Source organism: Durio zibethinus, chromosome 22 (assembly GCF_047325235.1).
Source record: "Durio zibethinus cultivar Kanyao isolate XHJ-2024 chromosome 22, ASM4732523v1, whole genome shotgun sequence".
NCBI classification, from domain to species: Eukaryota; Viridiplantae; Streptophyta; class Magnoliopsida; order Malvales; family Malvaceae; genus Durio; species Durio zibethinus.
The window spans coordinates 22759353-22829113 of NC_143183.1; the positions used below are offsets into that span (position 1 = coordinate 22759353).

Below are 69761 nucleotides of genomic sequence, written 5' to 3' on the forward strand. Positions count from 1 at the left end.
ATAGGACTGGCCCATATGTAGGTATTTGAAAAGTTGGTCGATAAGCTAGTTGTGAAACATGATGGTAGGAAATTGGTGCAACATGATTAATGGCTGGATAATAGGTAGGATATACTGGCTGTGGGTATGTGGCATAACTTTTGAACTGAAGTCTTTCAAAACTCATAGCTTGAGCTTCACTTTTTTTTTTGGACATCATATCCTTTTTTATACTGGAGGTCTCTCCCTTTTTAAGCTTACCACTCTTAATGATATTTTCTATCATTTTTTCAGAGATCATCATAGCAGTAAAATTTTTAGTGGCATTTCCAATCATTTTTTCATAATATGGAGCCTTCAAAGTACTCACAAATAAAATAGTTATTTTTTTTTCAGTAAAAAGTGGTTAAATGTGAGCAGCCATATCTTTCTACCTTTATGCATACTCCTTGAAGCTTTCATAAGATTTTTCTTTTCATACTTTGTAGAGATAGATGATCTAGAGCTAAGTTTATAATGTATCGGTATTGGGTAATAAATACCTTTGCCAACTCATTCCAAAAGTGTATATGAGCTCTATCTAATTAGACATTCTACCTTGCAATTGAGCCAGTAAGATTATCTTATAATATGCATTAACAGTTTCACATTATGAGCACAGGTGATCATTTTATGATAATACATGGTAACATGAGTTATCAGGCATTTGGTCCTATCTTATTTTTCAAATTTGAAGACTTTAAATTTTGGTGAGATAACCAGATTTGAAACTAAGTATAGTTCAATTGCATCTATAGAGCCAAAATAATATATTCTTTTGATAGCTCACACTCTTTTTTTTAAAAGGTTTATTTGTTGCATGCTTGAATCTTTCATCACCTTAGAAGTTTTCATCTTCAATCTTTATTCATCAAAATTAGGAACCTCGATTGGATCATATGCTTTTGTCCCAAAGGTAGGGTTAGTGTAGCTATGAAATGGTACTTTAGGATATGCCCTAAAAAATGGCATCCATGGGGCTTGTGTAGTTTGATAAGATAGGCCTTGATTTAGGCTAAACTCGGAAGGGTGTAGAGGATCCACAATATCTTAATTCTCATTTGAATTTGGGGTCTCTTCTACTGTTTTACCTTTTTTTAATTTTTTTAGCATTTTTATCATATTTGCTAACTCCTTTTTTATCTTTTTCTGAGCTTTCTTGATTTTATCCATATGATTATTTTGCTTTTGTTCCATTTGCTTTGTTAGCAATTAAGTATTGTATGGATGACAGGTAGGTTAGATAGCAGTCTTCGACGGTCGAGCTATCCTTAAACCTTTGATTATCATAAATTAAGATGTTTATATTACTACATGCTTATGTCATAATAGAAGGATTATAAAAATAATCTTAATATGCAACCACCAAGATTTCAAGTTAACACATGTGAAATGAATGCAAAAAATATATGTAGCCTAATTTTATCTTGTTTTAAACAAAAAATAAAAGATGATAGAAAAAAATTCAACTAACATGCACTTTATCATGACAATTCATGCAACATGACATATACAAAAGTTAGTTTCCACACAAGAAAAATCAATTGTTGCAAAAAATGTAAGTTAACTGTTGTTTTTTTTTTCTACAAAAGGGGAAGGTAAGGCTCTAACTATTGGTTAGGTTCCTTATGGTCATTATATGTGATTTAAGGTTAATAGTCTAAAGGTTCTCAAATTGTTTCTCACATCATTATCCATCACAAACTAGTGAAGCACTCTAATATTTATCCATTACAGGCTATAAGCATAAATGGTTTAATTTGAGTGGGAGTATTTTGCTAGCCACTATGGAAGCATTAAAATCTCACAAAAGTATAAGTACTTTACTCTCTCATAGAGGGACAAAGCTCAGGTATAGAGCTCATATTATGCACATACATATGAATGACATAATAAACAAAATAAACAAATAAATAAATAAAAATTAAAAAAAAAACCAATTTTATTAGTCTTTTGGATAACATGAATTTATTTACTTGCCTGATTCTTGGCTTATCCCTGGTGGAGTCACCAAACTATTATAATATTTGGATTTGTAGACCTATCACTAGGCATTGGTTTAAGGAATCACCACCAATATTTTTTATTTATGTGTGATTAGCCACCTAACTGAATCTATCCCTTCTTAAAGAAAAATCCTAAGTTTGTATCTTTAAAAAATAGATTCAATGTCTATGAAATCAGAACAAGGTTTGAGAGTATAGTTATATGTGAGAAATGTTATAATACTCTTACAATACCCATCAAAAGATAGTACTGGCTTGATTTCATATTATCCATTAGGCTTTAAAAATCATATCAGATAATTAATTATTAAAAATTATTCTTAATTGACTCTAATACTTTTGACAAAAAATTAAGAAAATTTTCTCACCTCAAGAGTATACAAGAAAACTATTATTTCTCTTGTAGAGGCTCAATCGTTGGACTATTTAACATTTAAAAAAATTTCAAGAAAAAACTTAATATTTCAACCTTTTCTTAAGATTTCTTTCCTTATTTTATTTTTTGAAAAAAAAAAAGATTAATGATTTTATTTAAAGAAAAATTGATACTTTCAACTTTTTCCCCAAATACATATTTTTTAAAATTTTTATTTTCAAGAAAAATTGATACTCTCAACTTTTTCTTAAAACATTTTTGAAAATTTCAATTTCAAAAAAAATTGATACTTTCAAGTTTTCCTTAAAACATTTTTTGAAATATTTTTTATTTATTTAACCTTTTTTATTCATTCAAAAAAAGATTGATAAATAATGAGCAAAATAACACAAAAAAAGGAAAAAAATACCAAAACAAGTCGTGGCTCGACTTAGGAAACTCGTCTTGGCTCGGCTTTATACATAGAAAACAACTTATCTTGTAGCTCAAATGGCATGGAGCTAAATTAGGATAAAGGATCAGATCGAGCAACTGGGTCAGGTTACCCAATGGTTGACACATAGATCCTTGAAATAGGTTAAAGGGAACCCAGTTTCTTTAGTTAAAATGGCACCATTTTATTAATGCTATAAAAGTCTTCTTTTAAGCTTTTCTCTTCATTTCACAAGTTTTTTTTTCTCTCTCTTTATAATTTTTCTCTATATTTTTCTAGGAAAGAATAAAAGTTGGTTGGAAACTCCACAAGTTTCCAAATTTTGACAAAATGCCACCATCGTTGCCGTCACTGGTCATCGTCGACCACCATTGTCAATGATTGTTCAAGCCTAGATTTTATATTGAAGCTTATTTCAGTCCTTTTTATCATGCAATCTGCTTGGTTTCTTCAGATACCCACCGGATTTGCATAGATCCAAAATCAAAGTTCTGGTCTTCTCTTTTTCCTTTACTATTTTGGTGATTGTCGCTTCCAAGTGTGTTGTCCTTGTTCTTAACTCTCTTTTCCACTACTTTTGAAGACTCAAGCCCTCTTGAAAATGATTTAAATTGACACCTAAAAGAAAATCTATTTTCCACTTTTGTTTTTTCTTTTTTCGTTTTTGATTTCCTTTAGTTTCTGACCTTGCCTTATTTTTTTTCTTTTGGATTTTTGTTGGCACACTTTACTGGCATTGGGCGACTTTTACAATGGGGTGGATGATAGTAACAATGCGATGGGTGCACAGTGGTAGTGGTTTGAGTTTGAAGCTTTGTTTTTTAGTTGGCTGGATCTTGCTCGATTTTTTTGTGTAATTGCTCATTTTTTTTTTATACTTTTTTGTGATTTTTCCTTCTGATTTTTTGTGTGTGTGTTTTCACTCTGTGTTTCAGTTGGTTTATATCCTACTTTCTGTTGGTTTGTGTTGTGCGATTTCAAGTGACAGCAAGTTGTTGGTTGTCTGGAGATTAGTTTTATGTTTTTAGGTTTATTTGATCTGTATTGGTTTCAGGTGTGAGAATTTTTGTGATGGATTCGGGTATTGTGGATGTTGGCTGAATGACTATGGTCTAGTGATGGAAGGATAGGTTCATAACTTTGGCATAGGCGATGGCTGATTGCTTTTTAAAAATTTTATAGTGGTATGGCATTCTACATGATGGTATCCGAGAAGCTATTGCTTCTATGTATGGTATGTCAGTTTCTTAATTAATATTAGGTTTAGGAATGACAGTGCTGGGATGTAACAAAATGGGATTCTAAATGCTGGTGGATTGGGTAATGATCAAGAAAATAGTGGATTGAATTGGCGATTATGGTGATCATTATGAGATAGGAGGTTTGCGGCTAATGGAGACAAGGGAAAATGATTTTTAGCTAGTTGTTTCCTTTGTATTTTTCTATGCAAATTCCTTTGGGTTTTTGTTCTACCTCCTTGCAATGTAATGGTTGTTGCTTAAAGAAAGACTTAGTCCCTATAAAATGAAAGATCAAAATGTTATCTGATTAAGTGAGATTTTCCCTTATTTCTTATAATTTCAATTTTAAACTCAACCAGTTTATCTTCCAATTTCAATTCAAATTCAATGATCTATCTCTTTAATTACAAAATAATAGATGGGTTTTATTTTAGGTTTAAAGTCTAAAGTCAACCCAAAACTTAAATCCAAAACCAAATGGGCTAATTCCAAAGCCTAATTCGAAGTAACTCGAGAACAATCCGAGCAATCTCGGATAAAATAAGGTGTCTACAGTTATCATTGAATTAAAAAAAAAAAAGAAAAGTTTGAGAGAAAAGAAAAAAGATGATATCAAATTACCAAAAAACCCTTTAGGCTTGTATAATCTCTTATTTTCTTTTTCTCCTCAAATACAAAAACCTAATTTCCTACTCTCTTTTTTATTCTATGTAGCAATCTCAATTCTTTTCTTTAACAATTTTCTTGCCAAATCAACTCTCTTCTTTGAGTCAATGAAGGTAATCATCACTATTTTGGTTAGAGTCCACCCTTTATAAGAATATTAAAATAATGGCAACTTTAAAATCCTCGTTTGCCTTGTCGTTGATTAGCACAACAATAAAAGAATGCGATGGTTGAGTTTTAGGTGTCACTTCTCTCTCTTTCTCTCTTTTTTTTTTAGAATCTTTTTTAGAGTTTGCAATAAAACAACTATATTTTTTCTTTGGTTTTTCTCAAAATTGGAAAATTTTTTTTGTTTTTAAAGTCAAAATTATAATTTTTCTTTTTGGAATCCCTTGATTTTCTAATGAAAAACAAAATTCACGAAAACTAGTTATATCAAATCATCCCAAAAGATGGTAACATTGATAAATTAGTGGAGATAAAAATAAAAAAAAAAGTTACGAAAAGAGACTCAGTCCTTGCTCTCCCCAATTCCATGAGAGGTAAACCCTAATTAATCCCATGTCTATTAGTCTTTTTCCTTTTCTATTTTTAGTTAAATCTTAAAAGTTTGATTTTTTTTTGACATAGAATGCAAACTCAATTTTTTAGGTAAATTTTCTTTCTTTAAAGTTAAATTATATGATTTTTTTATTGTAGCAAAAGAAATTATATTGGTTGAGTTTGTTGAAATTTGTTTTGATGAGTAAGATTTTTTGTCTTTTTATTATTTATTTCTTTTTTTAATTGAACTTTAAGGTTGAATTTAGAAAAAATGAAATATTGCAAATGAGGTTTCAATGATTTGTATGCGTGGTGATTACTTAGCTTACAATTGCAAAAACAATACCTATTTTGACTTTGTGACCACTTTGTTGTTGTTGGAGCAAGCCTCATTTTAAAATTTTGAATTACTATCATATGCTAAGCACAACAATCTTGTAATTCAAGTACAATTTTATTATTGTTGGTGCAAAATAGTACTTTTTCAAGTAAGTTCTCAATGTTTCTTAAGAAGGAGGATTAAAGATATTTTAATTGGGTATAATTGGATTTATAGGATTTAATATGCCCTTAATGCTTACAATTTTATTTTTTTGTGATTATTTTATAGGTGTAGACATGGGTTTCAATTGAATGAGCAAAATTTTAGGTATTTAAATATCATTATCTTTTTTTTTTTTATTGTAAGACGTATTCGTTTATTTAAAATTTCTCCTTAAATTGTTGATCACACCTCTTTATATCTTTTTTTTTTTTTTTTAGTTTTGAAAGTGTGTTTTTAAATTTTTTTTCTCTTTTAATTTACTCAGCATTGTCTTTTCTGTTAACTCATAATTTTTGCTTGATCATTTTTTTCCTTGGGTTGCAACCCTATATAATCTAATGTTGGTTTTTAAAGCCATTTCAAGTGTACCCATACATATTCCAGTAGATAAAAGGGAGATTTTTGACAATTATGGAGAAAGAATGCTATAATTAGCTATTGATAATGTTATTAGTATTAGTACGCCTAATGATTACCATGTTGAAAATGTATTGATTAATGGCGATAATGCTTTTGTTACTCTTTTGTTCATTTTTTAGCTAATAAGTTAGGTATGTGTTTAATGGTGAGTTACTCATTTTCAGTTAATTTTCTCTTTATCTCATTTTTTTAATGTGTATTTGTTCTATTGCGCATGCTTAATTGCATGTTTAAATGCTATTGCTTATTTTTTGAGTTTTTGAATATTGATTAGATTTATTTATTTATTTTTAAATTTGCAAGTGTGAGATATTGGTTTGATTAAAATATTTCAAGGTGACAACAATGGTTGCATAATGAAGTTGATAAGTGTTGGTAAAGGGTATTTTCACTTATTGTTCTCTATGATATGATCTTCAGAGTGAGTTTTTTGTATTTCATAATTATAATGTGTTCTAAAAGTGTGGTGGTTATGATGGAGCTTTCAATTCTAATTTCCATTTTCATGAATTTTTTTCTTTACTTGTAGATTAACTTTAAAAGCTTGAGAAAGAAGGTGCAAATGAACTTGGTAGAGAACGAGTTGAAGGTAAACTAAAAATAAGACTATTATGATTGGATTTGAATTGATGAAGGTGGTTTATATCAAACCAATGCATGCATTTTTTTTTTCTCTTCAAAATTTACTTGAAATGATTGATGTCATAACGTATAAGTATATAAACTTATTGTTAGATATAATAAGAGGAATCGTCATCAATCTTTTTTGTTTAAATACAATTTACTACTTAACTGAATCAATCTCCTTTTAAAAAGATATCTCAAGTTTGACTTGAGTTTCTTAAAAAAGTAAATTCTAATCTACAAAACCAAAAGTAGGTCTAAGAGTACGACTATGTGTGATAAAAGTTATAGCACCTTCATTGTTTTATGTGATATGAATACATGAATTATTAGGCCTACTTGTAATAATAAATGGACACATTCCTAGTCTATAATATTAATATTACTAATGTATGGTCTCTTTTAGGTGTACCACGTGGCACTTTTTCACTTTTTTTTTGTTTTTTAACTTTTTTTTATAATTTTTAATATTTAATAAATATCATTTACGATCTATTTTTTTTAAGTGGGACTCATTTTATACTAAGAATTTTTTGCTTTTTAGATTTGTTTTTTAAAAATTTTTAATAAATTTTTTTTAAATTTTAATTTTTTTGTATGAGACTCATTTGATACTAATGGTATACAACATATTTATATTTTTTTTCTCTATTATTTTTTATATATTTAATAAATATTTTTTTAGATTTCAAAACTTTTTTGTGACCCATTTTTTTCTTTTTTAATTTAAAAATCTTTTTAAGAAGGAATATCACATTTTTGTTTTTTTATTTTTATATTTTTAAAAATTTTAAATTGTTTTTTCTCTTGCCAACTTGATATCGGAGTATACCATTTGTCAATTTTTTTTTCTTTTCTTTCATTTTTCTATTATTGTTTTTTCTTTTTAAATATTTATAATTTTTATAATATTTTAACTTTTTTAATGTGGAATCCATTTCATATTACTAATTAAAAATGTTATTTTTGTTATTTTTTTTTTCAATTTGATAAATTTTAAAGAAAAATGATATTCAGAAAAGCTTATAATTGTTAATGTCATGTGTCAACTAAACTTTCTTTTTTTTTTTAGCTTTTTTTTTTAATCAAATTATTTTATTATAAAAAAGCCAATAGATGTGTACATGTGACATTCTATTTCACCTTTTTTTCATTTTAGATTTTTTTTGTTTAATAGTTTTTAATAGGATAATTTACCAAAAAAATCAATAAATAATTTTTTTTAAGAAAAATATCAATTGAGGTATAGATAACAAAACAACTTGTATGTGCTAGTTCTCAATATGTCCAGCTCTGATAAGTGAACATTTTTATTTGAGATTGAATCAAGATTTTTTTTCTTTGAAAATCAAGATCAAATCGAAGGTGAATTGATGATGTACAATCTTGTCTTGACTATATATATAATTATATTTTTAATTAATTTTTTTTTATTTTTATGTATATATATGTATTATATTAATAAAAATATTATTTAATATTGTAATATAATAAAAATACTATATTTATACATAATTAAAATATAATCCATCTACTATATAAATGCGACACTCCAATCTCATATTGGGAGATTTAGTGGATTTGCAATGATATATATATATATATATGTATATATGTAGACATCTAAATCTAAACTTGTGAGGTACCTTTTGTGGGATAAAACTATAAGACCTTTGGATCATACCGAACAATACCTCGAAGATTAGATGTAGGTCTCCATAAATGGTATCAAAGCAGTCACCAATCAAATATAAACTAAGTGCTACATCGTGGGAGCTACCTTTAGAATCTTGAGGAAGCTAAGTACTACATGATGGGAGCCACCTCTAGAATCTCAATGTTTAGTGTGATCCTGTGATCTGTGCGAGCTTTATGTTAGGCTTACCCAACGTTTGATGTGATTTGGTGGATCTATGTGCTTTGTGTTGGGCTTGATGGAGATGTCAAGGTTTAATAAGAGGAGTTTGTGCACCCCAATCTCTTAGTGAGATGTTTTGAAAAATCTGCTATGATATATAAGTATAAGCTTAAACCAAAATCTGTGAGGTACTTTTTGTAAGATAAAACTACAAGACTTTCGATTTAAAGCGTATAATATCTTGCAGATTGGATATGAGTTTTCACAAATGATATAAGAGTAGTTACTAGTCAGATGGGAGCTAAGTGTTACATTATGAAAGTCATCTTTAGAATCTTGCAAGAATAAAGTACTACATGGGAAGAACCACCTTTAGAATCATAACATTTGGTGTGATCTTATGATCTATGTGTGCTTTATGTTAGGTTTGCCCAACGTTTGATGTGTTTCGATGGATCTATGTGCTTTATGTTTGGTTTGACATGGATATTTAGTTTTAATCAAGAGAGTTTATAATACCCCAATCTTATATTAAAAAATTCAGAGGATCTGCTATGATATATATGTAGAGATCTAAACCTAAATTTGCAATGCACTTTTTATAAGATAAAATCGTGAAATCTTTAGATCAAAGTGGATAATACTTCGTAAGTTAGGTTTGAGTCATCATAATAAATTTGACTCATTTTGATTTTTGTTTAACTCTCATTAAGGTCTCGACATGCTACATTATTTTTTTTTCTCTTTTTTTTTTTTTTGACATTTTTTTGTTTTTAATTTAGATACATTTTATGAAAAAAAACTATATAAGCATTCACATGGCACACTTATCTCCTTTTTTTTTTATTTGGTTTTGTTTTTAAGTAAATAAATTTTGAAATAAAAGAGGAACGACAAAGCAATTCATTTTTCATAGGTCTCTACTCAATTAAGATGTTCACTTAATGCCTCAATGAGCTTTTTTTTTTTTTTTTTCATTTTTTCTCTTTCTTTTTCCTTTTTTGTGTTTTTTTTTTTAATTTTATGAAAAAATCTAATACAAGTGTCGATGTGACATTTCATTTAGCTTTTTTTTTTTCGTATTTTTATATTGTAACAAAATGTGTCAATTGATAGAAATGTTAAAATAATTGGTATCCAACAAGTTTTGATTCATCTTGATATGATAATGGATTATTTTTTAAATTGAGATTGACTTAAGATGTGGATTGAGTTTTTTTTTAAAAAAAAGCTTAGGTCATAAGCCTTTTTAGAGTGTTTTGTCCTTACTCTTTTTTAGATATATATAAAAAAATATATTTTATTTATTTATTTAATTTTATACATATATATATTGTATTAATAAAGTTATTTTTATCTTAATTTAAAAAATTAATATTTTAAATTCAATACAGGATAATAAATGTGAAGTTTGTTCTGAATTTTTTAAAAATTTTTTCCTTTTTTATTTTCCTTATTTTAATTTTTTAAGGTTTTTATTTATTCTTTTTATTAGATGAATTTTTTTGAACAAAATCGATTAAGATATTCACATGTTATTTTCATTTTTTTATCTTTCATTTTTTTTGTTTTTTAATTAAATAAATTTTATAAAAAAATGCAATAAATAAAAATGACAAAACAAAAAAAATTTATCCCCGATAATGTACGGACATTTTCTAGTATATATTAATGTTGCTATAGAACTGAATGAAAGCCATCTGGATGTACACAACGATGCATCAGACATTACTCGGTGATCTCCATGTAAAAATCTGCCAGTGTTTACTTTAGGCCAACTACAAGAATACGGTTTTTATTTGTTTAGGTGATAGCTTTGTCATATCTTGATACTTGAGCTTCGATATGATATGTTGTCTCCGGCACTGGTAAGCAAAGCAACAAGTTATTAACGAGCTGTCTGTCTGTTGCTCACTACTTCAACAACGCATATTTGCAGGAATGGCCCTCGTTTATATTACTTATAAACTTACCGAAAACAAAGAAGCTATTCTTACATTTTTTTATTTTTTTGGGTTCATAGGCGTAAAATGGAGAAAAAAGATGGTAAAGTTAAAACTCACGTTCACATGTAACTTTTTAACCACTAGGTCAAAAGGTCAAAGACAAAGCCATTCTTACATTGTAAGTACAAATGTAAACCTAACATCAAACATCTTCCTACTCCAAAAGGAAATCACTAGTACAACCACCCAGTCTGTAATATCCAGACCAATCAATCTACATACAAGATTCTATTATAACAGTTCATCTCATCCAGGTCGGCCTCATCACAAATTTTCCTTCAACCTACCTAAATACTATAACGTTTTTACCAGGCACACAAACAGAGCAGAGCTAAGCAAATTGCTTGCATTTCCTTTTGTTGTGCCCAAGCTTTTTGCAATTGCTGCACTGAAGTGTTCTCTTAACAGCTTGTTTCGATTTAAGTGCATGTTTTCTTTCCTTGGGCCTACCCACCGGACGGGGAATGCAAGGAGGATCTACATGCACTTGCGAGGATTCTCTTTGCACGCACCTGTCTAAAGCTGGAATTGGGTTTATAGACTCTGAATATGTAACTTTAAAAGCCTCAATTGTAAAATATCGGGAGCAATAATCATAAACATTCTTGCCGATGTGCTCAATTGCTGCTACAGCATGTAAACATGGTAAGCCATTTATCTGCCATTCCCTGCAACTGCAATCCGAATTTTCAAGGGTGACAACATTTATTATGCCCAAAGTATCACGAACCTTGAAACAACTACCGGGTGAAAATAATACTTCCAGGGAACGTGAATTGACAAGACTTTTTTGGAGGTTTTCCTCTGCAGATGGAGTAAGCTTTGATGACCATTGATCCGAATCCATCTTACGTGTATACATGAATTCCATCATTTTACGGCGTATTGTTTCAATCACTTGTGTTATTGGCATTGCAGGTAAATCCGAAACCCAATCACAAAATGACTCTGTAGTGCTAGATTTAAGATGATTGTACCTTGCACCCTTAAAAAATGCGTTTGCCCAGTGCTCAGGTTCAGTCTGCAAGACCCATTCGTAAGCCTCAGGAGATATATTTTTTATAGTCTCAATGCACTTTTTAAACCCTTCAGAAGTTGGTGCATAAGTGGCACCATGAAATTCAGAAATTAGCACACGGACTACCTCTTGAGTTAATGATCCCTTAAACTTGTTTTTCAGGCTTTCTGTTAGCTGATGCAGGCAATAACCATGGAAACAATTAGGAAATATCAAGCCAAGGGTTTCACTCATTTCCTTTTTCATATCTGCCACAAATGTTATCTCATGAGATGTAGAGAGCACAGTCTTCAGCTGCTCCAAAAACCAGCGCCAATTATCATCGCTCACTACATCTACTATTGCAAAAGCTACAAGAAAAATACCGTCATTTCCATCCAAAGCAGTGGCAGTAAACAGCTCTCCCCTGTATTTTGACTTCAAAGGCACACAATCAAGAAAAAGTAGTGGGCGGCAACCATTCTGGAATCCATAGAGAGATGCAAAGAAAGCAACAAATATTCGGTGAAAGCTTGAGTCCTCTTTGGTGTTGAGAATGGCAGCACTGCCGGGATTTGTTTCCAATATTTTCTCACACAGCAATGGCAACTGATTATATGCCTTTCTATGTGAACCTTGAAGTTCCTCTAGTGCAGCTGCTATCCCCCCATAAGCCTGTGCATAATTCAGTTCAATTCCCAAATCCCGTCGGATATCATCGATGATTTCTTGGGGCTTGTAAGTGGGGGTATCTCGCAACTTTTCCTTTATAATACTTGCAACCAATTTCCTTGAGGCATTAGTCCTTATTGAACCCACACCACAGGTGTGAATGTCATTCATCTTTTTAATCCTGAACAACTTGGTGGTGGACAATTTTGGTGCAATAAAGAACCAAGGACACCCTTCTGCCTTACACCTTGCACAAAAACGCCTACCATCGCTGTTTTTAAGAGTATAGTGGAAACCATGTGCTAAAGAAAACTTGTCCAAAGCATCATGAAGTTCGCGTCGAGTATTGAAAGTCTGACCTATTCCTGTAACGCAATTCTTCCATGATGAAATGCCAGGTGTTTTCTGCTGCTCAGTGTCTTCTGCATCAGGAAGAAAATCCGCAGGAGCATCAACAGGAGAAACAGGTTCATCGGGGACAAAATCAGAGGGAGCATCAACTGGAGAAACAGGTCCATTGGGCATTGTATGACTGGACCTGCATAGGTAAGTATTTTCATGCGATTTCAGGAAACAACATATCAAAGCATCAATACTGAAAATTCCAAACAGCTACCTCTATTGTGTCGTATGTTTGTAATCTGCATAATTTTTGTAATAAACTTGATAGCAAAAGTGAATTAGAAAACAACTGAAACAAAAATGATTCAATAATCTATTTTCTTAACATTTGATGACATAAAAATAAATGATTAGCACATATCAAAAGAGAAACAAATTCAGGTGAAGTAAACAAAAATGGCACGCAAAGATGATACTCAAGATAAATAAAGTGTGAGAAAAGGTAGGTTTTGACCTGCTACAAGGCATGGAGGTAGCATCGCTGGGAGCAGGAGGCGTGGGTATGATGACATAAACATCAGCAGAAGCACAGTCTTCATGGAATTCAAGGAAGCGGCGTACGTCTTTGTCAGTAGAAATGGTGATAAGGGTGCGCTTGTTGTTGGGGAGGAAGTACTTAATGGTGAGAGAATGGAGATCATACTTCCACATATCAGCAATTTCAGACTTGAAATCATCAAATTTGGTGTCAAGGGTGAGGCTCGTTGCGTGGGCGTCTCCACCGGAGTAAGATAAGGTTCCATCAGCATTGGTGGTGAACTTTCCACCGGACTGACAGACAACGATCAGCTTTCCGATAGCCATTGCAATTATAAATATTATAAAACTGAAACTGACCCACAAATCAAACACGTTATTAATCAATCAACACATCCTATGGATGATAATAATGCATGAGTGCCCGATCATGATTTGCAGTTAATACTTAAAAAAAAAAAAGGCAAACAAAGGGGATGAGCGAAAAAGACAAGATTGAAATTTGAAGGAAGAGGAACAAGGGGGTAAGGGAAGAAGTAAAACCTTGTGGTTAATCAGGAAGCAATTAAAACATAGATACGGAGAAACGTCCCCGGCCACATAATGTTGAATGGCACAATTTCAATAGCCGATTTCTCCTCCTAGGCAAAAGCTTCGACTGCCTGGATTCGGCAGACAATAACATCGTGATTTATTCAGGGATTAGGAATTTTGCTATCCGCTACCAAGAAGGGGAGGTTTCCGTAAACGACGCCGAAACTGTTCTACCTTTTAATCATATAAACATATAGGAGTAGAATGTAAAGAAATGTAGGGCCCACCAGCTTTGACGGGGTTATGATGGGTTGCAGAGAAATTTTGATAAGATCAAGTGTAGGCAACTAATAAAGGCTCTGCTGCCTCTGAGCCTGTGACGGTGTGACGATATCTGTTAGGTATCCTTGGGACAAGACACGACCAGAGTTGAGAGTGTGAGAGATGAATTGTGGAGCTTTAGGCCTTCCTTCTCCTCTGTTTCCAAATGCTCATCTCTCTTCCGCCAATTCTAACTCTGTATCTGTATGTAACTCAACTCAATCTTGCATCTTTGACCCCCCCCCCCTTTTTTTTTTGCAAAAATATATATGTATATATATATATATTCTTTCTTCCTGTTTGTAGGCGGAGGATGCTAATCACTTGGTAATGGTGAAGCCAACTATTACTCTTCCCCACCATAAATGGCGTTTGCTTATAGCTTATGATGGCACCCACTATGCAGGTTTCCTTCTTTTTATTCTTTTTCTTTATTAGTTATATCACAGGCCTCTTAGCTTCTCATTCATCAGCTGAGATTCTGCTTAATTACATAATGGTAATTTTTTTTTAATACTAAAGGAATACTCCTAATCCCCAATGCTCAGGAATATAAAATATGTTTCCTTTTGAAAAGTTCTCCTTTTAAAGTTGAAATAAGGTTGCTTTTAGGACGGAGGAAGCTCTTATGGTAGCATTAGCAATAGCATCATCCTTACTGTGCTCATTACAGTTATCATCTGAGTTTCCTCCATAAATGCAGCAAATTGCTCAGCCCCTATTCTTGGCATTTGCTTGCCTAGTAGCGTGGTCCAAGAACCAACTTGTTTCAATATTGAGTACAAGAACAAACTTGTTTCATCACCACAAGCAGAAAACTTGGATATAAGGTTAGTATATTTCTGCTCTAAATTTAGTCAACATCTTACGCCAGTTTGCTGGCTTATATAAACAGTTAAGTTCCTTCCCCAACACCTGAAAGAAGAAACATTTTTAGCCTTAAATGTAAATTTTAGGAGATTTCAACTAATTTAAATGTTTATGCCTTATGAAATCGGCTTCAACATTTTCACTGGTGTTATGCATGATTCTTGGTTTCTAGTGCCGTTAGAAATTTGCAGTTTTAATTATCTGTTTTTAAGGAGCTTAATAAATTGCAATCCATCTTTGTTTATTAAGTCCAGCAGCCTTAAAATATGCTTAAACCCCTGAATTTATAGCAAGGTTTCAGCCTTTTAGATCCGGATGCACTGAACACCAGTATTTATTTCAGGTTGGCAATTTCAAGTTTCACCGCCAACTATACAGTGTATTGTGCAAAAGGCTTTAGTTCAAATAACAAAGCTTGAGCGGGAGGATCTCCATTTTGTTGGTGCAAGCAGGACAGATAAGGGAGTTCATGCCTGGGGTCAGGTCTGACATTTTTACTTCTATGAGGATTCAACAAGCACGCATCAATAACCCCCAAACTTACCGTCAATTAATAATTCAGGTGGCACACTTCATTACACCCTTCAATTATGACAGCTTGGAGACCATTCATGCAGCTCTAAACGGGCTTCTTCCTTCCGACATCCGAGTTAGAGAGATAAGTGCTGCAATGCCTGAATTTCATGCTCGGTTTTCAGCAAAAAGCAAGGTTTACCACTACAAGATTTTTAATGACAGCATCATGGATCCATTTCAGCGTCACTATGCTTATCATAGTGTTTATAAACTCAATACTGCAGCCATGAGAGAAGCAGCAAAACAGTTTATTGGGAAGCATGATTTCTCTGCTTTTGTTAATGCATCGCGCAATGATCGAGTGCTAGATCCTGTGAAGACAATTTTCCGTTTTGATGTCATTGAAATGGTAATTGTTGATACTGAGAATAATTAAAGTTTCTGCAAAAATTGGTTACTTCTTCAACTTTAGCTTCCAGCTATCATGGATTTACTAATTCATTTCCGTCCAGATTATTTCCTTCTTACCTTCTCTGCTTTTCTGTCATTTAACTTCAATTTGTGAAGAAATGAGACTTTGAAACTGACCCTTCTACTGGCTTGTTGTTCAGGGAGCTCTTTTACAGCTGGAGGTTGAAGGTTCAGGGTTTTTGTATAGACAAGTTCGAAACATGGTAAGTTATAAAATAAAATGTCACTATTGTGGTAAACTGCCAATATAATTGAGTTCTTGTCATGCTTGAACTGATGTTGAATAGGACTAATTTGCATTATAAATTTTTGAAGCTCGTAGTGAAGAAAATGAACTAGATCTATAAATTAATTCGTGATAGGTATGATATGATGGCATAAGCAATTTTTGGTTTTTCCTTCATACTTTTGTAGGTTGCTTTGTTGCTTCAAATTGGAAAGGAAGCAATTCCTCCTGATATTGTTCCAAAGATTTTGTTAGCTCGAGATCGCAGAGAGCTGGCTAAATATGCCTTGTCTGCCCCACCGCATGGGCTTTGTCTTGTGGCTGTCAAATATAAGGAAGAGCACCTACTGCTTCCCTTAGGTAGCCCCACAACTAGCTTTGGTATGCATCATACTGTCAGCAAATGTAAGCTTCCCTTTTATTAATTCCAACACACACACCCAATAGTTTGAAAAAAATTGAACAATTATTCAGCAAAGAAATGGATTGAGATTATCCTAGTTGTTAATGGTTTATGGGGTGTCAACTTCAAGTTCATTCCATTGAATCCTGGTATAACTTGCCAGTGCCAACAGCTCAGAATATCACAAAAGGACTTCATTAGCATACCTTTGACATTTTTGCTTGCAGTCTTTAGATGTAGGGTTTAGGTAGTCATCTGATTTTTCGTTTGTTGATAAAGGTCAAACCACCATGGTTTCTTTTGGTCAGTTCTAAGCCCTTCTTTTCATTTTTCATTATCCCAAAAAAAAAAAATAAGCAAAAGTGCTTGAAATTCAAACGACTAGTTTCTTCACAATTTCCAAATGATGTGGTATTTGAAGCAGGAAAACATTTGATTTCCTGCTCTTGAACAGCAACTTCAATTTACGTACTTTTGGCATTCTCACTGAATCACTTCAATCATTCCCTTATTATTGCCAGCTCTAATATCCAAACAAAAGTAATGTATAATCCATTGCGACATCAATCCAATTTTAACCGATAAGAGCTGGTTTGTGGGTGTGAACGCATGTATCATCTCAAGGATGAATTTTAGAACAGGCTCCATACGGTTTGCTAGAGAAACTAGATTACTTCTTAAGTAAATAGGTTGCAGCATGACTAGTTTAATATGTAGTCTGAGTTGACCACAAAATGCACGGTATGAAGAACACCTTGATGTTTTACTAGACCTGGTGGTGACAGAATTGAGTAATCATGCCTACCATCCCTCCAAACTGGACATAGCACCAAACTTTCTTGCAGTTAGTCAAAATATCAGTTCCATCCCATCAAAAAGCAGTAATGATTTTGTTCTCAACCCTAAAAGGTAATGTGCCCCTGGAAAAGGAAGGTTTTTGGATCCAATTTGAGATTTTCTTTTTATATTTGAATGGCTTTATTTCTTAAATAACCAGCCAGAGTACAACATCTCAAAAGGTGAGAGACATTTTTCGAACGAACAAAGAAACCAGAAGATACAATACTGGAGTTTCTGAACATCCACAAGGGGGCAGGTTTTATGTCTCGGAAAAACGAAGCTCTAACATAAATTCTTGATGCTTTGGGGAATACCAAGCAACAGCCTTCGCCGAACCAAGGACCTGCAATGCATATTAAATGGCAAATACTGGTTCATCTCTATGTATGTGCCATCCGTTGTTCTTCAAATCTATTAGTACAACTCCAGAATCAACTCTAAAATTGAAAGGTCCAGTAATCTGCAAAATGCAGATAAAGAATTTTAGAGTATGTCCCAAATACAAACTTGTTGACAGCTATGAATAAGAAGGCAGAAAATGCCTAGGAACTTAGAGGCACCATCCAGAATTCAATATTGGAAATCTCCGGTTCACATCAACAGTCAGAAGTCCCCGGGAGCAGTGGTAAAGTCTTATCACCACAATAGTCAAAAGAATATATACATTTTTTGCTGAAAAACTAGATTGGCTTCAACTGCATCTCTTGTTAACATCCTAATCCAGTATGGCGAAGAAATATTTCAAAAAACATACCTGCTGCTGAAGGGAAAGGATGGCGGTGGGGCAGATCATTTTAACTGCTTCTGAACTAGGCTGGCGCAAATTCAAAAGATCCTAAGATAATTGTGTGGCAACTGAAAGAAATTTAGAGCCAGAAGGAAAATCAAGGCGAACACGAAATCTTGTAAGATCAAAAAGTAGCCGTTGGAATTTTCCATGCTGGGCTGTAAATGACAAGGATGCAAATATATCCCCTAGAAGGGTAGATTTTATAGTTGGATTATGAAATGAGAAGTAATTAATCTAGTCATTATCTTTATGTAGTCTTACTGAATTTTCCCCTAAAGTCGCAGTCAAAGCAGCACCTATACATATAAAAACAAGGAATTTTTATAGTATTTCCCAAGAGTTGCAGTCTAAAATATGGCATCATTATTCAATCATAAATTGAACAAAAATTATGGTGCTAAAACAGGATGTCAAATGTACATTTTGATAGCTATTATAACTTTGCAACCTGGATTGACAATATGAATTATCAACTAAAATGAAGTGATAACTATAGCACATGGAAAAAATCCCTCTCCACCATAAACATACAGGTTACCAACAATTGAGGTTTGTTATATCTTGCCAATGATTCCTGATGCTGAGATGTGGGGATCTGAAAGGAATATGTCACAAGGTTGAACCATCTTCAGTTTCTGAGCTTTACTTTTCCGAATGTCAACATTCTTCTTGTAAGAAAAGGCGCCTTTGGCAGAAAAGCAAGAAAGTAGAAAAGCAGGGTTTTGAGCCATGTGATCATCTTCAAATTGCTTTGGGGACCCATTATTATGGTGCTAACACAGATGACAAACTTAGACCAGAATCAGAAGGAAGGGAAGGGAAGTCAAATTAAGTGCCATGGAGAAGGGGACATCCCAGTAATTAGCAGTCTCTTTGTCCACAAAGAAAGCAGGCCAAGCTACATCCAGCGTCAAATTATGATGCGGCTAGTGACCGCATAAAAAATTATTGATTATTGAACTGCCATAGAAGTGAAGTATAGATGTATATATTAGCATGAAATAATTAATCCGAGAAAAGGAAAATAATAGCACTGGCCTTACGATGAAAAACTGCTTTATTTCTGGGAGGGGTGTTGTGAGCATGATAGGAATCAGAGGTAAGAAGCAGAATGTCATCAGGGGCTAATAAGAGCTCACAAGAGAAGCCAAAAGCATACGAGGACTTGTCAAGAAGAAGCCTTCCTATGGATTTGAGGCATGCATAGGCATAGCTCTTCCAGTCCCCTCCAAAAAGGACAAAAATTGCGCAGGTTGAACTGGCCAAGCAACATAGCGAACCAATTGTCAGTAAAAGGAATGGTGAAGACCCGCTGAAGAGTGACGCCAATGTGATTAGAGTGGGGGCGAAGAAAAGGAGCTGCCATGAAGTCGATCTGCTCGGGCGTGGAAAGTAATAGTAGTAGCATTTTGATGGTATTTATTTTCTTTCATTTCCATTGTTGGCTGGTTTCACTCCCCATGTTCTTGCCGTTTCCTTCAAACCCAGACAATGTGCTGGTCCTAGATAATTGGCTATTGCGTTATTCTTGGCTCTCTCTCAATCACTCTCTGATCAATCAATTATACAGCAATCGATAGACGAGAGCCCTCAATTCAAAATAGTTTCCCCGCATTGATAAACTGACGTCCAACAATACAACATCTATTTAAACCTGCCTAACCCCGTGTGAGACCGGCATATCTACATCCTCAAGTAGCCGCGCCCACAATAAACCGCTAACTATAACCCTGCAGTAGGCGGTGGGGTGAGAAAAGCACAATGTTCCCTGTTTGTAAGGGGTTCCCTTTGTAGCCAAGTAGTCTCCCATTTTCAATACATATAAAAAAAAATCTATTTAGGGACATAAAAAAAAAAAAATCTATTTAGTCTTGTTAACTAGTAATAGTACAATTTGAATGGCACAGGCTCGCCACCCAGTTTAACAAATTCCTCCTGGCTTCCACTAGGCACAGAGAGAAACAATTTTAAACCAGTATCTGAGAAGGACGTACACAAATCATATTAGTATAAAAAAAAAAGAAAAAAACCACTCCAGCTTTTCCTACGGATAAATATGGTGCATAGCATCCGACTTTGCTGGACAGCCATTTGTGCCCGTGGACATACTGTATCCACCACTTCAAAAATACAGATCCTGCCTGAAATAACCTATCCACATCACGTTAGTCTTGTGAAGGCCAAGGAAAGTTCACCATGATACAGATCAAACTCCCTTTGCTGGAAAGAAGTGATCCAATAGCTTTCACTTGGATGCTAGAATCCACGTCCCTTCATTTCAAAGTTCATCTCACCTACAATTTAATGAATGAATATCCCGAAAAATGTGACAAAGCTAGTCACGCACTTAAGGTTTTAGTATGGACAATTTCCAACAGGCTGCTATTGCTGGTCCTGAATTTTCAGGGAGATCAATTCACTCTGTTGTTGTTGTTGGTTTCTATACCTTGAACTATTAGGGAACCATCTCTGAAGCCTCTCAGGCCAAAACCTGGTAAAAGATGCAAGCACTCAACCTTTCACACCACTGAAAATAACAACTGCAACAGCAGCAATACCAAAAATAATGGAAACTAAGACCACCAAAAAAAAAAATTTCTTAGCTTTCTATCATATTTCCTAGCAGATATCCAGTGTTTTGGAACTCAGAAAGGATGCCTATATTATTTCATATTTAATGTTCCCCTGCTATGTGGTCTCACATCTTTATCATAATTTATGAATTCATAAACAAAGAAGAAATCATCAACATGATTTCCAACACCAGATTGCTACTTCAGCAGTGAAGAGGTGCAGCAAATAGCACAGAATTCCAAATATGTGATTACGTTCCATGTATTAAGTGGTCAATATAATATATATGTAAAAATCCTGACGGCTCCTATCAATGAATGTACAATTTCTGAAGAAATATAAGAAATTCAGAACTTGCTACTTACAGTTCCAGTCTTTCATAAATTGCCCGCCTTACTGAAGCATTCAAACCATATGCTATCGAGTTGAAAAGGCCCTAAAATAAAAAGACAGCAGTCACAAAATCCGTTTCTCAGAGAAGCTTAATAACAAAGAACAAGCACTTCATAATTTATATCACAGTAACTCAATTGCACTTAAGAGGATCAAACCAGTTAAGGTAATAAAATTTGGTTCCATCCTTTAAGATAATCAATCTCTTGAGGATTTTCCCTTCCGAATAACCTACAATCATGCATTTGGGGCCTAAATAGATGCATCTGAGGCGGGGGCATATCTGTTTCCCCCTCTCCCTTCAACGATTTTCACTCTGGTCCTATCTATGTTACATAATTTGCATAACTCGTTAAAATGATATATTTCATTTATCCACCCAAAATTTTGACCAAAAACAAAAAAAAAAAAACTAGGAAAAAAATTTTGAGATATGTTCATATCATGATCCATCAATAATAATTTAGCTTATAACCAAGGAAGAATTTTCACCTAAGAAATGACCTAGAAACCTGGGTTGGTTCCATAGTGGAACCAAAATGGTTCTTTCTAAGCCGACCATTCTCAATAATATGCACTACGGAAAATTTTTTGGTGAGTGAAACTTAATTCCCATCCTAATAAAAACAAGGACAGGTACACAAAAACATTTACATATTCAGAGTCAAACAAAAATAGCAGTTCAATTTCCTAAGCAATTACCATAAGTGCAGCTGTCCCAATATCGAGAAATGAGAGCCAAAAGATCTTGTGGCCTGGCTTAATAAAATCGTGGATGCGATTGATTGTGCCGAATGCCCATGATCCTATTAGTATCAGTGGATAGTATCCCCACCGGTTCAAGGCCTTTGGGAAAGGGAAATCAATAGCCAAAGGTTAAGAGGATAACTAGCTTCATTCAAATGCAATAGATTTCCTTTCAATAGCTAATTTAAACTAAGAATGATTAAAGACACAAGAAGAAAGCAGCAGAAACAAGCTAATTCCAATGAATGACTACATCCCTAAGGCTTTGAGAGGGAAATCTCCAAGCCAGTGGAAAAGGCAATAAAACTACCATGAAAGCAGGAAACAGCTAAGTCTGACTCTGTTTCAAATCAGGTGGAAACCTGAAAAAGCATAGCTTTACTTACATAGCAGTCTGAAATAGATGGCATAGGGCAAGTTTGAATGAAGGATTCTGGTTTTCGCATAACAAGAAATTTCTTCCAAGTAGCAAAAGAAAACAAAAAACAACAGGCATGAGTTTGCTCTAGGAAATGGAAGACATGTAATCGTCAGATTCATAGAAATAAATGAGGATTACACTGGAAAACAATCAAGGTAGGAAACAGCATTAATACCTGAATTACAGGGCATTCAAGCAGTCAAAGCAAAAAAAAAAAAAAAAAAAGCAGTCTCATATCTTTAACCTTCAGTCTACCAAATGCTCTGATGCAAGAAGAATTACCTTCGTGTCTGTCCTTGAATCAAACTGGTATGCATGATCTGACATGCCAAATGCCATCTAAAATGTCCAAAGATAGTACACGTCAAAAATTGCACACATAATATCAGCTTAAATTTATGAAGATAGATACAGATAATTGTGAACATACACGGGTGGCATTGTTCAGCATGCGTATCACTTGAAAGTATGTAAAACCGTTGTAAAGAATTGCACCCCATAATGGGACATAAAATGTTATAAAGTGAATTGCCTGCACAGATATGCCAATCAAATCAGAAAATTCTACAATGCTAATATATCTTGCTAAATTGAGTACAGATAGGTACCAGTCAAAATTCTTTTGTTAACCTCATCACTTATACGCTTAATTAATATGTAAAATAGAATTTATAATACATGATTGTCAAGACACAGCAACTCAAAAGCTACATTCAGAAAGGTAAAAAAAACAGGGTAAGGAAACATGAAAGCCTTACAGAAACCAAGTTGTTAAAGGAAAAGTTGAAGTCTAGTAACATAAAAACTATATCTAAGTGGGCAATCTGCCACAAAATGCTGGTTTTTCACTTGCCTTTCCAGTGCGACCTGTTTGTGCCCAACACCATGCACCCAAATGCGTGTGGTCATTACCAATAGAACGAATGACAGTCATAACCAGCGAAGTTCCTGCAGGAAATAATTAAAGTCCCGTATAAAAAGCTGGTTAACAGCATTAAAGAGGGGAAATGAAGAAGAAAAGAAAATGGCAAGTGTAAAGCACCATTGTAGATAAGTTTGAAGCAGTCAAGTCAGCAGAGATAGAAATAGGAAAAATGAGAATTGCAAGAAGGCCAAAGAGTTTGGTAAGATGATGAAGAAGAAATGAATAATTGCGAGATAAACATATTTATGGTCATACCCCAAACATACAAGTGAAACATAGCCTCCAAATCTTCAACATCAGTTTTGTGTCTAACAACAGTACGATGAAGGGTAAAAGCAATAGTTGTTGTCCAGAGGAAGGAAGCGACACAGAAGAAATGCGTGATGTAGCCCTGAGCATAACAAAAGAAACCTTTTGACGGGTCTCTGCATGGAAAACAGATTCATATCATTACCATTATTTTGTTTCTGTAAGTAGGAATTCCCGAACTCCTAGAATAGAACAGAATAGATTCATGGGAAATTGATTGCGGGCGGAGGAAGCATACCCAACCATGTTAAAGAAACTGCAAAGCATGTCCTGCGGCAACCAAAAGAGGCATGAAGAAATGAGACAATTGTAATTGTAAAGAAACAGAAAAGGAAGGATTTGCAGTGGGCAAAGCATTAGATTCAGATTCCGAGGTTTTAGAGAAAAATATTGCAGTGCATTAGACAGATAAATTGGATCTTGAATCTTCATCTACATGAACATGATTGAATTGAACAAGACAGGCTCCCTAAATTCCTAACTCCATACATTATGGTTGTTGAACAAAACAATGAAAATGTACTAACCACTACTAGTTGTAACTAGTCTATTACTACTAAAATTCAGGAAATTCACAAAAGGATAAAAAAAATTACAGAGAGGGAAAGGTAGAAGACGAGCTTGAAGGAGAATTTGCGAAGTTCCTTGAAGAGGGAGTAGCAAAGCACAATGAATCCAGATCCTACGAACGATAGACTCGATGCTCCACTGTTCACCGCCGTCAATATTCGTCGATCGTGGACCGACAGCACCGTCGCCATTTTTTCTTTTTCTTTGTTTTTTTTTTAAATGCTTACGAACTAAAGTATTTCATTCAACGATGAAAAAGAAAATCACCAAGGACTCTTAAAACAACCAGATGAACCTGATGTTCTGACGTCTAATCGCATCGATTTGGGCCTTAGGCCTAGTGCTTCAGACACAAGTCTTCTAAGCAAGCCTGCCTATTTTCATTTTTAAACTCCGCAGCAAAATTAGATGCGGGGATGAAAAAAACATGAAAAATTCGAAAATTAATTTGAAAATTTAGTGTTTAATTTAGTTTGAATCAATTTTTTTTATTCAGTCTGAATCAAATTTAGATATTAAATGTATATATTAAGTTTAGATTAAATTTAGAATCAAGAAGTTAAAAAATAAAAAAAAAATCAAACCAAATCGAATTATATATATTTTAAAATTTTTAAAAATAAAAATAAAATTTTTATCAAAATTTACTTAAATATATTAAAATTTTATATTAAAATAATATATAAAAATTAAAAAAATTAAAAATTGATAAACCAAATCGAACCAATAAAATTTAATTTGATTCGGTTCAGATTAAATTAAAGTTCGATTCGAATTCGAATCAGATTTTAAATTTTTATAATATTATGTAATATTTAAAAAAATCAAATCGAATCTGATTTGATCTGAACTTTTATCACCTATAATTATATGGTAGCTATAGATTTATTTAATAATTAAATAATTTATTGTTTTTAAATATATTTTAATGGATACACTTTAATTCTTCAATCTCATATGTAAAATTTAAAATTTAATTATCATACAAGATAATTATTCTTTTGTTTTTGCTATTTATGTTTAATTTTTGTAATAACATTGTTATTATTTAAGATTTGTATGAAAAATTTTATATTCATATATTGTGAATTTTAAAAGATAATCTTTCAATCCCTTTTTATATATTTTTTAAAACTTTTATGGATTAAGAAATAAAAAATAATAAATGATTAAAAAAGATAAAAAAAAATACTAGGTGTTTGAAAAAAAAAAAAGAAAAACAATATAATTTTAAGAGAGTCAACAAAAAAGGAAAAAAGTATAGTTTTAATTTTTTTTTGACCCAACTAAATAATACTATTTATGGCTATGCCACTGTCTCAACACATTGCACTTGTAAATGAGCTCTCATCCAATTATCACACTACAGTATCTCTTCCAATCTCAACTATACAAAAATATTTTGAGATTGATCAGATGGGAAACAACAATATATAATAAGATAAGCACTGAGCATATGGCAAGAAGGTCAATGGGATGATCTTGTGTTTGTATATGGGGCTATTAAGGAGGCATAAAAACCACCCTTGATTTTGATTAACGTTTCATGTCTTCCTTTCTCTAGTATAACTCCATTTCTAACCACCGCAATCAAATCCGCACCCTTAATGCTAGATAACCGATGGCTCACCACCATTGTTGTCCGCCCAACCATAACTCGATCAAGTGCATCTTGAACTGCTCGTTCAGACTCGGCATCAAGAGCGCTAGTGGCTTCATCTAGTAGTAATATCTTTGGAGCTCTCGCTATGGCACGTGCAATTGCCACCCGTTGCTTTTGCCCTCCAGACAAATGGATACCTCGTTCTCCTACTACTGTGCTGTACCCCTGCACTCATTTTCGTTAATTAATTAAATTGCAGGGAAAACAAGAAATTAATTTTGCCCATCATTGATCCTATATTGCTTCTGATATATTCATGTTCTTGCCAAGTTTTATATATTTAGATATATATATATATATTATTGTGCGACTAGTTTAGCATGCATCTTTCGCAATCAAATGCTAGAAATTAAGCGCAGGCAAGTCAGTGACACGGTCACAATAAAAGAATACAATTCAACCTGTTGCAAGCTACAAATGAAGTTGTGGGCGTTTGCTAATTCTGCCGCCGCTATAATTTCTGCTTCTGTTGTATCCCTTGCCTTTCCATATGCAATGTTTGCTCGGATGCTGTCATTGAATAGGACAGGCTCTTGACTCACCACACCCATCTGTTGCCTTAACCATTTTAAGTGCAACTTTCGAATATCAATTCCATCCAATGTGATACGACCTGAATCAGCTTCATAAAATCTTTGCAATAATGATATAACTGTTGATTTTCCACTTCCACTTTCCCCAACTAGAGCAACTGTCTGAATTATGAAACATACTTTGTCAGTTCCAAAGTATAAGAAAAAAAATTCAGAGAAATCATTCCACGCTTTGAATTGTCAGGCATATTCCGCGGGGTGTCCTAATCTCATCGACCAATCAAGTTCCCCCTTCACATGCTGGCCTTGCTTTATCGGCTGATCAATATATAGTTTCAGTGTTATAAGGTAAACGGTTAGCATGCTTCTGTTGGTACCTCAATGTTATATCTATGCAGCCAATGGTAGTTACACTATAAAAAGGTCTCCCTTGTTAGTTTTAGGGCAACCGGTGCTAGGTGATGAGTGGAATGTTAGATATATTTTTAAAATATGAAAATAATATGATTAAGTAAATTAACTTTATTAAAAGAGAAATCATATTAAGTTATCATTTAAGAAAATGATTCAAAGTTTAAAGAGAAATAAATATAGAAGATTGATCATATTGGTAAGTGAATCAACTACTTGGATAAACAGAAGCTAAATTTAAAATCCGTATAAAATAGTTGTCAAATACCATTCTTGAACAATTAACTACTATAGCTGAAAATGAATGGCATCAATTCCAAACTATAATGGAATCAAATGCTATTGTTTGATAGTCTTCTGAAATATGGTATGAGATTATAGCAGTTGACTGGTTATAAAGTGAAGACAATTGCTCTAAGTCGAGAGTGAAATTTTTTTTTAGAAATTGAGAGGAATCGACTATCATATAAAGCGGTTGATTGTTCATAATTTCTTAAAACATGAAAAATTATTGCTCTTAGAATAAAAAGATCAACAGAATATAATAATTTGCATTGATCTTATTAATGGAATATAATAATTAATTATGATCATACAAATAATATTGTTGATACAATTCAAATTCTTACCACAGATATAATAATAACCGTAGCTATTAAGAAAATAAACAAATGAAAAAAATGATGGAATGAAATATGATATTACGATGAATTTTAGAAATTGATATATGCCTTGGTTTGATAAGACATTTAAATAATGACATGTTTTGTCAATGATTTTATGAAATTCTTTGTCTTGGTATTTATAAGTTTTGATATTATGATTTACCGAATATTGATAAATGGTTTAATGATATATAAAAAGTAATGTTTGATTTGATAAAATATGTGAGATTATATTTATTCAACTGCAGTTTGTCATTTTCCTTTTATTTTCTCTTTATAAATAATTAAATATTAAATTTAGATTGAATTGGAAAAATTACTTTAGCATTAAGTTATTGTTGACCTATAAGATTTTTGAAGTGCAATGATACTTGAGTGTTTTTAGTGGTTTGATTAAATTTTTGGAGATTTATTATATAACTGTATAGGGTTTTAAATATGGATTATTTAAAAAAAATTTACAATGATATTTTTTTTGAAGAGAAAATTTTATAATGATTAAGCTTTTATTATTTTAGATTTTATTTCAATGATATTAAGTCTTAATTTTGCAGGCGTGGCACAAAATGCTCAAAGTAACTTTTCCTCTCAGAAAAGATTGAAGAATTGAAACATAAGACAGGGCCTCACCTTGCCAGAGCGAATGGTCAAACAAAGATCTCGGAATATTTGAATTTCAGGCCTTAACGGATACTTGAAACTGACATGCTTAAACTGAATATCTCCCTTGACATGTTCCAGTATTTTTCCGCAATTCTGACTTGAGTCTATTTTGGATTTCTGGTCAAGAATTTCAAAAACAGATGCAACAGAAATCTTGGCTTTACTGGCGTCAGGAGCAATGGAATTTGAGTGAGCGATCCCGAGAGCTGATGCACTAAGAGAGAAAAAGACCTGCCGAAAATAGTTAGGCGCATGGTTAGTAAACACTAACCTTGTTTTCCTTTTAAAAAAAAGGTATGATTATTAAGAAAAAATTAAAATTAATAGTCTCGGAATGCCTCATTTGAAAGGGTGCTGAAAAACATACTCGAAAAACCTCATGGAACGATATCCTGCCATGATGAACTAAAAGGGCTCCAACATAAAAACTGATAGCATAGACAAGATACATAAAGAAGGATGATATTCCAAAACCTATGCCACTAATCAATCCATGTCGTATTCCGGCTTTGACAGGGCCATGGCATTTCTGTTGGTACTGTTGCACCACCCTCTTTTCAGCACAGAACGAAGCAACAGTCCTAATACTGCCAACTGCTTCATTCGCGACCTGGCTTGCTTCCTCGTACATTTTCTGCAACCATTTAATAAGTATCATCCTCAATAAAAGTAGGTGTGATAATTTGACCCCTAGAGTCTAGCCTATATGTCACAGATACTTCCAATCAAAACTATACATGTATATATATATATATATATATATATAAAACTGTCCTGAAAGATTCGCGCATAAAAACACGTACGGACGCACATGCAAGCGTATTCTTACATACAAACACATCCTAAGGCACATGCAAGCGCTTCATCCCACGGATTCAAGCACCTATATTTCAGTCCTCTTTCAATTTAATCTTCATCAAGTTCTTAAATATAACCTAACCACAATTAGTTTGTTAGGAAAAACAGACACAGGAGCACACAAACAAGTTCTTTGTCCCCCAGATACCTTAGCATTGGCACTGAATCCTTTCATGGATTTCAATTGAGCATATCCACTTATTCCTATGAAAGGTAGCAAACTAAGGATGGCAAGAGCCAGTTGCCAATTTGCTTCAAAAGCAATGACCAGGCCAGCGATTGCTGTGGCAATACTCTGAGCAAGCAAAGCCAGTGTGTCCCCAACCACTCTTCTTACTGAAACTGCATCCGTGGATAGCCTTGTTCCAATTGCACCACTTGAGTGTTCAGGTTCATCAAACCAACCTATATCCATGTTTACAACTTTCTCGAAGCACATTGATCGCAACCGCTGTATTAACCTACAGCCCGCAACGGCGAAAAAATATGTGCTCAACGAGTTAGCCAACAAAGATGCGAAGCCAAGAACAACAAACATCAATGCCCAAAATCTGGAATCCTTCTTGAGTTCCTCTGCTGGCTCATAAAACGTTTTGATTACACTAGAAAGCACAGAGCCAAAAATTGGCAATATTACACCATTGGCCATTGCCAGTATTGCTCCTAAGAGCAATACAGGTATCTCCGGCCGGTTTAGATCCGCTAGGCGAGAAAGTGGGACATCTCGAGGCTTTTCTGAGGCTTTTGAAGTAGGCACATTGATTAATTTTGGCGTTGACTTTTCTGGTTTACTACTACCGAGGAATAGATTAAACGGAGCTGATAACATTTGGGGACCAATATCTGAATCATGAACTATATTCTGTTCCATCTCTTTGCCAATCTCTTGCAAACTTAGGAGCTGGGTGTACACGCCATTACAATCCTTGAGTAGCTCTGCGTGTGAACCTGACGTAGAAAGGAACTATAATTACGTAAGTAATGTGTATCTAAGGAAACGAATATTAAATTTTGAACTTTGAGAGTGCAGTTCCCGGGTGGTTTTGTATTGAAGCACTTTTGGCTGAAAGCCAGAAACCAACAGCAAAACAACAGTACAGCGATTTGCAGTTAGATGGAATAGCACAACACACCATCTATCAGTATGAAAAAAAGGTGAGAAAAGGAGAGACTAAACCACTAGTTCTAGAATTTGTCCAAAAATGAAAAATCCAAGTATTCGTTTTATGTACTCTTTGAAAATGCTGTGTTGTTGGAAGTGTGAACCAACATGAGGAAAGTTCCATCAATAGTTGACTGATAAAATGGCAAAATATCAGAAATTCTACCTTTTTGAACAATCTTTCCGTGCTCAATAACTGCTATCAAATCTGCGTTCCTTACAGTGCTCAAGCGATGGGCTACAATGACAACAGTTCGGTTGATCATAGCTCTGTCTAATGCGTCTTGAACAGTCCTCTCAGATTCTCCATCAAGAGCGCTTGTAGCTTCGTCTAGAAGTAGAATTCTTGGCTTTTTTAAAAGTGCTCTAGCTATGGCGATCCTCTGTTTTTGTCCCCCAGACAGCTGAATTCCATGCTCACCAACCATTGTGTCTAGTCCCTGAGCCGATAAAAAGAAAGGGAAGGTAACGGATGAAGAAAAACTTATAAAAAAAAAATCAGAAAATGGCTCAAGATCCAAAGTTTTACTTAATAGGTTTATTCATCAAAGTCCCAAAACTATGACAACTTTTTATAGACATGTTACGTGCTCAAGCGTAGGCTAGGAAAAGATCATTTGCCAGCTATAATAAAGGACTTGTTAGTATGGGGAAAAATGTTCAAATAAATAAAATAACTAGTAGAAATCTAACTGGATGTCCAAGGAATTTCAAACCTGAGGCAATTTATCGATGAAGTTTGCTGCATTGGCAAGTATAGCGGCAGCTGTTATGTCTTTAGAAGTTGCATTGTCCATTCCATAGGCAATATTGTCTCTAATGCTTGAAGCAAATAACACAGGTTCCTGGCTGACAAGACCTATTTTCTGCCTGATCCATTTAATCTGGAACTGTTTCAGATCAAAACCATCTATAAGAACTTTACCAGCCTGTGGATCATAAAATCTTTCTATAAGATTAATCACTGTCGATTTCCCACTTCCACTATGTCCGACCAAAGCTGCAGTTTTACCGCTAGGTATTGAAAGAGAGAAACCTTTCAATATTAGTTCTTTGGGTCTTGCTGGATAACTGAAATAAACATCCCTTATTTCAATTTCACCCAAAATATGAACCAGTTTTCTTCCCTTTGTGTCATAAGCATCAATCTTCGGTTTCCTATTGATGACTTCAAACATCTTGAAGGCTGCAGCTTGCCCAGCAGCAAATGCACTCAAGCATGTAGATGCCTGCCCTAGAGACCTTCAATAGTCCACATAAAATGTTAGAAATTTTAAGACCATCATAGTAGTTATTGCCTGAAACATTTTCTTGATCTCCATATGAAAAATAAAATGTACAGAAAAACTTACAAAGAGCTAATAACAACAGCAAAAATTACGTTGATGACTTTTCCTGCAGTGTATCCTTTCTCAAGTATCATTTTCCCTCCAAACCAAAATGCAAACCCATAGGTGCAGAATAAAATACACATCAATGTGCCAAATCCTAGGCCAACAGCCAGGCATTCTTGTATGCCAGATTTGTAAGCTTTGGACAAAGACTTGTTGTATCTGGCAATGGCTTGCTTCTCTCCTGTAAATGATACAACCTGTTAGGGCAGTATTATACTTACGTTCATATTCTAGTGCAAAACAAAATGCCATATTCCTATTCTGATATTGCATACAGTTCTTATTGAGCCAATTGTCTGTTCAACGACGGTGGCTGCAACTGAATAGGCAGTTTGTCCACGGGATGCAAGCTTGCCTACAAGCTTATGAAAGATAGCACCAGAGATGACTAGAGGTGGAATTGAAGATAACAGCACAAGCGTAAGCAGCCAACCATTAAGAAAAGCTAGGACAAAGCCTCCAGCAAATGCAGCCACCTGCTGTATAAAGCTTCCAACCTGCATTAAATAAATCAAACAAACGGTATCAAGTTCTTATTTGCATGCATGGCTAAACAACAGTAATTTTTATAAACAGCAGTAAATGATATATATCATCAACATTACCTTCTCTCCAATGGCATCTTGAATAAGAAGGGTGTCGCCTGACATCCTCGCCATAACTTCTCCAGTGTTAATTGCATCATCAAAAAAGCCAATATCCTGCCTCAATATCGTTTTCAGGTATAAACTTCTTATTCTTGCTGCCTGCCGCTCTCCTGTGACCATCCAAGAAGCAACCTCTGGAAGACAGCAATGCATCTTTCTCATTATTCTCCTTTGAACTCAGCATATCAATATTTCTTAATTATTTAAACAAATTTTTTGTTTTATTTTTTAAAAATCCCTCATCATCTTTGGAAGGAGGACAACAGAATACACTTACGGAAGAATGATGCCATAGCTGATGCCAAAGCTAAGTACACAAACTTCAGTGACACCTGAAGATAGAATTGATCAACATTATTGCTAATTAAATCAGTTTACGGACCTGCAGATGGTCACTAGATACGGGAATTGAAGTTCTATTGATGCAAGAGCTAAGAAGGCAATGTGGTTCCACTAGCATATCGAAACAACAAAGGATTCAAATAGGATGAGTTTAATTGTTGATATATATCAACACTGCATATCCCTATACAGAAAAAATATGGCTTCATTTCGTGTTTTACCGATATAGATTATTCAGTAATATTGGGAAATGTTCCCGCATACCTCTGTAACCTCATATACTGCAGTTGTGATGGTCACGCTGTTTCCAACAGAATCAATTAATTCACCAAAGAATATTGTCACAACTGGCATGCACATCCCATTTCCAGCAGCGGATATTGAGCCAAGAAACATTAATAGATAATCTAAGGAGTCGGCAAAGCAAAACAGTTTATAATATGGAATTATGCTCGTGCTTTGCTCTTTCTCCTTGGTCATATTTAAATTTTGTGGGTTTCTGATGATTCAACCAGGATTTCTTGAATCTCGACCACTGGTGTATGGGCCCTGAGGAGGGAGCTTGTCATGTGCTCTTCATATCCTCATCCAAGCTGTTTTAAGTTCACCATATTGCTGACTGTGATACTTTTTATCTTGTCTTCTCTGTTCCAGTAAATTTGAGAACTTAAATTGCAGCTGCAAGAGACAGAAATTACAAAAAGTAAGGCAAAATGAGATAATGGTAGGTCTCATATTCTGGTATTCAAAGAAGAAAAGCTTAAATAAGTTAGAAGTGCTGGTAGAAAGGGTAACCACAAACTTAAATAAGTTAGAAGTACTGGTCGAAAGGGTAACTACAAACTTAAGTAGATTTGATAGGTTTTGGAACTCAACAACCATTTCCTTTGTTTTGGATATCCCGGAAATTTTTGGACAACGGGATTAAACTATAAAATTGAAAGCATTTTTAGTATGTCATATCAGCCAAGGTTGGTGCCACCGTGCCAGTAATTTTTGAAAGCAGAAGCATAAAGTCAGATATTAGAAGAATTGCTGGCTGAAAACAGGAAACTGCTTCTTGTAAGCACTTTTGAAAGAATATAAGCTTTAGTTGTTTTGGAAAATACACCGATTGTTTCCTTTGTTTTGAAAATCCAAGAATTTCTAAAGCGTGGGATGATCAACTTTTAGAACTGCGGTAATCTAGCTAGGTGTTGCCTGTAGTACCTTGATAATCCCAGAGACGGAAACAGAGAAGTATCTCAAATTAGAGATAAAAACATAGCTGCAGCATTAGCAGTGTTGAACAGAAACATTGTGAAACAGGAAAGAAACTGCCTCCCTAGAATTTCAAGCAAGTAATTGTAAAGCCTACTTATTCGTTATTAGCACAAAAACATACGGCAAGGAAATGCAAGAAGAATGGCATGATCAGAACATCAACTGAAAAGCTTTTAAGCGGAAAAGAATTAGCTCAAAACAAACGTGAGAAACCTTGAAGGAATACTGGTCGCAAGAAACGAGGAAACCAATAATGAAGGACCAAGAAACCAGGCTTCTTGAAATGCCAAGTAAGACGGATAATAGGGAATGTGGGAAGCAAATAAAGTGCTATACTCTAAATATAAACGGAAAAAATACATATCTATCGTTAATCACTAAGTAGGTAAAACTAAGCAGTTTAGTTTAGTGTAAGAGATTTGTACCTATAAAACATAGAAACTCGCTTTAATCTATTATTATACTCTAAATTACAACCAGAGGTTGGCTTAAGAAACCAGCATATTTTAATTAAGCAATAGCTGCTAAAACATAATTATTAAAAAACAAAGGAACTAGTATAAAATGCTAGAATAATAAACATTTTATATGTAATATATATTCAGGAAATTCCCATTTTGGAAACATATGGTGGATAAGACGACAAGTCCAATGTCATTCTTGTAGTAACTTGTTCTTTTGAAGCAAAATCTATAGCAGGTGTTTCAAATTTGTTGGTTGCAATGTTCTTTTTTGTCGTCAGTTAAATTTGTTTCATACGACTATTGTTCGACTTTTTGTCATGGTGTAATTTCTTTTTCTACTTCTGGTAGCGGCATGCATTGATTGAATCGATTCCAGCGATGGTCATATTTAATGGAAAATTATTAGAAAATATTAATTTTCTCAAATTTTTTATGCATAATTGTGAGACGATTTTGACAATTAAAAAGCAATTAATTATTGACTTAAAAAATACATCTAGAATTAATTATAATCAAATATAATTTTTAATATCTCTCATTATTATTTTTCATATATTATGCACATCAACTATATAAACAAGACTTCAATATAAATTTTCATACAAGTCAGAATATTAATAAAATAACCTTTGAGCTTTTTTCCTCTGAATCTTTTTTTTTCTTTTTGTGTTTTTATCTTTTTATCTTTCATCTTTTTTCTTATTCATTTTTATTTACACAAATATTTTTTAGTTAAAATTTCATATGTACCTTGATCACCTTAAGTCTAACACTACTCCTAATCAAAAGCTTTTTTTTTTTTTTTGTATGTAATTGAGCTTGTGTAGTCTGACAATAATTAAATTATTAAAAGCTAACATCTCTATTCTGTTGTCTACTATTCATATACACCCTAATTACCTTTAAGTCTAACACTAGTCCTAATTGAAAGCATTTTTTATTTGTATGTAATTGAGCTTGCCTTGCCTGACATTAATTAAAATATAAAGAATTAAAATCTTTGTTCTGTTGTCTATTATTCAATGCAAAAGGCCATGTAACTTGTGTGGCTCTCAACTTAGGAATGGACTTTCGGTGTTTAAGATCAACCTCTTCCCAGAAGCTTCTACGTCTCTCTGTTGTGGTGCCCGCATCTAGTCCTTTAGAGTCTTTCTTTCTGCCTTGACGCATGTCCTTGAAAACGATCCTTCGTTTTGGACCTCTGGTGCACATTTAGGCTTAGTCTCTCTAGTTGTTCGATTCAATCCCGCTTAAACTAGAACTCTTATTCGATTCAGAAAGAATTTCTGAGCTTGGACTAACTCTTAGATCATGACATTTTGCCCCATTCGTTCTACATCACCTTTGTTGCTAGGGTAATGTTGCGTCCATTCCACACAATTCTATGCACACCGATTCCATCTCCTGCCCGAGGGATTAGTTTTTTATTATTTCGCTCCCATACTCAAAACAAGTACGCTACCGGTCAATGCTATCCTTGATCCGACAATCCTCAGCACAATCCTACAATGGTTCCTTCCTCTTGCGCTGCCAACACTTCTTCCGTTTCCTCTAAGTTACCCGTTGCACACATTTAGGGGATCAGGCTGTGCTTTGAGACTCAAACTTTGGCACCCTATTGCCACCTTTTCGTTTCCCTCACCAACTACTTAGGAGGTTCGCACCTCTCGACAAAATTGAATAGCACCTAGCCGCTACACTCCCTTAGGCTTCTCTTGGTTATATTCATCTTCATTACTCTTATCTTTGAATTATTCTTTCCGAAAAAGAAAAAAAAATGAAAACTTTATTATAATGACTTATGTTTTACAATGAGGATTAAAGCTTATTTATATAGAGGTAAAATATTACAAAATAAAAAATATAATAAATAAAAATAATGACTAAATCAATTTCGATAATCACCTAATCAATATCTAATATTCTCTAAATCAATATTAAATAAATATCTCATATTAGTTAAATCAATACAAATCAATCTAGAATATTCTAAAATATTACTAGAATAATATCATCAATCTAAAATATTACGAGAATATCATTGACATCCATTGGCAAACTTAAGATGGTAATGTAGAGGTCAACTTGAGTTTGAAAATTTGGACAAAAAATTGACTAGGTAGATGTGATTTGGTGAAGATAACTACTTTTTTATTAGCACTAGTAATAGGAATAAGTTAATGGTGATGAATAAAGTGACAGTCAATTTCAATATGTTTAGTATGCTTATGAAACCATCATTGTAACTTATCGAATGGTACTTTGATTATCACAAAATATAAGAGTACTAGAGTGATAAGAAATACCCATATCATGAAGTAGCCATTGTAACCATAGAAGTTCTGATGTGGCATCTGCAAGAGCTTAATGCTTAGCTTTAATGCTAGAGAAGGACACCATGATTTGTTTTTTACTTTGCCAAGAAATAAGAGAAAAACCAAGAAAGAAACAGTAGCTTGTGGTAGAACAACAATCACTAAGATCTCCTGCCTAATCAGCATCACAATAACAATACAAATCCAAAGAGGAACTAGAGGAAAAATGCAAATCGTTGAATATAATACTCTTGACATATCGTAAGATCCAGAAGACAGTAACAAAATGAGTAAATTGAGAAACAGACAAAAATTGACTAAACAGATGAACAACATAGGCAATATCTAGACGAGTAACTATCAGGCATACGAGACTACCCATCAGAGTTTAATACAAAAAAAGGTTTGAAAGTGGTGTGCCATCAGAAGGAGAAAGCTTTAAATCTATTCAAGTGGTGATGATGCAATCTTGTTATTAGTTAAACTTGCTCAAGCAATAAGATTAGAAGCATACTTTGGTTGAGACAAATGTAAGTTATTAGAATTATTAGTGACTTCAAGGCCCCAAAAATAACTTAAAAGACCAAGATATTTTATCTCAAACATAGAATGAAGAAAAGTTTTTAGATCTTGAATATCATTTGCATCATTACCAGTAATGATCATATCATCAACATAAAGTAAGAGAAGAGTAGTACCATTTTCAGTAATTCAAGTAAAAAGAGCATAATTATGATTACTAGATGTAAAACTAAGTTGTACAATAGTGGTACAAACTTTGAGAACCAAGCTCTATGAGCTTGCTTAAGACTATATAAAGCACATCGAAGACAACAAACCATGTTGAAAGGTATAAACGAACCAAGAGCTAGCTTTATATATACTTCTTTAGTAAGATCACCATTCAAAAAAGCATTTTTTAATATTCATTGGAAAGATTGGCCACTGTTTAGCTGTAGCAACAACTAATAGTGAATGAACAAATGTGAGACGTGTAATTAGGGCAAAAGTCTCTTCATAGTCAATGCCATATGCTTGTGTAAATCTTTGAGCAACAAGATGAGCTTTGTAACATTACACTAACCCATTAGATCGAGTTTTAATCTTATAAGCCCACTTACAATAAATCATTGACTTATTAGAAGGTCATTCAACAATATCTCAAGTATGAGTTTTCTCAAGAGCATGAAGCTTTTCTTCTATTATTTGCTGTCATATAGGATTAGAGACAACTTCACAAAAATTATGAGGTTTATGTAATGTGGTTAAAGCATAATAATAGTGAAAATCACAAAGTTAAGTATTAGGTTCCCTTACCCGGGTGGAACGACAAAGTGAAGGCGATATGTATAATGAAAAGACATAGTAGAAGCCTTAGTTAGATTAGACATAGGTGGGGTAGAAGATAAATCACTATTTGGGTCAAAAAAACCTATAATAGTCTTCTCATTTGAAAAAAAATCAAAAGATAAATCTGTAAAAATACATAGAGAAGAACATGGTAAATGTAATGAGGACACACTAGTGAACTATTTATATTCCTAAAAAACTACATATCTTAAGATGTGAAAACATTTAGACATTGGATCATAACACTTATATCCCTTATATTCTATACCGTAATCCAAAAAATAACATAATCTAGCTCTAGGTTCAAGTTTAGTACTTTCATGAATAGAAAGTAGAACAAAGCAAGCACATCCGAAAACTTTATAAGAATAGTAATCAGATACCTTATTGTATATACACGTATTAGGAGACCGTGTACCTAACATGATTAATAGTGTAAACAACAATGAGAGTAGTTTCACCCCAAAAATATTCAGGAAGGAAAAAGAAAATGAAAATGGCACAAACTATGTCAAAAATATGATGATGTTTTCTTTTAGCGCGACTTTTTTGTTGTGAAATATATGGGCAAGACCTATAAGAAAGAGTCCTATCATCTTTTAACAAGTTATGAAATTTAATTTCTATATATTCAGTAGCATTGTCAAACTTGAAGATTTTTTTTTTTTTTAAAATGAGTTTGTATCATATTATTGAATTCACCAAAAATTATAAAAGTTCAGTTCTTTGTTTGTATAAATATATCTGAGTATAATAAAAGAAATCATCAATATATATATAACAAAGTAACATGAACCTTCTAAGGTTAGTGTGGAAGTTGGACCCCAAATATCATAATAGAATAAATCAAAAAGAGCAAATAAGATAAAATCATTTTTATTAAAAGGTAAAGCACTTTACTTTTCAAGTTGACAAGGCAAACAATCAAAAATATTATGAGAAATATTACCTAAGATACTAATGGAAACAAGTGAATTTATTCAAGAAATAGATGCATATTCTAGCTTAGAATGCAATAAATATAAAGAAATTGAAGAGTTGATTGTTTAAGATATAGCAATAATAATCAAATGTTGTGAAAATTTTAAAGTCTCGAGCTCAAAAACAATTCCAACCTTAAACCCTGTCTCAATTTTCTGACATGTTTGAAGATATGCACAATACAATTATATCATTGTAAAAAATGTAAATTAAGCCTAAGGTTACAAAGTTGGCCAACAAAAAAATAAATTTAAGGTAAGATTAGGAATAAGATCCTATTATTTTATTGCTTCTGACAGCAAGCGTGAAGTTTCTCTGAGGGTTGGTTCACCATTCCCGGACGAAAGTAAAGGTTTTTAATCAGCTCCTTCAACGTCAAAATCAATAAGTAGTTTTGTTTTCCCCGTTTACAGACCCGGACCTGGAATTTTTTTCCTGTATCTGCCGAGCTCCTGCCCCGTTTGCTATGTGTCAACTGCCACCACGTTGAGACTTCACCTTTACCCCGTAGTCTTTGCCCATCTTTCGATCACATTGGAACCTGAAATCACACTTTCTGACCCGTACTATGGTGCTATCGTACTCGTACTATATCAAATAGCTAGGCATAGCTTGACCGAAAGATCTTTGTAATAGGTGTTGGTTGAGTGAATTGGCTGATGCTTCTATTTGTACCACTTAAAAAAGATGTAATTAATGGTACCACTATCAGGAAGGTGCTGCGAAGTCCATCATTCTCTTTAAGCTAAAAAGGCTCCTTCGGACACCGGATCACCCTCGATATTACGGGAGTGGATCAGAAGCGAAGAAATGCCTTGCTGGGATATTTTAGAAAGCAAGTTCTGTTTTGATTGTGGAAAGACGCAAAGTACCGGTCTGTTGAGTTGCACGCTGCCGCTCCTAAGTCTCAGTTGGGGTCACCACAGCATAAGTATATAGATCGCTAGCTGCTACATTTCATTCGAAGTTTTCTGGCAAATAGGAGGATGGATCTCTCCTCGCCCCCTCCGATAGATCTCTCTACCGCCCGACAGGCATAAGCATATCTATTAGTCTTATATTACTATACGTACTCACTTCATTCTATATCTACATGATTGACCCCGCCTTTGGTAGGATTCCATTCCTGTGCCGCCAGCTCGTACTCCTTTGACAACGGCTTGAAGACCATTAAAGCATCGCTACTACAGCATTCAGAACTTCACTAGCACTGCCAAGCTATTTTAGCTCTTCCCATCTTGCCGCGCCTATAAACTAGATTAGATTATAGGGGTCAACTTGAAACTTGAAACAAGAAATTCCTGCTACAAGTCATACGATTGTTATGCGGATTTTTGCCTGGATCTCCTTCTTTGAGCCGGTAGCTAGAAAGGGAATTTTGGATCACTTGACATGGACTGGGTACACGAAGAAAATGAAAATGTGGTTGAAGAAAGGTTCGACCTATTTGAATGCGCCAATCCACTTCTTTTCTTCACTTTGGTAGGCCAAGGTGTAAGCCAACATAGATGAGCTAACCAGCATACTTTCTATGTTGAATAGAAGGCAGGTATCTTTCTTTTTGAATGAACTAAACCACCCCTCCAACGCAAAGCAAGGGAGGCTAGCGAATAAGCAGACGAGGACTCTACTACCCAAAGACAGCTGCTACTGGAGAAGAAAGACTCAGGAGTGGAACGGAGCGGAAGAGTTAAGGAAAAAGGCTCTAGAGAGAAGGGTGTAGTAAGCAAGAGATTTGTCTTTGTTCCAGAGGGGAATGAGTGTTGATGGATTGCCTACGGGGCAGGGTGAAAATGAGATCTCTTTCCTCTGGCATACAGTGACCTTCCATGCAAAGCATTGAATCGACCGAAAGCCTTTCTTTAGCGTGTAGGGGGGGGGGGACCTTGACTCTCCCAGTCATGTCAATCATTGCGATTGGCCGAAGACTAAAGCGAAGAGTGAATGAGAAGAGTGAATGAGATATACACAGTTTGTTTTGAGGTTTCAATATTACCGATATGGTTAGCTTTTAAGACAAATCCATTTATTGTTTTAATGATTAAACCATCAGGTATAAGCATCTTGCTTTTGAACAAAAAAGGATTAGCGGTCATATGATTTTCACAAGTAGTATCAAACAACCAAATATTACTTGATGTAGCAGCAAACATGGTATAAACATGAGATCAAGATAATATTTGATTAAGCAAAATTTGAATACTAGTGGTGGAGATTGTAATGGTCTCAAAAAAAGACTACGAAATGTTTGGTTTAGTGGTTGTTATCACAGCAGTTTTGTTAATGCATTTTGCTTTTGAACAAAAAAGGATTAGCGGTCATATGATTAAACCATTAGTAGCAAACAACCAAATATTACTTGATGTAGCAGCAAACATGGTATAAACATGAGATCAAGATAATATTTGATTAAGCAAAGTTTGAATATTAAACCTCCCTCTTAGGTGGTAGCTGGCTAGGTAGCTGGCTAGGCAGCTTTGTGGGCATCACATCACTAAAGGTCTTCAGCACCTTTAGCACCTCCAAGGGTGACTCAGTCTCCTTCTCCCTTGGCTCATTTATTGTTTTAATGATTAAACCATCAGGTATAAGCATCTTGCTTTTAAACAAAAAAGGATTAGCGGTCATATGATTTTCACAAGTAGTATCAAACAACCAAATATTACTTGATGTAGCAGCAAACATGGTTTAAACATGAGATCAAGATAATATTTGATTAAGCAAAGTTTGAATATTAGTGGTGGAGATTGTAATGGTCTCAAAAAAAGACTACAAAATGTTTGGTTTAGTGGTTGTTATCACAGCAGTTTTGTTAATGCAAGGATCATGAATTAAACTACCATTACGATGATATTTAGCTCTACATTTTTGAATGGGATGATTAGTCCTCTCACATCATTAACAAGACTTGTAGAAAGTAGAACTAATACTTTTCTGAGAAGTAATAGCAATAATAGTATCATCACTATGAGTCCGACTCATATACAACTAAGTTTTCTCAAATATCAATTCCATAAGAGCATTATCCATAGTTAATAATAGATGTCAGCGTACAAGTGAAGACCTAATATTCTCAAATTCATCTCAAAATGTTATTAGAAATTGAATAAGATGAATTTGATTTGATAAGGAATAAAATTACTAGCATCACTTTCATCCTTGAATTTTGACTCAGAAATTTCAAGCATATCCCATAAATGTTGCATTTTAGAATGAAAATCATTAATCGACTAACTTGGTTCTTGACGAAAGAGAGATAAGGTGATCAAAATATGATATTGATGAGCAAAGATAGTAAAGCTATATCGTGTGATAAAAAAATCTTAAACATCTTTAGCAAGTTCAAATTGTCCAAAATATACATTGATAAAAGGAAGAGTGGTGTTAGTGAACCATGTCAGAATTCCATGATTCTTACTTTTCCATTCCTCTTATCGATTTGCAAATTTATCATCAGATTTTTTTTCTTTTTGGTACTTTCCGTTCTCTGATAGCAGCAAGCCATAATTTCATTCCCTTTAGATGATGACTCATAACCGTAACCCACTTATTATAGTTATTTTCATCAAGGATAATTGAAATTGATTGTACATTTTCTCATTGAATACCTGCCATTAAGCTTTTGAAAAAAAAATTAAATGGAGATATGGAAAGTTATGAGTATTGATATAAAAGATGAATCTTAAAGATTGAAAGAGAAAACAAAAAAAAAATGAAGCGTGGAAACAAAATTAAAGTTAGAAATGAAAATCAACCAAATATGAGAATAAGTAAATATTAGTTACTTCAAGGTGATTCACTTTTGAAATAAACAATAAAATCACTCTGATACTATAAAAAAGAAGAAAATGATGAAAATTTTATTATAATAACTTATGTTTTATAATGAGGCTTAAAGCCTATTTATGCAAATGTAAAACGTTACAAAATAAAAAATACAATAAATAAAAATAATGACTAAATCTATTCATATAATCATTTAATCAATATTTAATATTCTCTAAATCAAAATTAAATTAAATTAAAATATTACTAAAATAATATTATCAATCTAAAATATTATCAAAATATTACTAAAATATCATTGAGACCTTTTAGTCAGCACAATGGTTGTAAATCCTTACACGTTAGGCATTCCTTAACCCGATGCAGAATAGAACACAAAAAGCAACTCCGAGGCTTCCACTCCTTGCCTTTGTCTGAGGCAGCTTTGTCGATTTTAGTCTCGTGAATTTTGGGTTTCTCATCAACGCCCCTCGTTGGATAAGGAGCTGCTACTGGTGTATCCCATTGTTGCCTTTCCTTACAAATTTTAGAAACTTAATGCATTCAAACTCAATCAAAGATTCTATTACTGTAATGGCCCAACTCAATTCTTGCATGCCTTTTTGTTACAGATCGGTTTTTACCCATGGCTTCAGTTCATCCATGAAGGAGACTAATGCCTTCTTTTTGCTCATATCTTGGATGAACAGCAACAAATCTAAGAGCTATCTTTAATAATTTCGCACTCTTCCTCTTTGAGTAAGCTGACAAAGGTTCCTTCGAGCTTCATCTCCTGCATACCATGGCTTGAACTGTTGCCGTAGTTCTACCACAAACTCATCCCAGGTGGTGATTGCTTGCTCACCACGTTGGATACTATCATACCTACGACGCCACTATAAAAGAGCCAACATATCTGCAATGGCAACCTAACAATTCTCTAGTAGGGTATCCATAGATGTTAGCATATCTCCCGAACTAGCTTTCCTTTCCCTTCTGTAGGTGGGTGATCCTCATGCCCATCATTTGAGCCTCTACCTGATGATCTTTAGCCATGCCTGATATAATATAAATCTAAATGAAAAAGTCAATTTTTTGTTCACAATTATATAAAGTATATATATTATTTTAGTATAAAAACTAAGATTTACATATGTGATATATCATGAAAGATTTTTTCATGTTTAATTTTGAAACTTTATCATGTCAAATTTTTGTGATGAAAATTTGATTGCCCTATTTTTTATAAAGAAGAAAATATTGATTGTGAGAAGAAATTATAAATATATATTTAATAATTATTTAATTTAAAAAATTTTAAATTTTTAAAATTGTAGTTTATCCAAGTTTAATTTTAAATTAAGATAAAAGAGGTTAGTATAATTTTAAATTTAAATATGTGTGTAATTTTAAATTTAAATAAGATATCTTTCTTTTTTATTTTAAATTATAGACAAATAAAGGCAAAAAAAATTAGTAAATAATAGTGGTTCAATGACAAACTTTATTTATTTAAATTTATGTAAATATTGATTTAGATAGTATATAATTTTTTATAATTTCTAAGATTTAGGGATTTAACTTTTAAAAACTATTTAAATTTTATATTTCATATACATAAATAAGAGTGAGGTACGAGATATATTTTATCAGGTTTAAATTAAGATAAATGTAAATTTTGAAACTTTAAAATTTTTAAACTTTAAAATTTTTAAAAATTAAATAATTGATTGAATAAATTTATTTAAAACTATCATATGTGTCAATAGTATAGATTATCCTCTTAAACATTCACCTAAGTAAATTTTATCAAAAAATTATGTATGTTGTAGTATAATATAACATATGATTGCTTCTTTTATTTTATTAATAATTACATTGTTATTTTAAATTTTAAAATTATTTATTATCTATAGATTTGTAAATCATTTAAAAAAATAATTTTATTGTCAGAAAGTATGTCTATAGAAAATTTTAAAAGTGTCTAATTTTTTTTCAAATTTTTAAAATTTTTTTATTTTTAAAGATATTTATGGACACTCTACTTCAAATCATAAATTCAACTCGGATTTCAATATTTTGATTTTCTTATTATTTAGTAACGTATACCTATTGTATATATTATAAATTTATTTTTAAAATGATTTATACTTAAATTTTCAAATACTTAGTTTTTGTAAAATATTTTAAAAAAGTGCATTTAGATGAACCAATAATAATTGATCGGTAATAATTGGGTTAACATTACGAATGGTCTCTAAATTATAATAAAATATTTAATTTAATATTTGAGTTTTAAAATTTTTTAATGTAGTACATGAATTATGAATTTATTAACTAATATGATATTTATCCTTAATATGGTTAATTTTAAATGATAACATATAATAGATAAATAATCATTCAAGTATCATATTAATTAATAGATTTATAGTTTATATACCATATTAGATATATTTAAAGTGTATATATATATATATATATCATATTGAACATTTTATTATAATTCAGAGACTATTTATAATGTTAACTCATAATAATTATATATAAATAAAAATATTTTTAAGTTTTAAATTCGAAATATAAATAATTGAATTTCTTTTTTATATTAATGCAATATCAAAGTAATGGTTATTCGAAGAGAAAATATTGAGACTTACCATTCTTAGATTATAAAAATTTTTGCTATATATATGCTTCGTTCAATAAATTTCGTTTGCAAGTTAATTGTGATGGTCTGTGTTAGACTTTGTGTATAAAAAACAAACTAAAAATATTTGAAATCAAATCCAAATTTCAACAAAGTTACTTGTTGTTTACTACCAAAACATGAGTACATTTTATTGCAGTATTATTGACATGCAATTTATTCATTAAAGAAATTAACACTAGTAAGTTACCAAGAATATTTCCATGACAAAATTTTCAAATAAATAAGCTCAACGCTTGTCACACAAATTGCTACTTAATAATAAAATAAAATAAAATAAAATAAAAACACAAGCAAAACATTTGTTTACAAAAAAATCAAAAACATTTTATGTGAATAAAGAAGGGGTTAGGGTATAGATTTAAGTACCAAAGTCCAATCTGTGATTATTTGGATCTCAATTGGGCTAATAACCAACCAAATTTTCGAAAAAAGAAAAGGCCCACAACATTCCATAAAAGCCCTTAAAATTGGATGAAAATTTATTGGAGGAAAAAACTGGGATAAAGCGTGTTGGTAATCCTAAACTTTTCGAAACTAGGTGACCAGTATTTGATTCGGTGCAAAGATTTTTCTTTCTATCCATTAGGGATCAGCGGTAGGCAGCGGACATACGCACTTCCCAAGTTTGAAGTTCCCATCAAAAGAAAAGAAAAAGACACCTGTGTGACTGTGAGTTGATAATATTGATAAGATCCAAACCAGTCCAAGCAGTAGGCAGCAAGCAGACACTGAAGTGGAATCAAATAAAGATGATGGACAGCCGCTGAGCAGGAGTGCTGAGTGGTGTGATGTGACCCCTGTTTTCCATGATGATGTTCCGAATCCAGTAGTCCCCATAGCCTGCAAGGAAGAATTCCGGGAAACAATGGACTACTTTCGAGCCCTCTACCGAGCTGATGAACGCTCCCCTCGTGCCCCCCATCTCACCCGCCAAGCCATCCTTGACAATCCTGGCAATTACACTGTAATATTATATATATATATATATATATCTAGTATATGCCTTGTTTCTTCTTTTTAATGCCTTCATTAAACTCTATATTTCTTTTTTATTGTGGGTGAAGGTGTGGCATTTTAGGCGACTCCTACTCCAGACCCTTAATGCTGATTTGTATGATGGACTGGATTTCCTTCAACAGATTGCCAATTCTAATTCCAAGAACTATCGATTGTGGTGAGTGGCGTTATTGCCTCATCTTACTGTCTTTCATTTTTCTCTTTGTATAATTGATTCATACTGAAACAAATGTTTGATCTTGACATTTTCATTCAAGGGATCATGTTACTTATTTAGGTTAGCCCTCTACTGACCGTGCAGATGTTGATAATGAATGATTTTTCACTTGTTTTCTGTAAATGGTGCTGGCACATTATTTACCTTTGGACAGCACAAATGGTCTTTAGAGATCCTCTTGTTTGCAATTGGAACAGTTGGAAAGAAATAAAAAGAAATCGAATTCTATAGAAGAACTCATTTACAAATAATTCAAATGAATTCATTTGGTTTTTAATGTTTTTGTAACAAATAGAGATGGTGTATTTACTTAGCTTCTGTTTAGTAGGCACTTTTGTTACTTTCCTTTGGTCCTGGAAGCAAAAATGTAAAAAGCACATTTGAATGCAAAAAAAAAAAATTTTTTTTGAAGGTTTATACATAGGATATGTAAGTTCTTTATACGGGAAAAGGTTTGCTTCTATTTTTATATAGACTAATTCTTCTACAATTGCTTTGACATTTTAACTATTTGTTCTTTTTTTTTTCTTTTTCTATTTGAGGCAGGAAGGATTTGAATCAGGTTCTTTGAATACTTTGAGTAGAGAGATATATTTAACTATCATTGAGTCAAATGTTCGAATATAATATTTTTTCATTTCTAATAAATTATAATTTTATTTTTTACCTGTTACTTTTACTTCATAACAACTTTTCAAAAAACCAAAGATCAAATAGCAAAAGTATCGACCAAGTGGAGTCTCAACTTTTCTTTGGTACCTTTAACTTTGTGATGCGATTTCTTATGCACTAAATTGTAATGTGTTTGTGTGTGTGTTTTATCTATTGAAAGGGAGAAACTAAAAGTGTAGAATTGTGTGAATTTACAGAGAATGCATTCCCCTCTTGTTTAACACAAATGTTTGATCTGATTTGTGATGGTAGTAGTGGGATCATGACTTCAAAATCTTATAAGTCAGAAACTATGGCTTGTCGTAAGTTTTGGATTTTCAAATGAATTCTACAAAATTTGAGGATCTTATTTATTCGAAGCATGCTCTCAATGTTTGCAATGATGTGCTCTGATTTTAGCAATTCACATGCAAACATGCATGTTATGTGCTAGTTGTATGCTCAATTTATTATGGAAATGGTCAATGCATCTTGGTCAAATGCAAGTTATGCCTGATTATTCCTGAGCGCCATGAATGTTGTTTAAATCTATTACCAGATCATGAATTTTCAGGTCTTTATTAAACTTTTTGGTTGGTTTCATGTTTAATGATCTCTTTAATTTCTTTTCCGTACCTCATTCACTGTAAAAATCTTATTATAAAATTCTTTATGTATCACCGGCGTTGGGTTGTTGAGAGATTGGGAACCGATGCTAGAGCTAAGGAACTTCGACTTACTAGGAAGATACCATCACTTGTTGCCAAAAATTATTATGCGTGGTCACATAGGCAGGTTGGTTAAACATCTATTTTAGATTATAATGGAAAGGACCCATTGAAACCTCTTTTATTTCCTGACTTTTCATTGGCTTAGGAAGTGGCTAAGCTCCATAGCAACTATTATAGTTTATGTGAAAATTGAAATTAATTAGTGGGTATATTTTTCCCTCTTTGTATGTAGTGGGTGCTGCAAGCACTGGGAGGCTGGGAAGATGAACTTGATTACTGTCAGAATCTTCTTGAGGAAGATATTTTTAATAATTCTGCTTGGAATCATGCATGGATGAATTATCCTCTACTGCTGTATGGATCCTAACCTTATATACGATGACAATGATAATACCAGACCATCTGCCATGGTTCTTCTCAGTCTCTATCAAATACTTTCTTAACATCATAATCCTGACAATGAGAGCGCATGAAGATGCCCCCGGGGTCTTTACAAAGACAACATTGAGGTTTGGATTAACGATCCTCAGGTCTCCTTAGTATGTTTGAAGATAATTAACACCAAGAGCAAGTATGTTTTTGCTCTTAATACATTTCTGGATCTTCTATGTCGTGGTTTTCAACCAAGCTAAGAGTTCAGAGATGCTGTGGATGCTCTGTGGACTTCAGACACTCACCAACTAGATTCTGACCTGGCAAAAGCAATTTGTTACGTCTTGGAGCACGTGGATTCTTTGAGAGCAAGCTATTGGATGTGGCGCAAAAGCAAGCTTCCTGTGGCAGCCTGATAAACGATGGAAAAATGGGATGAGCAGTGTTTGAACCATCGCTGCCCTTTGTGAAAAATGCTGTGTCTGTTGGTCGTTTAGCCCATGACTAAAAATCACTTTTGCACTTAATTTTTTATTATATTATGCTATTATTTTATTTTGAAGTTTATTATTAGTATCATAAAAATATAACTAAAAATAATATGATTAATTAATTCAAATTTAAAACAGTTCAAAACTAAATTGAGTATATATAAATTTTTTTACTCATTTTAAATTTTATTTTAATTAAAAATTAATATAATATATAAAATTATAAAAATGAATTAATATGATTCGATTTTAATTGATTTTAGAAAAATCAACAACTTAGTAATTATTCAAAAACTAAAATGATTGAACATGATCAAGATTTGAATTGAAATAGTAAGTCAATTAGAATTTATTTATTTATTTTATGTAAAAATTTAAAAATTTCTTTTTTAAGCTTTTTTCTTTCATTTTTAATGTTTTATTTTTATTATCTTTATGGTAGATTTAATTAATTAATTTTTAAGAATGTTTTTAAATGGAAATTAAAATTATAAATAATTAAGTAAACTCTTTTTTATTTGTATTTAAGAAAATTTGAAGCCATTTTTAAACAAAAAGAAACATATATTAATTATTGAGTCAAAATTATTTGCATAAGTAAATAATTGATTGTACTATAAATAAAAGTAAATAATAAAACTTGACTCAATCTAATATATCTTTGATCTTCCGTCTTAAACTTTCTCAAAATTATGAAAAAAAATTCAAAATTGTTGAAATGCTAAGTATATAATTAAATAAAGATTTATTAAATGAATTTTATTAATGAATGCCTTTAGTTACATTATAATTCATAGTGATATTTTGGTTAAAATACCAAAAAAGTTCTTGAATTATTTTACTTTTCTAAATAATTTCTCATACTTATATTATACAAAAATAAGTCATTATCTTTTAATTTGTATTCAAATAAATTTTTATTTCAAACCAAAAGTTGATTTTGTGTGAATAATTGATTTAGGTACAAATTAAAGATTAAGAATTTATTTGAATACAAATTAGAGCTTAAGCATTTATTTAAGTGCACATTAAAGATTAATAGGTTATTTGGGTACAATAAAATTGTATGGGGTTACTTAAGTAAAGTGATAAAGTTTAAGGGTTTTTTTTTTCTTGTCATTTTAGCCTAATATTTTTATATTAAATTTAATAGCGATAATTAATTTGATGAATTTCAATATTTTTGAACAAATATTACATAACATGGTAAACTTAAAAATTTTGATATAATAGTGAATATTATTTAATTGATACAATGGAGAAAATAAAGGAGTATATAATGTTTCTCCTAATAAAAAAGTTGTATATTAATCTTAGAAAATTTGAAATCAATATATTTGTATTTTTTTATTGAAATATCATATAGAACTACCCTTATTTGTCATATGGAAAAAATAAAGTTATACGTAATTAATCAATCTTTTATTTCATTTTTTGCTTAGCATAATCTTTTATTGGTGTTTCATTGATTGAATGTAATTATACGATCTATTAATTGGAAGTTTATTTTTTTATTTGAAATTTTTTATTAAATAAAAATATTAAAATACATTATTTTACAAATTAAAAAGAAATAAAATAAATTTTTAATCTTAATACTTATTTTTCTTAAGGAAATTATAATTATCAAATTAATAAACTTGTCACATAGAACCTACATGATTTATAATGATTTTATTTTCAATATTAATAACATAAATTTTTATGAATGAATGTAACATTGGTGGTGGCCAAAATATGTAACATTGGTATAAATACATTTAAAAGATGGTTCTAATGATTTTTGGTACACTTTAAAAAAATTCATCAAAAATAATTAATCTTACTTCAATTAATAATTTTCTACTTAGATAATTATATTAAGAAATCAATCACTGTTTTGAAGTTAACTCTTTTAATTATTAAAAAAAATTATATTTACTTATATTAAAATAAATAATAAATTTACTATTAATATTATTAATTGACTTTGGTCCCAAAGACCTAGTTACCATGTGAGTAAAAAGTTTTATATGAAAGATATATTATATATATGTATATCTCTTAAGATTTAGCGATACAATTTAATAAAAAATTTAGCTAACTTTTGATATGCTTTTTTAAAGTTTAAATTAAATAAATTTAATTATATATAAATATAAATTTATAAAGTAGAACAAATAATGAAAAAAATATCTATTTAAAGATAGATTTTTCATTAAACCTCTATTAAAGATAGATTTTTCATCAAACCTCTATTTTAATTGTAGTATACCCTTTTATTTTTTAAAAAAATTCCAACAAATTTAATATAAAATGAAAATCAATAATGAAATTATTAAAATAATAATGATAAAAAAAATAAAAACACACGTTTAATAATAATAATAAGTTTAATAATAAAAAATTATTTAAATTAAAATTTATTAAAAATTGAATAAATGAGAATTTAGTAATAAAAAGTCATTTAAATTAAAATTTATTAAAAATATTTTAATTACTGATTTTTAATATTTTAAAATTAAAATTTTATTAAAAACAATTTTAAAGTTCAAAATATGACACGAATATATATATATATATATATCATCTATCTATATATAAAAGTCTGAACTCTAAAACTATTAAAAGTGAACGATATAAATATCCTTACAAATTTTAAGAAATAACAAATTTACCTTTAAATTTCTAGCATTTTTTATTTATGTAGTAAAGATTATTTTCCATTAAATATATATAATTTATTAGTCAATTATTTAAATTAATCCAAAAGTGTTAAAAGTGAATCGCATAAATATCCCTATGAATTTTAAAAAATAACAAATTTACCTTTAAATTTCTAGCATTTATTTATTTATTTAATAAAAATTATTTGCCATTAAATATATAACATTTTATTTGTTAGTTATTTAAATTTAAATCAATTATAAATTTACGAATAGAATTTATATCAAATTAAACTTAATTAAAAAATTTTTTGTGTGATATGGTGGATGTATTGTCGAAAATTAACCCAAATTTACTTTTTTTATAAGATTTTTTTTGTTCAATTTCATAAGAAATAATTCAATTAAATTCATTTAAAACATATTCTCATCCTATGGGCTATGGTATACTATGAGTCTTGGATATTGAACAAAACATAGATAAAATCTTTCCTCTATTGCTCAATAAGTCAATATTTTAGTCTAAATTATTATATCATAATATTTATGCCTTAAAAGCATTTAATTTTATCTTAAGTAAAACATAAAATTTTTCTTTTTCAAGATACAACCTAATTTACTATTTATCTACTTTAATAGTAAATATCATGAGTCCTTAAATACATTTATATTATTTATTTATTTAATTTAGATCAATTAAAATTAAAGTTCATACAAAATTATTAATTAAATTATCAAAATATTATTGAGAAAGAGTAATACATGTATTTGTGATAAGTTTGTATGTTTGAATTTTTTTATTTTTTATGATAAATATATATTTATATGTTTAATGATTGCAATGGTTGATTTATTTTATTATAATATTTCTAATCACTCTATACAATCACATCTTAACATTACAATGACTAAATAAATCTTTGCTTTTATGAATATAATCTCCTGTATATGTGAATTGTTACTAAACTTAGATTTTATTTTGTCTTCTATAGATTGATTTTATATTACATCCAAGTTAATTTCAATCAATCCTTATTTTTTTATTTTTAATTTCAAATATTTTTTGCTTAAGATATTTTATAAATCCATAGTCAATATTGTTAAGAAACATTAATCTTGAAGAAGAGAAATTATTTGATATAATGTTAATTGAGTTTTTTTTTTTTTTTAATTCTACAAGTGGGTTAAAAATTAACACATCACTCAGTTTTTCAATTAGGTTTTTTTTTTTTAATATCACTCACTTATTTTTTCAATCAGTCTTTTTTAATATATTCTGAAGTTTAAAGGGTATGTGTGTTATGTTACTAATTTCAATTGTGAAATTTAAAAACTTTACTATCAATATATTTTATAATTTTTCCTTGAATAATATAATTTTTTTTTTCAATTAAGAATGCTCTAGAATATTTTTGTATTTTGATAGTGAAAAATATTTTAATCACATGATTAATTGTACATGTTTTGTTGAATGATCAAAGCTTTGTTAGTTTTGTAACCAATTATTATATTCTTTGAATCAATAATTTTATAGTTTATTTTCTGTTATTTGTTTATATTCTTTAAGTATATGATTATTAATTTTTACTCTTATCATGAAAGCATCTATTTAATAATTATTTGTACTTTATGAGTGTATTTATTATAGATAAATACATGTATCATCTATGATATCTACATATAAAAGTGTGAACTCTAAATAATATTAAAAGTAATTTTTTTATTTGTTACACTCTTATTAATAATACACTGCATGCCAATCATGCATGTCCAACCAATTTTTCAATTCATAAAGAAATGAAGATTTACAATTAAACTCATTAGTTGCATAATAAAAATTTTGAAGTATGTGGATGTGAAATAAAATATATTTATTTATATAATCTTACAATTAAGATCATAAATTAATTCAATTAATAATGTTAAATTTTATATATATACAAAAATAAAACAAATGAATCAATTAAAATTTCATATAGATTGTAAAATTATTAAATTAGTCTTTTTATTATTCAATGAGTCAATGTATTATAATATATATGAAAATGATTTAAAAAAATTTGTTGGATGACAAATGATAACGTGACCTTTAATTTTTTTTTTCTTAATGTGTAAAAAGTGCTTCACTTGAAATTTAGCCAACTTTACTATAAAAAAAATTATTTAAATTTTAGCTAAATATTTAAAATACTCACAAACATATACATACTTTAGATTTTATAGCCTACCTTAAATAAGACAATCTATAATTAATAAAATGTTTAATATATATATATATCTATATTATATATAAAATATGATAATTTATTAAATTATCTCTATTTATTTTTATTTAATATTTTTTAGTAAATTAAAATATTATATATTTTTCATTTATTTTCTTATTAAAATAATATTTCTTTGGTTAAGTCATTCATGCCCCAGTTAACACAAGCAATACGACTAGAAGGCTTAAAATAGTTTTTCTACAAATAAATAATTTAGTGTTTATAATATATTACACCTATTAATATGATTTACACAGCTATATTAATTATAGAAGATTTAATGGTAAATTAATTATAACTTAGTAGGAAATGTATAACAATATAGTAGCAAATTATTGATAATTTTGTTATAAACTAGTGATAATTTAGACAAAATCAGTAACAACTTTATACTAAATTAATGATAACTGTATAATAAATTATGGATAATTTAATAGGAAAACAATAATAACTTAATAGTAAATAAATAATAATTTAGTCATAAATAATTGATAAAATAATGTATGATAACATAATAATAAATACATAATAACATAGTAGGAAATAACAAATAACTTAACAATAAATCATTTATACATAATTGTAAATGTATAACACATATTAGTAAATTAAAGATAACTTAATAAAAAATAAATGATAACTTAGTAGTTAATTATTAATAACTTAGTAATGAGTCAATGATATCTTAATAGTAAATTAATGATAACTTAATAGTATATAAGATTCAGTTTAATATTCTCTCCATCCTAATAAAATTGTCACATTTTGATTTTTGTTGGTCAATTTTTTTCAATTTTAATCACCTATTATTTTTTATTTATTATTGATAAAAATATGAAAAAATATTTTAAAAACTTTAAATGAAGTGGTTTCTAAATATATGTTTTGTAAAATTTAATTTATTAAAATATTTAAAATAATAGGTGTCAAAGTTAAAAAATTTTAACTAAAAAAATTAACTGTGACAATTTAATTGGGACATATAAAGGGAGTAGTAATTAATTGACAAATTTAGTAATAAATCATAAATAGCTTAGTAATAAATCAATGATAATTTAATAGTAAATAATTTATAACTAAGTAGTAATTAATAATTAAAAATTAAAAGTAAATCAATATAACTTAATAATAATCATCAGTAAATTAATAGTTAATTAGTAATAATTTAATATAGTAAATTAAAGATATAACTTAATAGTATATCAATTATTATTTAGTAGTAAATTAGTAATAATATAATAGTCAAAGCATAATAACTTAATAATAAATCAATTATAATATAGTTGTAAATGCATAATAACATAGTTGTAAATTAATGATGAATTCATAAAAAATGATAACTTAATAGTTAATTATTAATAATTTAGTGGTAAATCAATGAAAACTTAGTAGTAAATTAGTGATAGCATAATAGTAAATTTAGTTTAGTTTAATAGTAATTAAATTATAAATTTAGTAGTAAATCATAAATAACTTAGCGATAAATCAATTATAATTTAATAGCTAATCACTAAAACTCAATAGTAAATCAATGATAACAAAATAGCAAATGTATAATAGTATAATAGTAAATCATTAATAACTTAGTAGTAAATTATTAATACCTTAGTAGTAAATCACTAATAACATAATAGTAAAATAATGATAACTTAGTTGTAAATTAGTGATAATTTAGTTATAAATCAATGATAATTTAATTGTAAATTAGTTAGTTATTAATAACTTTATAGTAAATCACTAATAACTTTATAGTAAATCAGTAATAATATTATAATAAATTATTAATAACTTAATAGTAAATTATCAATAACTAAGTAATACATCATTTATAGCTTAGTAGTAAATAATCTATAACTTAGTGATAAATTATGATAATTTAGTAGTAAATTAGTGATAAGATAGTAGTAAGTGAGTAGTAACCTATTTGTTAATTAGTGATAACATGTTTTTATACTTAAAGTTACTAATGATTGAACCTAGTTACTAGAAAAAGAAAAGGATTAGGATAAACCTATCATGAATTTATTCATTAAAAAAAATTTAGTAAAAAAATTCTAAATTTAAACAAAACAATAATGTTATATTATATAAAAAGAAAATTATCTCATATATTGTAATTAATTGATAAAATTAATAGTATACCATAAATAACTTAGTAGTAACTTAATAATTTATTAGTAGTAAATAATTGATAACTTAATAGCTAACTATTGAAAACTTAGTAATAAATCAATGTAATTAGTAAATGCATAATAATATAATAGCAAATCACTAAATTTAGCAATAAATCACTAATAACGTAGTAATAAGTCACTTATAACTTAGTTATATATCAATGATAATTCTGTAGTAAATCATCGATAACTTCATAGTAAATTAATTATAACTTTATAATAAATTATCAATAACTTAATACTAAATCATCAATAATTTAGTAGTAAATTATTTATAACTTAATAGTAAATAATTAATAAGTTAATAATAAATCACTGATAACATAGTAATAAATCAGTAATGATTTAATTGTTAATTGATGATAAAGTTTTTTATATTTGAAGTTTTTAGGGATTGAACTCCGGTTACTAGCAAGAGTGAAATAAAAACTTAGTAATAAATCAGTTATAATAATAAATCAGAGTTAACTTAGTCATAATTTATTGATAACTAAATGCTAAATCACTTATAATTTAGTTGTAAATCAATGATAACTTATTAGTAAATCAGTTTTAGCTTAGTAGTAAAGTCTAGATAACTTAATAGTAAATTATTCATATTTTAATAATAAATTAGTAATATAACTTAACATCAAATTATCGATAACATGTAGTAATAAATCATTACTAACTTAATAGTTTTCTTTTGGTTAAATATTGATATAGAGCTATATTTTTTTAATATGTCTAACATATTTAATTCATTTAAAAAATTATACTAATTGCCATTTAATACTAAGGTATTGAGTTACAATATTTATGGATATTTTTCACATATATAAATAATTTAAACAATATTCATGTACCGATTACTATAACAACATATTTTTATTAAAAAAGATCAAATTTTGAAGTGAAAATTTGGAATAACTTTATCTATATTTGTATGTCATTACTATCTATTTGATAATATATTAATAGTAACTAGATTAATATTATATCTTTACTAAAATAAATTGTTGTGTTTTATGGTGTCATTTATAACATTGATAGCAATTATACAAAAAATTGTTGTCTTAAAGATATTTTTAAAATGAAAGAGAAAGATAATGAGTTTAAATTTATTGAAAAATACCATAGAAAAATTACCTATTAGTTATTTTCTTAGGTATATAATATTTTAAGTTAAAATATATGATCTAATAATACTAATAATAATATGAATTCTATAAATTATAATTTTATAACCATATCGTTTATATGATGAATTTTTTGAATGACTTATACTTGATAAATAATTAAGTGTTCATTGAATAATGAAATTATTCCATTTTAAGTACAAATATTTAAAATATATTCACTATCAATTTTAAAGTCTAAGATTTAAAACATAGTTTACCTTCAAAATATACCTTTTAATAGTTGTCTAAAATAGATCATATCTTATTAATTTTAAAATTATGATATTTCATTATTTAACAAACAATAATAATATTGAACCAAAGTTAATTGAAAAAAAATATTTGAATATTTAAAGAACAACATAAAAAACTATTTGATTAGGATAAGGTATACCTTTAAGTAAAGTTTGTTATTTAAACTCTTAGTATAACATATTTTAATAAGTTATGTATATTTAATTGTTTTTTAAGAAATTAGTATTTGATAATAAAAGTAGTTTTAGTCAATATCTCTTATAAATACATAAATAAACATCATTAATTATTACATCGAGATACTAATAGTTTGTTATTACTTCATATCCTTTCTTTAGAATATGTTTACAAATTAATATTTTTAATTAGTAAAATTCATGTAAGTATGCAATTTTTACTATAAAATGAAATTACAAAATGATTTATATTACATAAATAAGTACATGTTAAAAACAAAAGTTAGTAATGAAAAAAAAAAAACAGTATATGTTTACTTTATTTCAAGTAACAAGAACTTTATAAGAATTTGGTTTCGAATAAAAAAAAATGAATTTAAAATTTTAATAGCAAATAGATGAAAAGTAATAGTTTGAATGAGTTCGGCAATGATCAATTGTCTAAAAAATTTATAAAATTGAAGATAAAAATCTACCATTACAAAAGCTTTAAAAAGCTCTAGAAGAAACATAAAATAGAGAAGAAGAAAAGTACAAAATTCAATTTGATTATGATAAAAAATAATCTTTTATAGTCAAAAAAATTTTTAAAAAAAGAAAAATATTAAAAAAAAGAATGAAGATAATGACTTAACACTAAAAGACTTAAAAGAAAACTTCTAAAGAGAATGAAAATAAAGAAAGATTAAATATTTATTTTTATTAGAATTTTAATTTTAATTTTTGTTATATTTATTTTTTTAAACTTAAATTTATATTTTTAATTTAATTTAGTATAATGATAATTATTTCAATTTTATTATTATAAAATATCAAAATTATTATATTATATTATATTATAATTACGATTTGGTTAGCACGGGGAATAAAACTAATATATATATATATATGTATATATATATATATGTATATATATATATATATATATATATTTGTCGGAAAGCAGCACCCTGGCATTGGAGTCCAACCATCTTGCACCACATGCATCACAAGAAATTTCTCGGAGTATTCCAAAACAGAAAGAGGGAATTACTTCGGAGTTTGGAAACTTCTCTCTTTGTCAGTATTAAGCACAGGCACACTCTACTCCTTCCAATAAAGTGAACTGATTGGTGAGGAAAGAGAGTTGTTCGTTAGTCATTGCACTAAAGCTCTGTATCGTCAGTCTTTTTCTTTGCTTTTATTACATTGAAGCTTTTTCTTCTTTATTCTTCACTGATCTTGCTTCTTCCTGAAGCTTTCCATTCGTCTCAGGTATCATCCCTACAACCTTGCAATCATTATCATTATCTATATGTTAATTGGTACTCCAGTAGATATAAAACTCACAAACAGTGATCGTGTTCCTTGTTTGCTTTAACAATAAACAAAATACCTACATCTTATAGATTTGTTTGCTTTATATGCAGCGCCCTTATGTTTTTGTTTAAGGTGACTACTTGTAACCTCTGGCAAACCAAAATGTAACAAATTATTGAATTCGTAGTCCTTACGGTACTTGATGGCAACATGCTTTTGGCTCAGTCATTGCTTCATTAAATGCTCATTAACTAGTTTCATGCTTTAATTTGACCATTATCAGAAGCTTAAATTCTTACGTCTGCTTAGTTTCTACTTGTTGGGTATACAGCCTTGCTGTTGAAGTTAACTGCATAACACAGAATATTTGTGCTGTTTGGAGATAGGACTTTGGGAAATGATGGGCTTCCCTCCTTCATTTGACAAGGTTGTGCAATTGGCCCCAAAGCCAAGACTCATAAAACAAAAAAAGTATGAAAGAGAACAAATTCAAATGCAAAGGAACAAAAAAAAATTGACGTGGTTCCGCATTAGCATTCCTGCCACTAGTCATGACGGAGAAAAATTTTACTTAGAAATAGGAGATTACCTTCTATTACATCCTTTTCTATGACTTTTCAACATCTTATTCTTTTTTCTATATATGTGATAGCATTATTGAATATGTATATGCTATTTATTCGTCTGATGGTAAAGTTATTTTCTTACCCGATGGACACAGGATACCTTGTATCAATGGGGGATAAGTTTCTTTTACTGGTAATGTGTTTATTGGTATCTACATTCTGGTTGGCTATTGCTTCCTCCTCAGATGGTCTGGTGAGACTAGGTCTAAGGAAACAGCGCTTAGGCATTAACAGTATAAATGCCGCTAGAATTAAAGGGACAGACAGTGCATATGCTAAGGGAGAAGTAACAACTACTCGTGGCTCAGATGATTCAGCAATGAATATAGTTTCCCTGAAGAACTATTTGGATGTTCAGTATTTTGGAGAAGTTGGAATTGGTTCACCACCACAGAAGTTCACTGTCATCTTTGATACTGGCAGTTCCAACCTATGGATTCCATCTTCACATTGTTATTTTTCCGTGAGTTCTCTTTGTAAAAATTTCCTTTAGGCCTTGCTTGGTTGGAAAAATAAAAATAGGTGAAGATGAAAAATTTGTTAATCTAATGGTTAAGTTACAAAGTAAAAAATTATTATGAATTTTAATCATTAGATTAACAAGTTTTTCATTCTCACCTCTTTCCATCCTTCCTACCAAGCAAAACCTTAAAGTTTAAAAGGCAATGTTCCATTGTTAGCAAATTAAGTTCTTTCTCCATGCAGGTTGCTTGCTTTTTCCACTCTAGATACAACTCTAGCAAGTCAAGTACATACACGGAGATTGGTAATATTTGTGAAGCATGATCTCAAGATAGTGTGTAATAATCAAATGGAGAAAAAAATTGCTTTTTCAGTTTTAAATCAAGAATTTTTTTTCTTATTGATTTTGATCCAGGGAAACCTTGCAAAATCAATTATGGTTCTGGAATGATTTTGGGCTTCTTCAGTGAAGATAATATAAAAGTTGGAGGCCTTGTTGTCAAAAATCAAGTTGGTGCCTTTTCTTTATCAAGTTTTATCATGCTAATATCCTTTTTATTTAATTTATATCCTACCGTTTGTTCCTCCTACAATGTTTCAGGTATTTACAGAAGCCATAAGAGAAGGAAGTCTTATTCTTTCTTTGGCAAGTTTTGATGGGATACTTGGACTTGGGTTTCAGGACATTTCTGTGGGGAATGTGGCTCCGCTTTGGTGAGGTTCTTGGCCCTAATCCAGCATAGTATTGTTTTGCTTTTATCTCCATTTAAGTGTTAAACAGGGGATTTTCCCTTGCCCCTGTTGCCCTATGTTTCCTGTTGTCAGCAGAAATAAATGTTTTTAAGGCTTTTGATGCAGGTACAGTATGATGGAACAAAGCCTAGTTGCTCAGAAGGTATTCTCCTTCTGGTTCAACAAAGATCCATCGGCCAGCGAAGGCGGTGAGATTGTCTTTGGTGGTGTTGATCAGAAGCACTTCAAGGGAAAGCATACTTATGTCCCGGTCATTCGGAAAGGTTATTGGCAGGTGCACTTCCTCTCTTTTTCATTTATACAATGTATTTCAATATCAACTCTCTAGAAAATTTTCATTGAAAGGTGTTTTTTATTTTTTTTTTCTTCTGTTTTCCTCATCTAGATTGAATTGGCAGATTTTTTAATTGCAGACAAATCCACAGGTAATGCTACTGTATACTGTTATCATGGTAGGATTCTTGTTGTTTCCTTTTTATTGATTCATTTTAATCAAAAATATTATCTCAATTACAAAAAGGAAAATAAATTAGAATTATGGTTACATTATGAGAAAACAATTTTAGGAGTCCCTCCATTGATTTCTTAATGACATTTACGACTCTTCTAAGTTGCAAAGGTATTTTTAAGTCAGAAGAAGTTCGTGTTGAACCTTTCCTATGACTGTTTAAAGCAAAAGTAGCATTAGGAAAGTCCTCCAATATTGTTAGGTGGCTTACCTTATACGCGCCTTGTCTCTAAGCATTTTATTTTTACCTTATCTCAATTTTTTATTTGAATTTTAAAGACTAGCATGTGAGTGCCTAAAATTCGAATCTTACAGGATTTTGCACCAACTGCACTGCTATAGTGGATTCAGGCACGTCCTTCATTGCTGGCCCCAAAGTATGTGCAGCTATCTTATAGCAAGTTGGTTCCAGTCAGAAAATTCTAATAAGCTTTGGACTCTGAGTCTTTAAGTATGTGTTTCTTGTTTTACATTCTTGCTTAACAAGATCATCAATTTCAGGCTGCTGTGACAAAAATGAATCATGCTATTGGAGCGAAAGGATTTGTGAGCATGGAATGTAAAAAAGTGGTTGCTCAGTATGGCGATCTGATGTGGCAGCTCTTGTTATCAGGGGTTTGTTTGTCTTTAATTCTTATCAAACTACTAATATCATGACTGTAGGTCATGCCTTTTATGCGTATCATGCCTTCCTCTACAGCTACAGCCCGACAAATTATGTTCCAATATTGGTATATGCTCCTACAATAGGACTCAAAAAATGAGGTTAGGCACCAGTTCTTTCTTTTGTTGATATATGCTCTGTTGAAGATTCATCAGTTTCCTTTCACTAAATACAAATGAGTCCGCACAGTGAAACTATTGAAATGGTGGTAGAACAAAAGAGAGAGAAGCACACAGAAGTCGGCCAGGACCTTCTATGCACTGCTTGTGAGTTGACTTTAGCATGGATAAGGACAGAGCTTACGCAAAACAAAACAGAAGGAAGAGTAATTGAATATGTGAACAAGGTCCTCTCACTATACATTAAGGCTTTGCTAGGTAGTGCTTGGTAGAAAGAATGGACAGAGATAAGGATGGAAAACTTGATGATTTAATGGTTAAAATTCATAACAATTTTCTTGTAACGTAACCATTAGATTAACAATTTTTCTATCTTTACCTCTTTTCATCTTTCCAATCAAACAAAATACTTACAAATTAATTTCTACATAATGAGACTAATAATTATGTACATTTAACTCTGCTGAAGTTGTGCGATAACCTACCAAATCCCACAAGAGAACTAGCTGTTGATTGTGAAAAAATACCAAACATGCCGACTGTTTCATTTATCATTGGGAATAAATCCTTCCACCTTACTCCCGAGCAGGTATGGCATAAGGAGAAATTTTTTTTAGCTTAATTTGAAATGCCTGTTTTTAATCGGTTGTGACTAAGCGAATAAAGATATGGGTTTTCAGATGAAGAGGGGAAAAAGCTCTTTTAGAAAATGCTTTCCATTTTCCATATCCATGTTCAATTTATATGGTCAATGAAATATTTTATAAGGTAATACTTAATTAAGTTAGGTGACCTATTCTTTTTTTTTTAAATTTGTAGAAAACCAAACTACTATTACTTAATTTAGTTATTATATTTCGGCTGTAATATAATGAAGCATCCATGTTCACTCCTTGCTTTATCTATTTCAACTAAGTTTGAGAACCTTTATTTTCCAAAATTTCAAATTTAGTTACTACTATTACTTGATTTATTCACTATGTTTAGAGTAAACCTGGAAAGGGAAACTGGAAAACATTTTTCCAAAAACTGTAGATGCTTATTTTCATCATTTCTCTTTATTTCATGAAGTTCATATGAAATAAAACGTCTTCTACTTCTTATTGTCTTTTCATCACTCGATCAGTACATCCGCAGAGTGGAACAAAATTTCTCTACCTTCTGCGTCAGTAGCTTTATTGCATTGGATATTCCTCCTCCTCAGGGTCCTCTCTGGTAACTTCTCGTGCCTTGTTTCTATAGTTATCTGGCCATCATTACAATTCCTACGAAAAAATACGTACGTGATATGTACCTAATTATAGAATGCATGGACTAATTCACGTGATAAATGCTTTGTCATTTTTGTTCTAGTATCTGAATTCTTCTTCATTCATGCATTACATCTTTTTACATGTGTAGGATTCTTGGGGAAATCTTCATGGAAGCATATCACACTGTGTTTGATTTTGGTAATCTCCGAGTAGGATTTGCAGAAGCTGTTTAGGGCTGTCTAAGGAAATACCCAGTGCTATTTGCAAGATGATCAATGATTGCTTGGCTATGTTATACTATGATGCCGTATCATTGTACTCAAATTATTAATGGATGTGCTGGGCAACATTTTATCCTTTACTTTGCTACATCCCAAATTGAAAGGAAAAGATTTTAAGGAAGTACTTTTATCAACTTTATTGCCATATTGGCACCTGGGTTTTGCATTCAACCACGAATCGTATTCAGTTCTATTAGAAGAAAATTTTCGGAAGATCAAAACGTTTTAGATCTGATCCAAAAATGACACTATCATCAGATGGTGGTCAATCGAGAATGGAAGCAGCAGCGTCCATTACCGTTGGTGTCAATGCATTGCTTTGCTCAAGCTGGTTAAGAAAACCTTAACTGCAGCTAAAAGCAGAACTTTTTCAAAATCGCATTTAGAGATGCTAGTTCTTAGCCAGCAACTCTTTTTTTTTTTTTTTTTCATTTAAAAGCTTAGAAAAAGTTGCAGACCTCTTTAGAATCCAAAATTTTTGAAGCTGATATGTTCTAATCTCCAAAAAGTTGCAAGAGTCCTATAGGTTGTATGTTTGTGTTGATGGTCGGTCACAAATTCCTCGGAAGGCCCGAGGGCAGAGTTGTCTCCTTGGAGGTTTGAGACACATTTGATTTTTCTTTTTTTTCTTGATGGTATTATGGAGAGCATTGATTTAAAACCAGTTGCTTGAGCTGCTTAGACTCTGTAGAACAAGTAAAAATGGACTTTCACGAAAAAGCAATTTTATTTCTCCAGTTTTAGATTGTCTTAAATAACAACTATTGGCAAATTATATGTGCATTTAGAATCAGGTAACTGGTTACATGACTGGCATTACGGATGGAATTTCCTTACATTTTGATCAACGTTGAATAAACTGAGATAGAGTTGAAGACTAATCCATTAAAATGGTAGTTATGTTAACCCAGGATATTTCCAAGAGGATTAAAGGAGATGAGGAGTTCCCTAAACAATCAAATACCAATACAGCAATGCCATCAACGACCTCCCAAAATTGAAAAAGAAAATTTATCGATAGAGGACAATGAATCCTGTCATGTTGTAAATTAAGAAGAAGAAGGCAATCTTCCGTGTACATAGTACAAACTGACTTCTCTGCACTGCATGCTGCTTTCTCCATGAACGTACTCTTAGTTTATGACTTATGACAGTTTTGGAAACTACGCGGTAGTTTCGCGGGCAGAGCTGAAAGTTTGTGAATGAGCTGAGCGACTAAAGTTAAAAAAAAAAAAAAGAAAGACAAATGATATGATTGTCGGCGAAATTTGCACCCATATCTCACAAATATAGATTTAAATATATATATATCTATCATATTATTTTTCTTAATATGAAATTGGGGCATCATAATTTTCCCAACAGAGTTACATCTCATTAAAATTTGATGTATTTTTTAGCTCAATGTAGAATCATGATCAGAAACAAATCAGGCATTGAGATTCTGAAGCCATTGTGGCACACATTTTTCCAATGGGATATCACAATTTCCTTGTTAAAATTTGACGTCCTGTCAAACTTGACACAGAATCATGCTAATTACGATCAGTGTCACAATAAGCATTAATATTTTGAAACCAATATAACACTTAGTTTCCACTCATTAAAATTTTTAAGTTGAGATTTTGAAGTTGGTATAACTTCTAGTTTTCACTCATTGAGATTTTTAAATATAACTCTTATGATATAGTATTTAGCTTTTTAATTTTAAGTTGGTAATCACTTTGATACAATATGTGAAAATCTTCAATCAACTTACGAGATTTTCAATCTGAAAGTCTTATAATTTTACTTCACGAAAAACTCAAGTATGAATATAAATTTTTATCTATATATCATATCATATGCATATATTTTTACACCTTGAGATTAGAGTACATAGATTAGGACAAAACTTATATAAAATTCTTTAGGTGAAAAATAATTTAATAAAAACTTTAGTAAAAAATTCAATCCAATAGATTGATAGAAATTTAATATAAAATTAATAATATATAAAATTATTAAAAATAATATTTATAATTCAAATTTGATCGATAATTATTAAATGATAAAAATTTATCAATATTTTTATTAAAAATATCTGTCTAAAAAAATATATTAAAATTTTTTAAAAATTTACACATTTAATTTATGTAATGAAACATTTTTATCTATCAATTTTTATTTTTATTTAATTATATATAGTAAAAAGCTTCACAAATTTTGCTTAAAGAACTTTATTTAAATTTTTTCCCTTATCTCATATTTGTTTTAGTCAGCGCATAATATTTTTTACCCAAAATAAAAATGAGTTATTTAACTTTGATACTTGCATATTTCTCTTTTTGTTAAAATAAACCTTGGTATATGTTATTATTCTGATAATGTCCCATCAGGAAACATCCTCAATTCGTAAGACTTTTTAATAAAATCTTTATATATTTAATCGGGGAATTACAAAGACACCCATCCCATCCATCAAACTGCAATCCTTTGAAGTACTGTGGCCAAAACTCATTTCTTCCTACTTAGAGAGGGAGCAACACATAACAAAAAGAAGTTGGGCAGAAATTTGCCTACCAAACTCTGATCGACCTCAGGTATGAACTTCCCTTCTCACAATTTTTACCGTCATATTTTCGTTAATATATACTATATTACTAGTATATGTTTTATTGTAAACAAAGTAATCTTAATTTTGTTCTTGTTCTTATATCTTCATGATTTGGCATTCTCTCTCTTGCATGGAGATGGCGTGTGCTTTTACTTATGTTTCTAAACCACTGTGTAATATAAAGCATGACCTAGAGTTCTAATGCTACCAGGTGTAGGGAACTAAACCATTTAATTGAAGCTGTTAAAATAATGAAAAGCCTCTGTTTTCTCTGGAAAAAGTGGCCGGTAGGATAGGCATATGCACAGAGTCGTTATATCCTTTTGCATATGCAAAAGCTTCACATACTAGATGTAAATTTCTAGTTATTATACTCTTTCTACTAAAGCTACTCCTAATCTTTATTTTAGACTGGATCATAGTGCATCATGGGCATTAAATTTCTTCTGACTGCAATCTCTATATGGATTTGGATAACCTCCTGGATTCAACTTCTCACTGCTTCATCTGATGGGCTAGTGCGGATCAGCCTGAAAAAGCAGCCTTTAGACCTTAAAAGAATAAATGCTGCAAGGATCACCGGAGTAGGGCTTGAAAGCAATGTGAATGATCAGGAAGCAGATATAATATATCTAAAGAATTATCTTGATACCCAATATTATGGACAAATTGGCATAGGTTCACCCTCTCAGAGCTTTTCTGTTGTCTTTGACACTGGGAGCTCTAATCTTTGGGTGCCATCATCAAAATGCGTTGTTTCTGTAAGTCTCACCTTGAATATTCAGTGTATTAACGTTGCTTAATCAATAGGAACCACTTTATGAAGTGTTATTTTATGCAGATTCCTTGTCATTTCCATTCGAAGTTTCGGGCTAGGCTATCCAGTACATATACCAAGATTGGTAATTTTGCTGCCTGCGTTATGTTTGGAAGTTCTTCGTTTTCTGCAGTTTTATGTATCTTTTCTTAACAGTTTTTTGGAACATTCTTCAAATTCTTCCAGGGATACCTTGCAAAATCAACTATGGCTCTGGATCTATTTTTGGCTTCTTTAGCCTAGATCATGTTAAAGTTGGGGATATTGCTGTCAAAGATCAAGTGAGTAATTTTATTCATATGAAATATTATCTTTTACATAATTGTGTTTCAAAAAAAAAAAAAATTACGTTATGACATCTACTGTTCTTCAGGAGTTCATAGAGATTACAAGGGAAGGTTTTCTACCATTCCTAGTTGCAAAATATGACGGAATTCTTGGACTTGGGTTTCAGGAAATTTCTGTGGAACAAGCTACTCCTCTGTGGTATAATTTTTAAATGATCTTATAATTAAATAACCTTTGCAGCATCATTTTGATGAATTTAGTCCTGGTTTTTCATTAAATAATAAATACATACACACACATATATATATATATATATATATTCTTTCTCCATTAACGTTAGCAGTATATTTTTTATAGTCCATACCACTCTATATTCAGGTCCAACATGGTGCAACAAGGTCATGTTAGCCAGAAACTTTTCTCTCTCTGGCTAAATGGAGATTTAACATCAGAGTTAGGAGGTGAAATTGTCTTTGGAGGTCTTGACTGGAGGCACTTCAGAGGTGACCACACTTATGTCCCAGTTACCAAAGGCGGTTATTGGCAGGTTTCTGTAGTTGATAATTTGTTTCTATACTCAAGCTTCTTCTCATGATAAAGGTTGATATATAACTATAATTTCATTCATTATTCCAGATTGAGGTAGGAGATATATTAGTAGAAAACAACTCAACAGGTACTCTTTATCTACCTTGTTTAGTCATTAATGAATTTTATCTAACAAAAAGTTTGTAGAGCATTATACGAGTTATCGTCGGATATTAACAAAAAAAAAAAAAAGAAATTTGAAAAAAAAATGCAGCCTTAATACGTTTATTTTGCAGGACTATGCAAGAATGGCTGTGCTGCCATTCTGGATTCGGGGACACCATTAATTGCAGGGCCAACTGTACCTGTTCATGACATTCGCTTTCTAGTCAATTTAATTTCAGTGCCATTGATTTGTATAGTCTTGTCTTGGTTGCTTTCACTGTTATCGCTCTCAAGGTCTCACTAGCAGTCATTTCCAGGAAATTGTGGCTCAGATCAACCGTGCAATTGGAGCAGAAGGAATTGTAAGCTTGGAATGCAAAAATGTTGTTTTTAAGTATGGGTATTCCTTGTGGGACTCCTTAATATCTGCGGTTTGTTCTTTTTTTCATTTAAGACTTTTCTTTTATTAGGCTTTTTTTTTTTCAGAATCCTAACACTTATAAAGGGATATGGCTTTTAATATACCTCTATCTCAGCAGGTACGGCCTGAAATATTGTGCGTCGATATTGGGTTATGTTCATATAATGGATCGCAGCATGTGAGGTAACGGTTTCATTCTCTTCATCTTTCTTAACTACTCCACCGCCAAAATTTTCTTTTTTGTTTTTTTTTAATTTATGAATCGTTACTTGGGAAGAGTGGGGTTTGGTTATTTTGAGTTAGTACAAGAAGAAGCACTCAACCTGAATCCGTGCAGTGGCGGCCTCAAGACAGTGGTAGAAAATGAAACTAGGGTAGGATCAGCAATGGGTGAGACTGCTGTGTGTACTTTCTGTGAGATGATTGTTTTCTGGATTCAAGTTCAGCTCAAACAACAGAAAATAAAGGAAAAAGTATTCAAACATGTAAATCAGGTGCTTCTTCTTGCGGATAATAAATTTGCCTTTATCTGATATCACATCATCGAAACATGTGTACGGACCTGGACTAATAAATCCTTCAATGTCAATGTCAAAGCTGTGCGAAAATCTTCCAAATCCCGTTGGAAAATCATTTGTCAACTGTGATTACATTGACATTCTGCCAGATGTTACATTTACCATCGGAAACAAATCATTCCCTCTTACTCCAGAACAGGTATAATACACTTTAGGATTTGATCATCCACCGCTTATTCTGTTTTGATACTGCAAACATGTAACTTGGGCAATGTACCGTTTTAATTTAAGTTGGCTCTATAAACACTGACAGTCTTCTAGCATAGCTTGAGTTCAAATGTCGCTAGAATCTGGAGAATAGATAGAATTTATAGAATTTTTTTACCTGCAGCGTTCATTTTCGAATTCCTCTCTCCATCTATGCCTTGACAGAGAATTTCTAATGTGTTATTTTCCATTGGCATATAGTATATTCTTAAAGTTGAAGAAGGCTGTTCTACCGTGTGTGTCAGTGGCTTTGTCCCTTTGGATGTGCCTCCCCCACGAGGTCCTCTTTGGTACGATGACATTCTCTATTTTATTATTTACTGTGGTAGGTGTAGGTGTCGCTTAGAAATGAGATGAACAAAAAAATTCATCTCTTAAGGTGGTTCTGTATTTTGATATTTACTTGAATCTTTCAATCTGAATTTTGATGTAACTGTCACTCCCACTGGACTGGTGTATGGTGCAGGGTACTCGGAGATCGGTTTCTGAGCGCATACCATACAGTGTTTGACTTCGGAAATCTGCGGGTAGGATTTGCAAAAGCTGCAAAATAGTGCCAAACTGGATTTCGCCAGCCTCCAGTTTGCGCACGCTAATTCGTAGATGGATAACAATTAATGCAGCACTTAGATTCTATATACATGCTCATTCTGCTTCG

General features: G+C 31.2%; 7 protein-coding genes and 1 pseudogene across 22 annotated transcripts in view; 4 read left to right on the forward strand and 4 right to left on the reverse strand.

Moving 5' to 3' along the window:
* Positions 1–10776: 10776 nt before the first annotated feature.
* Positions 10777–14108, reverse strand: LOC111306988 (uncharacterized). 2 transcript variants are annotated; one of them, XM_022905057.2, is made up of 3 exons: positions 13827–14108; positions 13261–13632; positions 10777–12942 (listed from the first exon to the last, which is right to left on the reverse strand). In XM_022905057.2, the coding sequence occupies exons 2-3, from the start codon at positions 13608–13610 to the stop codon at positions 11067–11069; spliced, it is 2226 nt and encodes a 741-aa protein (XP_022760792.1). In that variant the 5' UTR covers positions 13611–13632; positions 13827–14108; the 3' UTR covers positions 10777–11066. The 2 variants fall into 2 exon arrangements, with proteins under 2 accessions (XP_022760792.1, XP_022760791.1); XM_022905056.2 differs by having other exon boundaries at positions 13261–13638.
* Positions 14109–14201: 93 nt separating this feature from the next.
* On the forward strand, positions 14202–16729 carry LOC111306989 (uncharacterized). Its single transcript, XM_022905059.2, has 6 exons — positions 14202–14342; positions 14445–14544; positions 15352–15491; positions 15571–15933; positions 16136–16198; positions 16410–16729. The coding sequence occupies exons 1-6, from the start codon at positions 14262–14264 to the stop codon at positions 16644–16646; spliced, it is 984 nt and encodes a 327-aa protein (XP_022760794.1). The 5' UTR covers positions 14202–14261; the 3' UTR covers positions 16647–16729.
* Positions 16730–17578: 849 nt separating this feature from the next.
* LOC111307185 (protein TRIGALACTOSYLDIACYLGLYCEROL 4, chloroplastic pseudogene) lies at positions 17579–18985 on the reverse strand (annotated as a pseudogene). Its single transcript, XR_016331912.1, has 3 exons — positions 18820–18985; positions 18219–18550; positions 17579–17924 (listed from the first exon to the last, which is right to left on the reverse strand). The product of XR_016331912.1 is annotated as a protein TRIGALACTOSYLDIACYLGLYCEROL 4, chloroplastic pseudogene (transcript).
* A 1119-nt stretch (positions 18986–20104) lies between these two features.
* LOC111306990 (G protein-coupled receptor 1-like) lies at positions 20105–24471 on the reverse strand. 6 transcript variants are annotated; one of them, XM_089751297.1, is made up of 10 exons: positions 24220–24471; positions 23862–23893; positions 23570–23739; positions 23243–23337; positions 22820–22921; positions 22672–22728; positions 22355–22426; positions 21924–22067; positions 21194–21264; positions 20105–20548 (listed from the first exon to the last, which is right to left on the reverse strand). In XM_089751297.1, the coding sequence occupies exons 1-10, from the start codon at positions 24382–24384 to the stop codon at positions 20545–20547; spliced, it is 912 nt and encodes a 303-aa protein (XP_089607423.1). In that variant the 5' UTR covers positions 24385–24471; the 3' UTR covers positions 20105–20544. The 6 variants fall into 6 exon arrangements, with proteins under 6 accessions (XP_089607423.1, XP_089607421.1, XP_089607422.1 ...); XM_089751295.1 differs by having other exon boundaries at positions 20105–20745; XM_089751296.1 differs by having other exon boundaries at positions 20105–20794.
* A 973-nt stretch (positions 24472–25444) lies between these two features.
* Positions 25445–33209, reverse strand: LOC111307546 (ABC transporter B family member 11-like). The gene is made up of 12 exons (XM_022905562.2): positions 32796–33209; positions 32467–32521; positions 32148–32323; positions 31818–32039; positions 31501–31739; positions 30865–31390; positions 30315–30588; positions 29135–29934; positions 28496–28762; positions 28096–28359; positions 26258–26551; positions 25445–26021 (listed from the first exon to the last, which is right to left on the reverse strand). Exons 1-12 carry the CDS (start codon positions 33009–33011, stop codon positions 25662–25664), a joined length of 3693 nt encoding a protein of 1230 aa, XP_022761297.2. The 5' UTR covers positions 33012–33209; the 3' UTR covers positions 25445–25661.
* A 12660-nt stretch (positions 33210–45869) lies between these two features.
* LOC111306992 (protein farnesyltransferase/geranylgeranyltransferase type-1 subunit alpha-like) lies at positions 45870–48937 on the forward strand. 3 transcript variants are annotated; one of them, XR_016332106.1, is made up of 4 exons: positions 45870–46346; positions 46447–46556; positions 46701–48062; positions 48231–48937. XR_016332106.1 is itself a non-coding variant. In XM_022905068.2 (3 exons), exons 1-3 carry the CDS (start codon positions 46248–46250, stop codon positions 48334–48336), a joined length of 315 nt encoding a protein of 104 aa, XP_022760803.2. In that variant the 5' UTR covers positions 45888–46247; the 3' UTR covers positions 48337–48937. The 3 variants fall into 3 exon arrangements, 1 of the variants encoding a protein (XP_022760803.2); XR_016332107.1 differs by having other exon boundaries at positions 45875–46346; positions 47967–48062; XM_022905068.2 differs by lacking the exon at positions 46701–48062 and having other exon boundaries at positions 45888–46346.
* A 9729-nt stretch (positions 48938–58666) lies between these two features.
* Positions 58667–63591, forward strand: LOC111307547 (aspartic proteinase oryzasin-1-like). Of its 4 annotated transcripts, XR_016332054.1 has the most exons (15): positions 58667–58792; positions 59559–59926; positions 60169–60229; positions 60341–60435; positions 60527–60639; positions 60784–60952; positions 61064–61103; positions 61502–61563; positions 61688–61801; positions 61887–61951; positions 62040–62196; positions 62439–62558; positions 62650–62737; positions 63096–63184; positions 63371–63414. XR_016332054.1 is itself a non-coding variant. In XM_022905564.2 (14 exons), exons 2-14 carry the CDS (start codon positions 59573–59575, stop codon positions 63453–63455), a joined length of 1524 nt encoding a protein of 507 aa, XP_022761299.1. In that variant the 5' UTR covers positions 58667–58792; positions 59559–59572; the 3' UTR covers positions 63456–63591. The 4 variants fall into 4 exon arrangements, 3 of the variants coding, with proteins under 3 accessions (XP_022761299.1, XP_089607923.1, XP_089607922.1); XM_022905564.2 differs by lacking the exon at positions 62650–62737 and having other exon boundaries at positions 63371–63591; XM_089751797.1 differs by lacking the exon at positions 62650–62737 and having other exon boundaries at positions 63107–63184; positions 63371–63581.
* A 2353-nt stretch (positions 63592–65944) lies between these two features.
* LOC111307548 (aspartic proteinase-like) overlaps positions 65945–69761 on the forward strand; it is a 3887-nt gene continuing 70 nt past the window's right edge. Inside the window, exons 1-14 of one of the 4 annotated variants that reach the window (XM_022905567.2) lie at positions 65945–66085; positions 66510–66860; positions 66941–67001; positions 67103–67197; positions 67290–67402; positions 67583–67751; positions 67841–67880; positions 68029–68093; positions 68215–68328; positions 68434–68501; positions 68596–68812; positions 68916–69035; positions 69305–69393; positions 69570–69761. The exon at positions 69570–69761 is cut by the window's right edge and continues 70 nt beyond it. In XM_022905567.2, coding sequence (XP_022761302.1) covers positions 66528–66860; positions 66941–67001; positions 67103–67197; positions 67290–67402; positions 67583–67751; positions 67841–67880; positions 68029–68093; positions 68215–68328; positions 68434–68501; positions 68596–68812; positions 68916–69035; positions 69305–69393; positions 69570–69657 — 1572 coding nt within the window. In that variant the 5' untranslated portion in view covers positions 65945–66085; positions 66510–66527 and the 3' untranslated portion in view covers positions 69658–69761. The remainder of the gene's footprint in view (positions 66086–66509; positions 66861–66940; positions 67002–67102; positions 67198–67289; positions 67403–67582; positions 67752–67840; positions 67881–68028; positions 68094–68214; positions 68329–68433; positions 68502–68595; positions 68813–68915; positions 69036–69304; positions 69394–69569) is intronic. The other 3 variants (XM_022905569.2, XM_022905568.2, XM_022905570.2) reach the window with 3 other exon arrangements.

Coding starts and splice junctions, on each gene's coding strand:
- LOC111306988 (XM_022905057.2), bottom strand. CDS start 13,610: ATGGCTATCGGAAAGCTGATCGTTGTCTGTCAGTCCGGTGGAAAGTTC. Junction 12,943..13,260: donor ACCTCCATGCCTTGTAGCAG/GTCAAAACCTAC, acceptor TTACCTATGCAG/GTCCAGTCATACAATGCCCA.
- LOC111306989 (XM_022905059.2), top strand. CDS start 14,262: ATGAATTGTGGAGCTTTAGGCCTTCCTTCTCCTCTGTTTCCAAATGCT. Junction 14,343..14,444: donor CCAATTCTAACTCTGTATCT/GTATGTAACTCA, acceptor TCCTGTTTGTAG/GCGGAGGATGCTAATCACTT. Junction 15,492..15,570: donor GAGTTCATGCCTGGGGTCAG/GTCTGACATTTT, acceptor TTAATAATTCAG/GTGGCACACTTCATTACACC.
- LOC111306990 (XM_089751295.1), bottom strand. CDS start 24,384: ATGGCGACGGTGCTGTCGGTCCACGATCGACGAATATTGACGGCGGTG. Junction 23,338..23,569: donor GTTTCACTTGTATGTTTGGG/GTATGACCATAA, acceptor TATTTCCTGCAG/GAACTTCGCTGGTTATGACT. Junction 22,922..23,242: donor AAACAGGTCGCACTGGAAAG/GCAAGTGAAAAA, acceptor ATATCTGTGCAG/GCAATTCACTTTATAACATT.
- LOC111307546 (XM_022905562.2), bottom strand. CDS start 33,011: ATGACCAAGGAGAAAGAGCAAAGCACGAGCATAATTCCATATTATAAA. Junction 32,324..32,466: donor AGCTATGGCATCATTCTTCC/GTAAGTGTATTC, acceptor GCTGTCTTCCAG/AGGTTGCTTCTTGGATGGTC. Junction 26,552..28,095: donor TGACCATTCGCTCTGGCAAG/GTGAGGCCCTGT, acceptor TTCATAATTCAG/ACAGTTGCTCTAGTTGGGGA.
- LOC111306992 (XM_022905068.2), top strand. CDS start 46,248: ATGGACTACTTTCGAGCCCTCTACCGAGCTGATGAACGCTCCCCTCGT. Junction 46,347..46,446: donor ACAATCCTGGCAATTACACT/GTAATATTATAT, acceptor TTGTGGGTGAAG/GTGTGGCATTTTAGGCGACT. Junction 46,557..48,230: donor TCCAAGAACTATCGATTGTG/GTGAGTGGCGTT, acceptor CTTTGTATGTAG/TGGGTGCTGCAAGCACTGGG.
- LOC111307547 (XM_022905564.2), top strand. CDS start 59,573: ATGGGGGATAAGTTTCTTTTACTGGTAATGTGTTTATTGGTATCTACA. Junction 60,436..60,526: donor GCCTTGTTGTCAAAAATCAA/GTTGGTGCCTTT, acceptor ACAATGTTTCAG/GTATTTACAGAAGCCATAAG. Junction 61,564..61,687: donor CCTTCATTGCTGGCCCCAAA/GTATGTGCAGCT, acceptor CATCAATTTCAG/GCTGCTGTGACAAAAATGAA.